Source organism: Rhagoletis pomonella, unplaced genomic scaffold (assembly GCF_013731165.1).
Source record: "Rhagoletis pomonella isolate Grant_MI unplaced genomic scaffold, Rhpom_1.0 Rhpom_scaffold_00827, whole genome shotgun sequence".
NCBI classification, from domain to species: domain Eukaryota; kingdom Metazoa; phylum Arthropoda; class Insecta; order Diptera; family Tephritidae; genus Rhagoletis; species Rhagoletis pomonella.
In genome coordinates, this window is record NW_023459381.1 from 1 (window position 1) to 61,120 (window position 61,120).

The 61,120-nt window shown below is 37.6% G+C and overlaps 2 protein-coding genes across 4 annotated transcripts; both read right to left on the bottom strand.

The window, feature by feature from the left end:
- Window positions 1-247: 247 nt before the first annotated feature.
- LOC118751592 lies at window positions 248-2,558 on the bottom strand (the record flags this gene model as incomplete). The annotated part of the gene is made up of 1 exon (XM_036486412.1): window positions 248-2,558. A coding segment is annotated over exon 1 (2,311 nt), but the record flags the coding sequence as incomplete, so codon positions are not given.
- Window positions 2,559-5,871: 3,313 nt separating this feature from the next.
- LOC118751594 (ER membrane protein complex subunit 2-A-like) lies at window positions 5,872-57,865 on the bottom strand. 3 transcript variants are annotated; one of them, XR_004994565.1, is made up of 5 exons: window positions 57,148-57,865; window positions 56,493-56,971; window positions 39,322-39,417; window positions 38,922-39,268; window positions 5,872-5,972 (listed from the first exon to the last, which is right to left on the bottom strand). XR_004994565.1 is itself a non-coding variant. In XM_036486413.1 (3 exons), exons 1-3 carry the CDS (start codon window positions 57,184-57,186, stop codon window positions 39,083-39,085), a joined length of 321 nt encoding a protein of 106 aa, XP_036342306.1. In that variant the 5' UTR covers window positions 57,187-57,201; the 3' UTR covers window positions 39,007-39,082. The 3 variants fall into 3 exon arrangements, 1 of the variants encoding a protein (XP_036342306.1); XR_004994564.1 differs by lacking the exons at window positions 56,493-56,971; window positions 57,148-57,865 and adding an exon at window positions 55,967-56,242 and having other exon boundaries at window positions 5,875-5,972; XM_036486413.1 differs by lacking the exons at window positions 5,872-5,972; window positions 56,493-56,971 and having other exon boundaries at window positions 39,007-39,268; window positions 57,148-57,201.
- Window positions 57,866-61,120: the final 3,255 nt, after the last annotated feature.

Below are 61,120 nucleotides of genomic sequence, written 5' to 3' on the forward strand. Positions count from 1 at the left end.
AGATAAGGAGCACAGTTGATGCCAAAAGTCACCGTTTTTAATTCGTATAGGCTAATTGGGTCTCTTGGGCAGGTGCGAAAAACTACGCGCTGATATTTCGTTTGATTCTCGTTTACGTATATTTGCCGATACATTTTCTCTATATCGCTGTTGAAGACGTATTGGAACAGTCTCCAACGGAGTATGAGGATAGTTAAATCGGCCTGAAGTACAGGACCTGGAAGGAGGACGTCATTTAAACTCATACCGTTGGCGGTTGGGCATGATGCATTAAATACCACTCTGACCTTTGTTGTGGTACTCTCCTCTTTTAACACAGCATGATGTGGTAGGAAATAACAGTCGGTTGACTCTGGTGATACGGTAGTTGAAATCTTTGACATGTGGCCCAATGTTTCATATTCACATAAAACCCGGTTGTACTCTCTTTGAAGAACAGGTTTTTTTGCTAATCGCGTCTCGCTCCGGTAGAACTGAGAGCAAGCGCTTTTTAGTGATGGTCCTAGACAAACATTATTTGGAAAATCTTGCCTGAAGGGTAAGGAGACAATGTACTTCCCACCATCATTTCGCTTTGTCGTTGCTTTGAAAAGCCTTTCAAAATATATGTCATCGGCATTCATACTTCTTTTCTTGGGGATATCTTCTAGCTCCCAGAAGGCCGTTAACTGTTTATCCACAGTAACTTCATTAAAAAATGATACTCTTTTATTGGTTGTATTCGATGATTCCGCTTTACCGGTCACTATCCAACCGAACACGGTTTCTTGTGCGAGAAGTGTATTTAGGATGTTCTTCTTTAACCCGCCTAAAATGATTTGGGGGTAGACGTCTCCGCCTAAGACGAGGTCAACGGGCTCGTTGACGAAGAATCTCTTGTCCGCCAACATCAAGTCTGGGAATGCTTGCCGCGTCATTGCGCTTACTTGGCAAGTCGGCAAATCCCCTGTCAATTGTTGCAAAACTAATACGGTCGTGTTTATATTGATTAACGGATCCGTAGGAGATCGCAAATGAATAGCACACGCTTCTTTTACCTGCGCAGATATTGAATTATTGATGCCCGAAACTTGGGCATGCAAGGGTTTCGATGGCAGGTTGATTCTTCGTTTGAGTCTTTCGGTTATGAAAGAACACTCAGAACCAGAATCAATGAGCGCTCTCGCTGAATAATTTACACCATTATGATGAATGTTGACCCATGCCGTTCCTAATAGTACTCCTTTATTTGAGTTTGCATGACATGAATTAACTTTATTAACTGTTTTATTCTTTTTCGCAGCTTCCCGCCTTTTTGCTTGCTCAGAAGTAGAGGCTATATCGTAGGACGGACTTGTAGGTGCACTAAGAGCTGTTGCTTTTGGCTGAGTTGCTTGCATATGCAGCAACGTGTGATGTCTTGAATGACACGTACTGCAATTAAACGGACTGGTACATTTCGTGACTGTATGTCCGGCTGACAAGCAATTCAAGCAACTGTGGATGCTCTTAATAAATTCGAGTCGCTTTAGTGGAGTAAGATTGTGAAATTTGTCACACCTTTTTAGCCTGTGCTCATGGCTATGGCACATTTTGCATGTGGGTTTTTCCACGCTGGCTTGGAAGGCGCCAAGCCTTTTTGGAGTCCATTCTGAAGACTGATGTATGTTTTGTGGCTTAGGGGCTTTATTTGGCTTGCTCTCCCTAATGCCTTTTACTGTCTCCAGGGTCTGAAACCTACTTGATAAGAAATTATCCATGTCCTCCCACTTTGATACTTCCGTTCTTTTCTCTATGGTTTGCTCCCATAGTGCCAGTATATGTTCTGGCAGTTTTGTGGAGCACAGATACGTGAATATCGCATCCCAGCTGGAAACGTCAATCTGGTGACATTGAAGCGCCGAGATGCAGTTGTTGATATCACGTTGCAGCTTCTTAATGGAGCTACCGCATTCACTCTCAACTGCTTTCAAATTAAATAAAATCCTCAATTGACTATTGACTAGGATCCGTTTGTTTTCGTATCTGTCGCATAGATTTTTCCATGCGGTTTGAAAACCATCATTGGTCAACTGACATCTTTGTACAATTTCTTTGGCCTCCCCTTGCGTTTTTTGCCTGAGATGGTACAGCTTCTCAACAGGGGTAAGGCGCTTATTAAGGATATATATGGCCGTAAACATATCCCTAAATGATGGCCATGAAAGGTAATCCCCTTTAAATATATCCGTGTCACACGGAGGCAGATGAATATTGAGCTCGCGACTAGACATATACTCACTTTCTTTTTCAGTCTTTGCAAAAAGTGTTTGCTCTAAAAGTTCAGCCATTGCTGCTTGGCACCGCAAAAAACTGAAGTATGTGCTTTTGTATTTCTTTTTTATTGAAGTCAGGTCTTTACTATCGAGCTCTTTTGAAGCGCAGAGTTCATCATAGGACCCCTTCACCTTTTCCCATAGAGCCTTCAATTCCTCTTTTTGAAAAGCTAAGGAGTGCTTTGAGTGTTCTGATGGCTGCATGGAATTGTAGTCAGATTCGAACTCTGCTACTGCATCTGCCTGACGAATAAAAGCATCCATTTTTCCTGTTAAGGTTCGTTAAATTTGAACAAAGAAAGATTTTTTTTTTTTTTTTTTCATAGAAAATTGCGAATAAATCTGATCGCAGATTTAATTTATTTAATTAGAATTGAAATCGACGTGAAAAATATCGACACCTGAATAGCCACACCAGAATAAAAAAAACCACACCAGATTAATTGAAAAGTCGAGGATTTCGTTTTCTTTTAACGACGTAATTATTAAAATTTTTTTTTTTTTCTTTCAGCAAAGACGAGTTATATATATGTATGTATTTCCGTATGGTAAATTACTTGCCACCCAACTCTTTATATATATATGTAGTGTATACAATATTGCAATCGTTCGCGTCTGCCAGAAGTGAATTTTGTCGCGAAAGTGAATGTTGTGAACAAAAAGAGGGAAAAAAGAACCCGTCCTTCTCCACAATACAATATATTATGTGTGTATGTATGTTTACATGCACAATCAAATATTTGATACCCTAAAAAAGTGAAGTGAAGTGTTTAAGGCACTAACTAACCCAATCTGTAACCAGTGACACTAAGGTGGAATTATAATTAAAATAACAAAGTCAACAGGTGAAAATGATAAGAATTTAAAATTGTACGCTGCAAAATCTGCTGTATAAGTACCTATATTAAAAGGGTTTACTTAACCTCAACAACAACGTACCAAGTGAAATTTTATAGCACAAAGCTGAGAAAAGTTATTAAACCAGTGACCGGAAAAAAACAAAAAATATCAACCCGAAAGTGAGATGATACGAACTAAAAATGTGCACCGAGAAAAACTTTTATTAAACAAGTGCTTTGATTAAAACAAGTAACTTTACCCCAACCACTACGTCCCAAGTGAAATCTTACTAGCACAAGGCTGGAAAAAAAATCTTATAGATCAGTGACACGAAAGGAGTTATAATAAAATACCAAAATCAAAGTGAAAAGTGATATGAACTTAAAATCGTGCACCGCAAAAAAAACTTGTATTAAGCAAGTGCTTCGCTTTAAATAAATCACTTTGCAACAACAACACCTGTTCACTTCAAAATGGCGGTATCTTCGCTGTATCTTAATAGCGAATGTGGAAAACAAAAACAAAACGAACGGTTTGCAAAAAAATTATTTTTATAAAGTTCAAAGGCAAATTAAAGCTTTTTTTACCCTTTTTCCTCACAACTTCACCCGCGACATTTTTGTTTGACACTCGATTTTATAAATAATGTTTGAAAGTGCACTGAGGTGTGAAATCAAAACCACGTACCTTTGTAAATGGAAGTGCTGCTTTTGTGACAAAATAAGTTGCTGGAACTGTAGCTGCTGTGGCAAATGTAGCTGCTGGAACTGTTTCTGCTGTGTCAAATATAGCGATCAAGTGGCAGTGTATCCTGTGGTCCTTTTATGGTGTATCAATAATAAAAAAGCCTTCAACTGGCAGATTATCCTGTTGCAAATTTTGGATAATGTGGCGATCAAGCGGCAGTGGTGCGTGTGGACTGTATTTCTGGCGCTGTGGAGTACTCGGAGGTCAATTTCTCGGCTGAGAAGGACCAATATTTACGCAAGGTATGGGCCTAAACAGTACGAGAGCACCCTACTGCAAAGTGGTAGCATACATAGGTAGCAAGCAAAGTGTCCAGATTTGTCGATTTCGCGCCAATTTGGCGATTTTTGTTTTATATTTGCGCGTAAAAATTTAGCAAAGCGCCATTGGCGATTTTTGGCAATTTTTTCCCTTCGAATCAATTTTTTCCAATTATAAAAATATACAAAACTTAGTTTTCCACGATAATTTTACAGAAGAGGCTAATGAACAGCGTGATAAACTTGACTTAAGAAGCATATTAAAACACTGCCAAAAATATTTAATCACCCTAAGCGAAGAACTTTGAAACGATTACCTAGTCAATTAAGTACTTTTAAAAAAGCTTTGATTTCGTCCCAGAAAAGTGTGTGAATCACAAGGGCGAGTTTCAAAGACCTGCCAATTCACTATTTGACTTTGAAGGAAAGAAAAGCAGCGGAAACTGAATATTTAAATCTTTTAACTTTCCCATGGAATAACTTTTCTCAGAACCATTTTATCCGACTCTGAAGAATTTTGGATAATTGCTTACGGAGTGAAAACCGCAACAGGCAATAAAATGTTTGCAAATATAAGTAAATTCATATTATTATCCTTGCCGCACTCACATGCTTTGTTGAGCGCGTTTTTTCCGTAATGAATTCAACAAAATCTAAGATTCGAAATAGGATGAGGTAGGAAAGCCTTAATTCAATAGTTCGAATAATGTGTTATATGAAGGCTAATAGTTTCTGCTGCAAAACGTTTCCAATATCAAACAGTATGTTATCAAGGTTGAATAGCTCAATATATGACAACACCAGAAATTTAAATCATTAGACACTACAGGTGATTTTGAAGAAATTGTGGAAATATCTGATCTCGCCTTATTATAGGTTTTTATTTAATCGTTAGCGCCGAGCTCTTAAAAGCGCATTCTGCGAATAATCAATTAATATGAGTTATAATAAATTTAATAATTGCGCACTCCTATTGCAAAATGTGTTGAAACAAATATTTTTAAAAAGTATGCGTATTTTTAAAGAAAATTTTTTGTACATCACTATTATAAAAGTGATTTGTGTTATTTATTATTACCCTCTGAAGGCGTTATATTCGTTTTTGGTTTTAAAAACTATATTATAACAAGAGCTCATTTTTTAAATAAAAGACTTGTAAAATCGATTTCATGAATTTTAAAAAAAAATTGCGATTTTTGGCGATTTTTTTCAGAAATTGCGCTTTTTTTTAAAAACACTCTGGACACCCTGGTAGCAAGCAACAAAATTCTGTATCAAATACAATAACAAGATAAAAAAAATTAAGTGAGCGAGATGAGAGGTATGAGAGAAATATATAGCAATTCCAACGACAAAACAGCTAGCACAGAGTCGCATTTATTTTGCTATGCCTGTTGCAAAATATATGCAAGGGTCCAGACGTCGCATACTTTGCAGCGATAGGAAATGCTGTTTCCCATGTATTTTGTTGTTGTGTGTAACGGCTTTGCAAGGCTTCGAGAATACCCCTATTATGTTTGCGATGGAATGCCATGGCATTGACATGAATGCAATGTATGAAATTTTTTAAAGTGACACTTTTACAGTAAATTTTGAATTTTGCAGTAGATATGTATAATTATGCAATTTTTTATACACTTAACTCAAAATAAATTCTTTGGATTATAAGATTCTTCCAGCAAATTAGCGATATGCATTTCTTAATTCATAACAAAAACTAATTCTTTCTGCACTCACCTTGTCGCCGAAGCCTAAATCCGATGTAGGTGTCTCGGCAGGCATTTTTGAAATATTCATGTTGATCTGGTTTGCGAAATCGCGTAGCATGTATCTAGAAAATATAACCGCTGTAGCTCAATTACTATATAATTTAGTAAGATGCGAATGCAAGCCAAAAACGTTGCGACCGTTGGTTCAACTCGATTCGTAATCAAGTTGGAAGTTTTGCCCACAAACGTTACAACATTGCGGCAATTTCATTGTACAATCTCATTTTTACACTTTCATGGTTTTGGTATACATTTATAAAATTCAACAAAACACGCATTTCGGCTGAGTTATCCATTTGCCAATGACGTTGTACTACATGCTTATTAAGGTTGCGACGAGTTAAACAACTTGTCAGGAAATCACTTTTTTTGATTTTTCCTACAACCAAGACATACCTCATTCAACGTGCCCACAAACGTTGCAATCTGTAGCACATGATCAAGTTAAACCAACGGTCGCAAACGTATATGGCTTGCTTAAGTCAAAAAGCATATATACATATGCACCTACAAACATACCTTGAATATCAGCACATTGCACATATATTTATACATACATACATACATACATATGTATGTATACAGGGTGTCCCAGAAGTAACCTGCCAAACTTGAGGAGAAGGCAAGTGGGGTGGTGAGCTCCCTGATAAGCAAACATTTTTCAGGTAAAAGTGTTACCGTTTTTGAAATATTTAAATTTTTTTAAATTAAAAAAAACTCGTGCCTTTTCACGTATTTTCTTTAACTGCATCTACAAACAAGGCTATACTTAGTAAATTTTTTATGTAAAATACTTTCAGATAGTTGTTTCTCCATACTCAAATGCAATGTAGTTGAAATATATTAAGGAACCATTATACAATTAGGACTATATAGGGATTTTTAACTTTTTGATATTTTCTTCCCCAACTTTGACTATCTCTGGTGAAAAAAATGTACTGAGCTATAACTTTACATTAAATAAAAAAATTTCTCATTTAATAAATATTTCAGAAAGGTGACACTCTTACTATTTCGAATAGAAAAAGTTATAGCCGCTTTTGTGGGTAAAGGACTGAGACACGCTAGAATGTATTAATAGATTTAAATTTACGTTGGTCTTGTTACCGACCAATGACATGCTAAATAGTACAAAGGTACATTATTACTTGCTCCTGACATTATTTTGTGTTACTTACCGGAAATAATGAAAGTGGATTTTGTGAAATTGGACCCTTCGAACATTGTGTTATTAATACAACACGCAGTATACGTCGCATGAATATGCGGATATTCACCTAATTTACGGTGAAGCTTGCTGTAATGCCAGAGATGCTCAAAGACTCTATGCAGAGCGATAGCCCAATCGTCGGCATCTGGGTCGTGAAGTATTCGCCCGCACCCATAGAGAAATATCTGAAGGTAAGTAATTTTTACACCTTTCTTGTTTGAAGCCAATCTTCTTTTAACTATCATTTTTAACTTTTTTAAGGTCGCATAACTGGAAGGCGTGGCGGCGAGACAGGACGTCCTGCAGCGGTAGATGTTAACGTTGTGTTAGAGAAAGTGGAACTAGGTCCATCGACTTCAGGAAGAATGATGGAAAGACGGACTGGAATACCAAAAACTACACTTCACAAAGCTTTAAAATACCATCCCTACCACATTCAACGTGTTCAGGCTCTACAAGAGAGATTACCTGTCGAGGGTTAGATTTTGCAGTGAAATGTTGCGAATGCATGAATCAGACCCCAACTTTTTTAATAAAATAATTTGGAGCGATGAATCATCATGCAAACGTGATGGTTATTTTAATTTACATAACCTTCACAGTTGGCAATCTCCACGAAATGAGAGAAGATCGTTCGCAGTACCGGCACAAAATAAATTTATGGTGCGGTTTTTTTAATTGTTAGATATTGGGACCTGTGGAACTGCCGCCAACACTCAACTCTCACAGTTATTTAGAGTTCTTTCAGGAACGGGTTCCAACTCTTTTAGAAGATGTACCCTTAAACCAGCGGCGAAGACTATCGCTGCAAAATGACGGATGCCCTGCTCACTACGGCCGTGAAGTAAGAGCTCATTTAGATGAAACTTATCCTCGCCGGTGGATTGGACGATACGGGCCCGCTCGATCGCCAGACCTGAATCCATTACATTTTTTCTACTGGGGCTGTTTTAAAGACAAAATTTATTCAAAACCAATTCAAAAAGAAGAGCATTTGCGGAAACAAATAAACGGAGCTGCTGCTGAGATAGCCCAATTGAGTTTAAGATCTCTAAAAGCGTATTTTCTTAAAAGTTGTCGAGTTTGTATTAGAGTAGAAGGTCACCAATTTGAGCATATTTTATCAATAAATGAATATATTTTTCTTCAAACAACTCATGTATATTTTATTTCACGTGAACCCATCCTTCACAAAAAACTCTAGTCCGAATTCCGGTAAGTAACATAAAATAATATCAGGAGTAGGTAATAATGTACCTTTGTACTATTTAGCATGTCATTGGTCGGTAACAAGACCAACTTTAATTTAAATCTATTAAATACATTCTAGCGTGTCTCAGTCCTTTACCCACATAAGCGGCTATAACTTTTTTTTCTATTCGAAATAGTAAGAGTGGCACCTTTCTGAAATATCTATTAAATGAGCAATTTTTTTATGTAATGTAAAGTTATAGCTCAGTACATTTTTTTTTCACCAGAGATATTCAAACTTGGGGAAGAAAATATCAAAAAGTTAAAAATCCCAATATAGTCCTAATTTTATAATGGGTCCTTAATATATTTTAACTACATTGCATTTGAGTATAGAGAAGAAACTATCTGAAAGTATTTTACTTAAAAAATTTACTAAGTATAGCCTTGTTTGTAGATGCAGTTTAAGAAAATACATGAAAAGGCACGATTTTTTTTAATTCAAAAAAATTAAATAATTCAAAAACGATGACACTTTTACCTGAAAAATTTTTGTTTATCAGGGAGCTCCGGATATCCGAATAAAATTTGTATGCAATTCTAACCACGGCAACCCGTGCCGACTTGCAGTCAAAGTTATCAGAATAAGCTTGTTGCAGTTCGCGTGTTTTGTTAATTTACTCATTTTACTTCTTTATAATATGGTATTACTATACTTTATTAGGACATAATATTTAGTAAATCTACATGGTTTTTTACCTGGTAGTCAGGATTTTTTCCAAAGGACTATAAATTATAATATATTTCCTAAAGTTTACAAAAAATATGGAGATATGGGTACCAAATGAAAGAAGAGCTCGAAACCGGATTAACTACAACGTTTGTTTTCAATTATCCTTCTGGAACATGTCAAAATGTCCTTTAAAAATATTATCCTTCAAGATTTCTAATTTTGAATGACTTTTGAATAATCTTAGTTTAATTTAAATCTTATTAATATATATAAGGATACTAAAGGATACAAATTTCAAAGGATACTTTTCAAATTTTCTAATTAATACTGCCACATTTATTCTTTAATCCACCCGAGAGGACATGTCAAACATTAAAACACTTTATTTTGTTTATTTAATATTATGAAATGCATTTTTTTAAAGGAGGAAAAGAATTTGTTAAAAAAGTTAAACATAAAAATTTAATTAAAAAATGGCCTGAAATTGCAAATTTTCAGGACATGCACAAATTATTCGACTAAAAAACATATAGTTTCGCAGCCTTGTAATACACCCCTTCAAATCCACTATGCTTTTTCCATTAATTAATTTTTTCGATGTCCTTGGGAGAAATCCTGCCGTCCTATTAAAAATTTAAAGATGCAGATTTACTAGCAATGCGTTTAAATATGGGAAACATTTCGAATTTATTGCATTTCCAAAGTTATCGTGGACGATTTGGTAGCACATTTACATAACATTACACCTACATTTGTGGCACTGTATAATTCACCTTACATATTTATAACAATTTTTTTCATACATGTTCTTAGCTGTAAACTTCAATTTGTTTGGTTCAAAAATAATTCGATTTTGTCCGTTAGTTTCATGCGGTTTATAAGTCTTAAGATAATTTGAATAGCTCAAAACCTAACTGTTGGTGGATTCTGTGCGTTTTCAACTTCGTAAGCATGTCGGTCGAATTTCGTGCTTCTACTAGAAATATTTTACTAGAATATTTTTATTTATTTTTTTTTTTAATATTATTAAAAGTAATGTCGGGTAAAAGTTGCAACTGCTTAAATCCACAACAACGGATATATTTTGTTGCCAAGAGTAATTTTTGCTGAGCTCCTAAGTTTTGTTAATTACAAAGATACATATGGGTCAATCCAGGCAAAATTTACACTAAAAATTTTTTTCCGCTCAAATTATTTTTCTTTGCATTCTTTGGGTTAAAATATGATACACGTATTTTTTTATTTTCATTTGACCCATACCGTTTACGAGATATATTTTTTTGAATTTTAAGCATGCCAAAAAAGGACTTTTTAATATATGCTTCCGCGCAAATAAGCATTTTAATAAAATACAAAGTTAATCATCGTACCATTTATGACTTTTTCTTGGCTTTCATATGAGGATTACGAGAAGTCGATACAATTATTTTTTAATACAAAAAATTAGATATTAAAAAAATAATAACAAATTTAGTTTTTTTTCAAATTTAGTATTGATTTTTTTAAATTTTTTTATTGAAAACTCTTCTTCAAATACTTAAGTAGAACCTGTAAAAATTTCAGAATGGGTAGTTCAAAATTACGCTTGTAATCAAATTTTAAACAACTGCGAAAGCGCTAAAAAACGCGCGCTCTCCTTGGCATGCAACATTTTTCTATGTACCTACTCGCAAGTATAAAAGGCTACATGCTCGCAGCTGAATTTCTTCAGCGTTAAAAGACAAGTTCTGAATGTATGTTTTTTTATTAGGGTTCTAATTACGCCCTTCTACAATAATGAATATGAATATCTACTTTCTATTTGCTTTATTTGCTTTACTATTACTTTAACATCAATAGGATTGTGGCAACCTGGCTGAACTAACGAAACGATGGCAACCCCGCATGCGAAAGAAGAAAAGAAAGCGGACAGAGCAAGTGCACTTATCGTTCGACAGAATAACTTCTTGGCAATCGGCTCGCCGGCGAATATAGACTTAATTACTTTTTCATCTACATTTAACATAGAAACAAGTCCCTTGTGAAGATTAATATTTAGATATTAAATAGTACCGAAGTATTATATGCGAATTTGATTCGTGTTTAAATAAAGCGAGTAAATAACTTTGACTCATTAAATCCCACAAGTGGTGACCCCGGCACCCTGAAATTGTGCATATGGAAACTGTGCATACGAAATAATGCATATGAAAAAAACTGGTTTTCGTTTGAAAACCGAAATAATGCATATGAAAAAAACCGAAATAATGCATATATGCACAGTTTCGGTTGAAAACCGAAATAATGCATATGAAAAACACGAAACAATGCATACATGCACACTTTCGTTTGAAAACCGAAATAACGCATATGAGAAAAACGAAGTAATGCACACATGCACAGTTTCGGTTCAAAACCGAAATAATGCATATGACAAAAACCGAAGTAATGCATACATGCACAGTTTCGACTCAAAACCGAAGTAATGCATATGACAAAAACCGAAATAGTGCATACATGAAAACGAACTTCTTTCTGAGTAGGCGGCCTTCGGCCGCGCTTAGGGATTATAACCCTTACTAAGTAGAATTCTCCTTTCTGTGTTGCCGGAAAAGAAGGGCGGAAGTATTTTTGCGCAGAACTTCTCTCTGCGTAGGCGCTTAGGGATTATAACCCTTACTAAGTAGAATTCTCCTTTCTGTGTTGCCGGAAAAGGGGGCCGGAAGTACTTTTGCGCAGAACTTCTTTCTGCGTAGGCGGCCTTCGGCCGCGCTTAGGGATTATAACCCGTACTAAGTAGAATTCTCCTTTCTGTATTGCCGGAAAAGAAGGGCGGACGTATTTTTGCGCAGAACTTTCCTCTGCGTAGGCGGCTTTCAGCCGCGCTTAGGGATTAAAACCCTTACTAAGTAGAAGTAAATAATTCATATTAGAAAAAACGAAATTATACATATGCACACTTTCGTTAGAAAACCGAAATAATGCATATAACAAAAACCGAAATAATGCATTCATGCACAATTTCAGTTCAAAACCGAAATAATGCATATGGAAAAAACCGAAATAAAGCATACATGCACAGTTTCGGATGAAAACCGAAATAATGCATATGTGAAAGACGAAGGTATGCATACATGCACAGTTTCGGTTCAAAACCGAAATAATGCATATAACAAAAACCGAAATAATGCATATGAAAAACCCGAAGTAATGCATACATGCACAGTTTCGGTTGAAAACCGAAATAATGCATATGAGAAAATACCGAAATTATGCATATATATGCCGACTTTCGTTTTAAAAGCGAAATAATGCATATGAAAAAAAACGAAGTAATGCATACATGCACAGTTTCGGTTTAAAACAGAAATAATGCATATGGTAAAAACCGAAATAAAGCATACATGCACAGTTTCGGTTGAAACCGAAATAATGTCTAAATGCACAGTTTCCATATGCGCAATTTCGGTGCCCCGGTGACCCCGTAGTAAAAACGGAGATAGTGAGTAAAAGACGTGCATCAAATCACCGTGCTAAGGCGTGAAGAGCAAACTTGCGCGTTAATAGCTGGGGAAAAATAATCTCGCTTTGATTTGAAGCGCCTCGAAGATTCAGAGCAAAACCTGTATAACCAACTCACCGAAAGCGTAAGTACAGTTCAGGTGTCACGCCACCGACAATTCGGCGACTATACGCAAGCCGGCAATCATAACGGCACACGAAGTAACGGGCCACCGTAATACCTACGTGGCCCGGCAACATGAGCTTTAATAATAGCACGGAAGAGCTCACAAAAGACGACAATAACGTTGCCCCGAACGACAGCGCCAACATCAACGCAGGCGTCGACAGCGACAGACCGCAAATCAATGCGGTATTCGGAAAATTACCGTTTCCAAAACTCAACTCGAAGTACAATATCGAATCATGGTTCATAAAAGTTGACGCATGGTACGAACTGCATGGTTTTTGTATACGTAAAGAAAAAGATAAGTATACCGCCATTGTTGCACATGCTGACGACTACATACTGGACCAGGTTTTCGATCTGCTCCACATCGCAGCTCCAATGCAGAACAATCACCGACCTGCTGGTATCACCGGGAATATGGTACTCAGGCTTGAAAATGCCGAAGTCCATGCAATTTTCCCATAAAAAAGTCAGACCCAACAAAAAACTAAACGCTGCCGTAACGACTAAGCTCGACAGTTCTGGCAGCAGACCATCATCGAGCAACCAATCCCAATGCTAAATCCAAACTTTTTTATACTAGATCGAATGTCATATCAACTATTTTTGGTCGACACCGGCGCAGAAGTGTCGGTCGTTCCACCAACTCGAGCATGCCGCTTGTCAAATTCTGAAGGCAACCCACTTTTCGCCGCTAATGGGACCACCATTAAAACCTACGGCGTAGTCCGTCGTACGCTCGACCTTCGTCTTCAACGCAAACTCGTATGGAACTTCGTCATAGCGGAAACTAAATACACCATCATCGGTGCCGACTTCCTCCGGCATTTCAACCTAATCATCGACATCGGGAATTCGACACTGATAGGCACAGACAAAGCACAACCTCGACCAGGTTGCACCCGAAAAACTAAAAGCTGTGAAAGAAGAGTTTGAGTTTCTTAGCAGACTGGGAATCTGCCGCCCGTCGAAAAGCTCATACGCCTCTCCTCTACCCCTGGTAAGGAAGTCAAACGGGGAATGGCGTCCATGCGGCGGTTACCGAGCCTTGAATGCACAAACATTACCGTATCGATACCCGCTACCGCACATCCAGGACTTCACTCACTTTTTGTACCAGAAAGACGTGTTCAGCAAGATGGACCTCAATCGATCCAGATCCCTATCGAACCCGAACCACTCCGTTTGGGTTATTCGAGTTTACACACATGACGTTTGGCCTGTGCAACGCTGCACAAACGTTCCAAAGGTTCATGCACGCAGTGTTTCAGGGACTCGATTTCGTTTTTGTATACATCGATAATGTGTGTATCGCTTCTGAAGGCGTCGAGCAACATAAAGCCCACTTACGGCAAGTCTTCGAACGTCTTCGTCAATACCGCCTAACAGTCAACTTAGAGAAGTGCAAATTCGCTCAAACGCAAATCGAATTCCTGGGACACGTAGTTACGGCGGAGGACATCAAACCGTTACCCGAGAAGGTTCAAGCGATCACCAACTCCCCGGTGCCGGAAGTCGCCAAAGAGTTACGACGTTTTTTGGCAATGATAAATTTTTATTGTCGCTTCCTGCCAAACGAGGTGCAACATCAAATATCCCTCGTCAAATTAATATCAGGTAACCGAAAAAACGACACAACGCGAATCAAATGGGCCGACGAGGCAATCAACCATTTCAACGAATGAAAAAAAGAACTAGCAAACGCAACGCTATTGGTTCACCCAGCCCCGAACGCTCGAATATCGCTCAGTACGGACGCCAAGGACACTGCCATCGGCGCAGCACTTCATCAAATTGTACACAACGAGTTTCAGCCACTGGCGTTTTTAAGTCTAAAACTCAGCGAAGCACAACGCAGGTACAATACCTACTACAGGGAATTACTCGCGGTATACCTAGCCATCAAGCATTTCCGAGCCATGCTGGAGGGAAGACTCTTCGAGGTACGAACAGACCACAAACAGTTAGTCTACGCTTTCGCACAAAAACACGATAAAGCATCACCGCGACAGCTGCGTCATCTGGACTTCATCAGTCAATTTACGACGAACATCATACACGTTGCAGGCGCCGAGAACACGACAGCAGACACACTATCGCGCATCGAAGCGGTTGAATCAATAACCATCGACTACCACCGGATGGCCGAAGATCAAGCTAGTTGCCCAGAACTGAAGAAACTCATCGAAGGCGACACATCGCTGTGTTTGAAAAGATTGTGCATTCCAAACACAAGGCACACAATCTACTGCGATACATCTACATCGGAAGTACGCCCATTCGTACCACGCCCGCATCGCAAAGATATCATCAACAAAATGCATAGCATCTACCACAGAGGCGTGCGCGCAACCACAAAGCTCATCAAAGCACCCTTCGTTTGGCCAAATATGGGCAAGGATATTGCCAAAGAAGTGCAACGATGTCTCAGCTGCCATAGATCTAAGATCAGTAGGCATGTTCGCTCACCACTTCAGCAACTTTCTTTGCCGTCGTGTAGATTCGAACACATAAACATCGATCTCATCGGACCACTTCCGCCATGGAGTGAATTTCAGTACTGCCTCACGATTATCGACAGGTATACGCGGTGGCCAGAACCCGTTCCTCTGAGAGACATAACAGCGGAAACGGTCGCCAGAAAACTCATCAATGTTTGGTTTTCGCGCTTTGGCATAACAGCACGCATAACAACCGATCAAGGAAGACAGTGCGAGTCGCAGCTTTTTATCGGGTTGTCACGCATGCTGAGTATAACCCACCTGCGGACAACGGCATGTCACCCGCAAGAAAATGGCATCATCGAACGCTGGCATCACTCACTGAAAACAGCAATAACGTGTCACGAACGACAAGACTGGATAAGCCGCTTGCCTATAATCTTGCTAGGACTGTGCACAGCATTCAAGCCCGACATCGGTACAACAGCCGCGCAACTTGTCTACGGTACCACATTACGGTTGCCTTGACAGTTTTTTAACGATAGGCAAATCTTTCCACCACAGTCGGACTTCGTCAGGCAGCTTTCCGATATAATGCAGGAGATTCGCCCAACTCAAACCGCGAATCATGATTCCGCAAAAGCATTCGTATTCAGCAAACTTGCCGATGCAACGCACATATTTGTACGTAACGATAAAGCGCCACCGGCGTTCTATCCGCCATATGATGGCCCATATCCAGTGATCTAGAAACACCCTAAATATTACACCGTCAAAATCAACCGCAACAACGTAAATATATCCATAGACCGACTTAAGCCAGCATTCATCGAGTCCCATCAAGCAGATACTCAATCAACGACAACCGCGACTCAACAACATTCAGCCACGTCGCACACAACACCATCATCTACAATATCATCGACACCCGAACAGTTGCCTCCAAAGGAGACATCAACAAACCGCAGCGGACGCAGGATAAGACTCCCCGTCCGTTTCCGGACGTAAAGTCTGGGGGGAGCACTGTGGCAACCTGGCTGAACTAACGAAACGATGGCAACCCCGCATGCGAAAGAAGAAAGAAAGCGGGCAGAGCAAGTGCACTTAATCGTTCGACAGAATAACTTCTTGGCAATCGGCAGACTTAATTACTTTTTCATCTACATTTATCATAGAAACAAGTTCCTTGTAAAGATTAATATTTAGATATTAAATAATACCGAAGTATTATATGCGAATTTGATTCGTGTTTAAATAAAGCGAGTAAATCACTTTGACTTATTAAATTCCACAGCATGAAGAACAATTCCCGATTGTATTGCTAACAGATTTGAAAATCAAATTCATGGTAGAGTACTGAAACTTGATATGGAATATATCTGTGGTATAAGCAATAACCGTCTGAGTCGACTTAAGAAAGAATTGAGTTTTATATGTTATCGTATTCTGCAACTATTCTTCCATGTGTATATGAAATCCCCATCCCGCCAGCTAAGCTATTTAAAAAGGAATGGACGAACATATTTTGGTTTCCCCATTAGGTTAACATTACAATCCAAATGTTTAAAACGTTTTTCTCGAATACAGGTTTTTCTACTTATGCGGTTATTGTTTATGACCACAGATATATGAAACAATCCCCCACTCATAGAGAAAATTGTGGCTATTGGAAACATCACTACCCAATATCTCGTTTTGGTATAACCATGTTCAGGACTAGGAAGAATCAGAAAAAAATCAAGGCAAAAATCAACCAGGCAAGCACGAAATTCACAGCATTGAGCCTGAAGAAAATAATAGACTGAAAGTTAAGTCTTATTCTTTTTGTAACGATTTCAAAATGGAAAGCTTTGAAAAAAGTAGACATTCATATTCATTATTGTAGAAGGGCGTAATTAGAACCCTAATAAAAAATAAAAAACTACATTCAGAACTTGTCTTTTATGTAATGCCGAAGAAATTCAGCTGCGAGCATGCAGCCTGTTATACGAGTAGGTACATAGAAAAATGTTGCACGCCAAGGAGAGCGCGCGTTTTTTAGCGCGGAGGCATATATTAAAAAGCCCTTTTTTGGCATGCTTAAAATTCAAAAAAATATATCTCGTAAACGGTATGTGTCAAATGAAAATAAAAAAATACGTGTATCATATTTTTACCCAAAGAATTAAAAGAAAAATAATTTGAGCGGAAAAAAAATGTTTAGTGTAATTTTGCATGGATTGGCCCATATGTTTTTTTTCTAGTAGAAAAATTTGTTGTAAATCAGTACGATATGAAAATTATGTTTAGCTAAATTTTGTTTATGTCATACGGAAGTACAACCATTATATCGAGCCCTAACCGCCAAAATAACGTAAGCGACACCTTTTTCCAAATTTTCTTTTTGATGCAGAAATATTCCTAGAGCATCTAGATGCATTTCTGCATCAAAAAGAAAATTTTGAAAAAAAATGTCGCTTACGTTATTTTGGCGGTTAGGGCACGATATCAACCCGAGAGGACATGTCAAAGACTAAAACGATTTATTTTGATTATTTAACATTATGAAAGGTCTTTTTTTTAATGAGGATAATACAAGTTGAATTTAATAATTTAATGTTCATCATACGCCCTATTAAAAAATGTTCTACAATTGCAATCCTTCAGGACATACACAAATTATTTGCAGCCTTGTAAGACACCGTTAAAAAGCCGCTATACTTTTCGATTGATTAATTTTTTCGATGTCCTTGGGAGAAATCCTGTCGTCCTATTAAAAATTGAAAGATGCAGATTTACTAGAAATGCGTTCAAATATGGGAAGAAGCACAAATATAGAGGGTATGCATATCAATTTGCAAAAAAAAATTTTCCATATATTCTTGGGACAGTCTAATGTACATACATAGTCGAAAATTTTTTATTGAAATACATAGAGCCACAGAATAAACAGTATACAGAAGACGCACCACATACAAATTTATTTTTCTTCGGCGGACGTAATATTACAACCCGGACCAGAGCAGAGAAGTTAACATCACGACCACTATGAATAACATGGCGACCCGGAACACTATGAATAACATAAAGTCAACATCTCGCCACAAACACACATCGTGATCAGCGTTGCCGCGAGCTTGAAACATATGTATCAGTTGCCAAGCAGAAAAAGTATCAAAAGCAAACAAACCTGTCGTTTGTTAAACTATTATTTAAAAAAATAAATAATAAATAAAATTTTATAATTAAATCCATAGTTATAAAAAAACTTACATTTCTTCCTTCTGTCTGCTTATTTTCATAGTGAAAAACTAACTTATAGGGCTCCTAAACCACACAAAATCCTTGCGCAATCCGAGACTTGTACAAGTCAATATTGTGGAAATACTACAGCATAAAATTGCGCATACCTTATTTTGAAGAGACGTTGCTCAAGTAAATATATGCAAGAAATATGAATGTGCGTTGTGTATTTTGATAGCTTCAGCTTTAAAACGTAAAAAAAAAAATAAGGTAAAAAATAAATTTTCTGCGCTTTTATCCATATCTACTTTACAGCACGATCTGGACACCAAAATCAAAACTAGACTAAAAATTTCGCAGTTATCGCCTTACGCAGCACAAATTATTGTACAATAACACAAACATGAGCAAAATATCAAAATAATTTTTATTTTAGCGCAATAACAATGCAATTTAGTACAAACGACACCATACATCACACAAACGTCCGTCGCAAGCCCTATATTGCGCAATGTTTTTGTGTGGTTTAGGGGTCCTATAATAGTGGCGTGTGCAGGCAAAGTCCGGGTTGTGTTTCTTTTATCATAGTTACCAAATCAACTTATAAATATATATATATAAATTGTGAAACTTTAAATGACAAGAAACAAAATATTTGCCTTTAGACTAGTAATACTATTCATAGTTTTCAAAAATTCATTTCTGCCAGCCGAAAGTATCAAAATACGGCATATGGGAACAAAACAGTATCAGATATTACAATTTAGCAAAAAAGTATTAAAAAATATACAATTGTATCAAAACGGCAACGCTGATGGTGATGGAAAACGAAGTTAGTTAACATCTTGTCGTCATGGCGACGATGGAATTAACAGCGTCAGCAGAGTGAAAATACTGCTAAAGTAACAGAGCAGCGCCGCTTGTGATTCTTGCTTGCCTCAACGCTCGTGCCCTAAATTCAAATTGGTTCGATAGCCGACATATGTAGGGCTGCCAGACGTCCCGGTTTTCCCGGACATGTCCCGGTTTTAGACAATTTGTCCCGGTGTCCCGGTCCAACCTTAAAATGTCCCGGGTTTCGTTTAAGTGTCCCGGTTTTCGATTTGATTGCACAAATTTTGCATAAAAATGACTACACTGAGAGATAAAACGCCTTGTAATATTAAGAAAAATTTTATGAATTCACTGAGGGAAATAACACATAGTAAACATGAATATTTCTATTGGATTATCGTTTAAAAATGTTCGTATTTAAAAATAATACTTTCATAACACGCCCGCGTGGCGTGGATTTAAACTCAACATATAAATGCACATTTACATGTCTGGCTGTAGATGAGTGCGCGAAGATGCTTGCGACAATTATTACTGAATACTAAAATTTGTATACTTAAATGTATTACGAGTTGGGTTGGTGCTAGGGCTGCCAGATATCTCTGTTGCCAAACCGGGACGCTTTAGGGAGTGCCTCTCGCTACCTTCACTTTCATTTCAACGTGCGAAAGGATGCACTGAAATTTTTTTTTTTACAGACAAAAATATAAACATAAAAACATGAGATCATGAGATCATTACAACGTACGCCAACAAAACAAAACAACTTATCACAACTAAAGCACAGAGAATTTTTCACAATGCATGAACCTATTCTTTATAAAAATATTTTTTATATTTTATTCTTTATAAAAATACAGTTTATACTAAATATATGAAAAAACATAAAAATAAAATTGTTAATCTTTGTGCTAATCTGGGGAAAATTCAATAAATTTGCATACAAATTTGCAACATTCTAATCAGACTTTTTATAAAAATTTGTAAAATGAAGTTTTGCAGCCCATTAAATTTTAGTTGATTTTTGATTCTTTTTACTGAGAGTTTCTTCTATACAAACTATGTTCGATAATTCTTTTTATATGGAAGACACTGTCAGCAAAAAACAATAAATGCTAAAAATCAACTAAATTTGCTGGCAACTTCAGACTTGCACTTTATTAATTGGCTCAAAAGCTACATTTTCAAAATTTTTCTAAAAGATCTGATTAGAAATTGTGATCTGATGAAAGAGCCTCCGAGCCAATAACTTTGTACGGCACTGTACTTATAAGTACTCCAGGTTTCATGAAAGAAAAAAATTTAAGTACAAGATAACTTTAAAATATCAGTCATATTTTTCGTTGCTGTGCACTTGTTTCTTAACTTCTGTCTTTTCTTTAATATAATTGTAAAACTCTGTGCACGTCATTTTGAACGTATTTAGGTATATACTAATCATCAACTATTGCTTGTGCAAAGTTCAACTATCTCGAAATGTGACTATTTCACAAATTAAAGGCCTGCTCTAACAGGCGCGGTGCGGTGCAGCGCGGTATAATCCCGTACGATACGCGGTAACGATATACGCAAAGGCACTCAAACAGACACGGTGCGGTATAGTGCGGTTTAGCAAGAAACATTGTTGCCATGTGACGAGCTCAAATTAACGGAACTCTACGCATTCCTCTTTCTAAATTTATACATATATTATAAATCTGATTTTACCGATGGACAGCTCAAGTTCTGAGGACGAATTATTGCTATTAGCAGCACTTCTCGATGAAGAAAACAGAAGGTATGAATATGTCTATATCTTTGTTTTATCCTGCAAATTTCTTAATTTATGTATATGTTTAAGAAAAAGAAGATGGATTCACGAAATAAATTTGAGAAGAAAAGAAAATGGTGCATTTTCCAGCCTGAAGCCCCAACTACGTAACCACAAAGCAAGATTTGATAAATATTTTTATATTTACGCTCCATTTTGTACGTTTTGCGAAAGAATTACCAGCAAATTTCGTTGATTTTTAGCATTTTTTTTGTTTTTGCTGACAGTGTCTTCCATATAAAAAGAATTATCGAACATAGTTTGTATAGAAGAAACTCTCAGTAAAAAGAATACCGAAAATCAACTAAAATTTAATGGGCTGCAAAACTTCATTTTAAAAATTTTTATAAAAAGTCTGATTAGAATGTTGCAAATTTATTGAATTTCCCCGAGATTAGCACAAAGTTTAATAATTTTATTTTTATGTTTTTTCATATTTTTAGTATAAACTGTATTTTTATAAAGAATAAAAAAAGGTTCATGCATTGTGAAAAATCTGTCCTTTGGTCGTGATAAGTGGTTTTGTTTCGTTGGCGTACGTTGTAATGATCTCACGATCTCGTGTTTTTATGTTTTTATTTTTGTCTGTAAAAATAAAATTTTACTACATATTTTCGCACGTTGAAATGCAAGAGAAGGGAGCGAGAGGCCCTCCCTAAAGTGTCCCGGTTTGGCAACAGAGATATCTGGCAGCCCTAGACAAACGTCTTCTGTATACTGTTTATTCTGTGATAGAACATTTAAGGGCAACTTTACCTTGCTGTGCAATGGCGCATCGCGCTGCAGCCTTAGTGTATTTTTAGGCGCAGTGCTACAAAAAGCAATTCATGCACAACGTTGCAAATTCGCAGAGTCCACTTGATGATTTGTTTTTTTTTCGTCGTTTTTCGTCATAATTTGTTTGACGATGCATTTCGAACGTTATTTTTGAGTTGGAAAAAAATTGTATGATGCATTTCCGAACGTTTTTTTACAGTTAGCTTTTAATCAGGTTTAAACAAATTAATGTATGGAATTAACAATAACAATCGCGCTGTCACGTTTAAATAGCGGCAAATCGGCTGCACTTTATAGTATCTAGTAGATTGAATAACGAAATGAATTGGCAACAAGAGTGTATGGCGTGTGCATAGCTCAATGGTTAGTGCTTCTGACTTTGCACATCGATGATGCGGGTTCGATCCCTGCCTATAAAAGAAGTCAGATGAGGAGATGTGGTGATCTCCAAAATAGCAGCTTTAACTTCTACCACTTAGTCTTTGTGGTTTTTTCCATTTTTCCTAATAAACATAATCGTGGTACAAAGCTCAATAACAATATTAAAAGAAATTAACAATTTTCCGCTGCAATACACATGCTAAGCCCTTCGAAATTTTCTGCTGGGCTATGCGTTACAGCTTGGCAAATTTTACTTCTACAGAAACCAAAGATGTATACACATCAATAAAATAAGTTTATTTGATATAGATATTTATTTAATGCTAGTAGAAATAAATTTACGCAAGTTTATTTAACAAATCGTAGAGAAAAGCGTAGAGGGTCGGATTTAAACTTGTAGATGCAGGCGTTAATGCGACAATATAGCCGAAAATCTCGCATCAATCATTGTATTTGCTTATGGTTGGTAAGAATGAAATTATTTTATAATTATTTTGCTTCTCACGTTTGCTTTAAAAATGCTTGAAAGTACGCGCATTATCGATACTTTTTTGGAAATATGGGTACTAGCATCGATTTTCCTTTAGAGGATTCTAGGAGTACTAATATCGTTACTTTTTTTCTCAAAAGTTCTATCACTACTTATCTGTACAAACGTTTGTGCTTATGCGCCAAGTTTGCTATTATCAATACACAAATAATCAATATTATCGGACGCAAATTGTTTTCATGTGCCACTTCGGAAGATTTACATACATATGTACATACATACTTTTTATTACAAATACTGCCTCGTATTCGAATTATAACCTTAAGTTTAGCAGTCACTACCCTGCAGGAAATTGAATTAGTTTGAAAGTAATTTATAAACAACTTTTTTTTCAATGATAACTAATTGAAATTCTCACTATTTTACCTACAACGAACTTATTTATTTAACATGGCGATGTCCTAGGAAGCAGTCAATTGCCTTTTACTGCATGTATTTTGAACTATTTTAAAATGAATTTGGTCTACACAACTTCAAAGTCAGTATGTTTCTTTTGAATACGCTTGCGTTCTGGACTTCACAGATGCTTTTTCATACTTCCAAGACACAAATTGTTTTTTTGAGCAAAAAGAGTATAAAGATTCGAAACATTTACTCATTGCATTTGTTTTAAAGTAGTCTTTCAATTATAAAAAAAAAATCACTTGTGTCCATCAGGGTAGTTCCATAGAGAATTTTGTTACTCCATACACATATGTATGTATATATGTAGTATATGTATGTATGGATGTAAGTACACATGTTTGTTTGAAATTGCTTATGTGCTGTTGACTGAATAGATAATAACTAATATACATACGTATGTATGTAAAACAATAAATGAATCACTACGCGAGTCTGGCCGAATTCGGCTAGCCACAAAGGAACCTGTTAGCGCTGTTCAGCCGTACCTAGCTTTATACCGAACTGTCACGGTATGGCAATGGACACCGCGAAACGAGATCGTTCAAATCCAAGTTGATCACGCCTGTGAAGGGTATAGCGCTTTTTACTGCACGCCACTTTGCTGCTGATAAGATCGACGTCCACTCACGGCTGGAGTAAGCTCCTAACTGACTTCATCACCGGTAGAGTGTGATCATTTATAAACTAAAAATATGGTAAGTCGTAATGAGATTCTTATCTCGTATAGCGTTCAAACGTTATCGCTGAGCACACCTGCCAAATTATTTATACTCATAGACGCTTTTTCGTTATTTCGATTTGATGCGAAATATATACGAACGCGCTGATAATAGCATCAGTCTAAACAGTAAAATGTTTGGGCATCAATTTGGCTAGGAATTGTAAACACATATTTGTGGTGTACTAGTACTAAGTGATACTGCACTTGGAAAAGTGCACTAAAATTTTCATTAAAATACAGTAATACTTGGTGACGTGCAATAGTAGGCGAGTACTCGTATTCTCCAGACAAATTATTCAGTAGAAAAAATTCAGCAGCATTCGCTCTCAAAGACACAAAATATCCACAGAAGTACCAGAACCTTAGTTGCCAACTTGGTGCTTTAAGCACTAGATTTAGTGCTTTTTGAAAATTAAAACGCCAAAAAAAATTACTTAGTGCCTAGTGCCTCTTTTAGTGCTTTTTTTTAACTAATATTACTCGGAGATAGTTAAAACCTGAAATAATTTGAAATATTATAAGCTGCGGTGTCTCATGAAGATGCGGAATTTACAAGAATATACAAATTTAAATGCACTAAAATACAACCATGATTGATAAAAAGCTAAAGTTGCAAACCCACCTTGTTGAATTCAAGTCGCGTTGAAATGGTAGTACGCAGGTGAGTTAAGTATTTCTTTTATTTTTTTTACCACCTGAGTAAATCCAAATCTGCCCGCACAATTGCTCTAGTACTAGAATTTTTAGATATCCTTCCCCCAGATTGCCAACAACACGAGTTTTAGCGATATTTGAGGTTATATAATGAAAATATCAAATTTTTTTGCTCATTTCTACTTAGGGCATCATTTTCGTGTGTTGCGATTCGATTTTTTTCTCGAGGTATAGTAGTTTTAATAGTACTTCGGTATTACGTCGTAAGCATGAGTTATCATAGCATGTGTAGAGGCTATACAATCGTTATGAGCGAAAACGTTATGTGTATTGATTTATGTATGTATTCTTGTAAATATTGTTAATTTTTTGCTTTTGTTAAATACAAACTGTTATGAAAAAACATCCTTTGATTAAAAAAAATTTGGTGCTTTTAGATTGGTAAAACGCCTTTTTCCAAGTTTTTGGTGCTTTTTGAAAATCAAAAGTTGGCAACACTGACCAGAATGCCAAATTTGCAAAAACTTGCAACCTTCAAAACAGCTGATCACTTCCATAGTTGCCACAGGAGTTCATTGAACAATTTGTTTTCTGCTTGGTACATTTGGCAGTTTTTTACAATTGAATACTTTTGGATAAATACCTTTTTAATATATAAACTAATTATGTATATCGAAATGAACAATTTATTTTTCTCAAAATTATTTGTGATATCACACAATGACGCATTCAAAAATAAGAGAATCTCCTCCCAAACACCCACCCTTGATCAAAAAAAAATTTAATAGATATAGCTGCAAATGTTTAGGTACAAAGGTCTTTAAAATTATAAAATTTTCATTTTAACAATCAACCTACCAAAACTGACAAATTCAGTCAAAAACATTTCAGCCTGCTGCATTTTGACCTATTTTGGTATATTTAAAGGAAAATTATGGTACAAACCTATTAAACACACACTAAAGTAAAGAAACTGGAGATTAATAGCAAATTAACTAAAAATAAACTCAACGATCGCTGTGCATAATAGATTTACTCTATTTTTTGTTGTATACTAGCATTAATAATAAAATTTGCAATAAATAATTCAAAAAGACCATATTTTCTTTTGTTTATTCATGAACATATGTTTGTGATAAGCTGATTTTCTCACTTGCGGGCTTTCTCAGTAAAAAATTTTCCCGCATAAATTTGCAGATCTCTACCACACTTTGCTCTCCCAATGTCCCCTACTTTTCAAGTTTTTGGGTACAGAACGCAAATCAGTGAAGGTTTTCTGAAGATTTTAATAGTTTTGGGTACGAGTACACCCCTAATATCAATGTAATTAATGTTAATGACATTAATACTACAGCGCAAAAGTGAAATAATGTCAATTGACATTAAGTCATTTTCGAAATATTTAATGTTATAAAAATAACTTTTGTTATTTAGACATAATTCACAAAATGAAAGATGTTTATGCCACCGAAAATATTACTAACCATCCAAACGGCGCGGCGCCACCTGTGGTTGCCCGCCGTGGTGTTATACACTTTTAAAGCTGTATACTGTGTTCATATGTAGAATGTTTACGGTGTCCGTCCTGTTTTTAACAGGACCTAAATGTTATTCAAAGGTCTGTCCTGCGTAGCTTTTCAAAACAGAAAAACCTCAAAATGTACTAATTTTTTTCAAGTATCCTGCCTCTGTCCCGCATTTTATTCGATATTTTAAAATAAACGGCGAGAGCCCTTCACTTATCAACTAACAAATTGATGACTACATGAGGATGAGGCTAATTTTGAAGCTTCTACAAGTCAATGCGTTCTAAATTTTGTGCGGCCATAGACAATGGACAGCAATAAAATGGAGACCAGCATCACAAGTATCACTAACACTGCTCTACAAATTTTCTACTAATCGCGTCAACCTATATTTTTTTAAGCATATTTTGGTTCGATGAACACGTAAAGAGTACAAAATTTTCTTTTCAAAGACATTTCGAGATTTATTCTAAAACGGAGCTATTCATCAATATCTCATGAAAAGATCTCCCAATAAACGTAAGCGATCTACAGTTCGAAAGGTATTGAAGTGCCTGTTACAAAAATATATAACTTGTGGCGTAGGCAAGAAAAAATCATTACAAATCAACTCAAGTTTTTAGACACTTAAAACTTGCACTGGTTTTACTAAAACTACATAACCGATCTACCTGCAAACTCAGAATTTTTCTAAAATTTCAGATCAAAAAGTACAAAATTTAGACGAAAATTTTTGGAATTTTTGTAAATTCTGTATAAGGTTTGACTTATGTAGTTTTGGGTTAAATAATGAACCATATTTTTATAAAACAAAAACAAAAAAAATTTTACTTGAAAAACTCTCTTTTCATGGTTGATTGTGAAAGAAAATGTCAACATTATTTTTGCATATTTGTCGGTGGATAATGGCTACAGCTGATGACGTAAATGCACGCAAAAACTTTGTAAATTTTTCACGTGACAATGATTTTGAAAATCAAAACAACATTCAAAAAAAAAGAAAGTTTGAAGAAAAAGTAGTAAAAAGAATAAAAGAAATAAGTGAAGTGGTTTAAATCACATAGCGGCTGAATTTTTTAAAAATACCTCTAAGTTAAGTATTTATTTGAAAAAAAACTCATAAAATTTAATAAAATGAGCCTACTGCGCCATCTACTGCAAAGCTAATAATAAACAAACTTCAAAAATGGATTCCTCGTACCAAAAAACCCTTATATAAGTATTTTCTAAAAATATTTTTCAAGAGCTTAGCCTAATTGGCTACGCGAGTATAGCCCAGCGCGTCACATCAGTATTTGAATTACGTTTTCGAATTGTACCTATGAATTGTATTGAATTGAATTGTATTTTAATGAATTTCACCTTTTTTGAATTTAAAATGTATATACATTATACATATATAAACATGGTATGCGTGAATACCACCAGTTATGTTGTAAGGCGTTGGCAACGCGCTTGCGCGTACATCACAAAAAGCTGACAGGTGTGCAACTTTGTTGCTTTTTGAATTGACAATCATTGTTATTATTTTTTTCACATCGAAATGTGCGGTTGCCTTTGCCTCGAAAATTGGAATTTTTTTCTATATATCTATATTGCTATATATTTCGCTAACGTTTACAAGCATTTTATAAAATAGAATTTGTGCACCATTTTTGTAAATAAACGCTCGGTCCTGCGCGACGAAACACTTAGCAGAATCCCGTCGTATTTTCATTCGCAAAGTTGGTGTTTTACATAAGGGCCGCCTCGTGTATTCCGCGTGCCCCCAGCAAACGGATATCGATCGCCGTACATCTGGAGCCTCTGTCCAACCGACCCCGTAGCAACCGCCTTATCGCCAGCAAGCCACCCACATCGCCAGCAGTCACTTCACCGTCCGAAGCCACTTCATCGCCGGCAACTAGCTCCCATCCAGCGCACCACCGCCGCCAGCAGTTATACCGCCAGCCACTCCGCGCTCAGCTCTACTCGCTAGCGTCCATCGCAAGCAATTTAACAGAGCCCTAACGAAAGCCATCATCCAGCCGCTGCATATTGTCATCCAGCATCCCAGGATCCCCAGGGCTCAAACACTGGTCCTTCGTCGCCTAAAAGAGCCAGCACCGCGGGAATACACAACGACTAAAGAAAAAGTATGCCTAAGAAATCGTACGTAAGAATCTGAATTGCTTAAAAACCCCATTTAATCATACAAAAAGTGATAACCAAAATCGCACATACATACATAATTTTTTTTTTTCTTCAAAGACAAATTGCATAAATTTTATAAAAACGGTGCTTTCATCCCGGTACAAAAATTTTCTGTACATATATATGTACATTTATTTTTCTCGATTTCCCGCCAAAAAATTCAACGGTTCGCGATTAGCCGGTATATAATATCTATATGAAACTTACATATGTACATACACAGCTCTCGTAGTTACTCATTCCTTTCTTCTCCTTCTCAACAGTAAAATAATAACTAACTACTGTGTATATGCACATACATATATATGTGCACAGTGCATATTTATGCGAATGCCCGCTTAAAAAATTTTGAGAAATCTGCTTCACGCAATATTTTATATAAAGTACAATTAAAGAATTACTGGGCAAGTTTCCCCGGGAGTACATTATTAAAATACATATATACTAACCCAATCTCAAGTGCTAGTACATGAACCAACTAACAAGATCACCCAGCACGGCAATCGTGTATTTGTAATCGCATTTGAGAAAAAAAATAATGTTTGATGACGTCATTTTTTAATCGGTTCTTTCATTCCGTTTTATTCACATGGTCGGCGAAAAAATGACGTCACTGCAAAAAAATAACTTTTTTCTCGCACGCCGTGCTGGGTGATCTTTATTCGTTCGTTCATGGTACTAGTAGACATTCACATATACACTCTTACATAATTGTATATAAGTACCCTGCAGAAAATCTGACTAGCCTAGAACTAGCGTAGAACTAGACCTTTTGCCGACAGTACCAGTTCTTGATCAATACCCAAGCAATGCTTTCAACTGTCCAGTTTTACACGGCGATGTCATTGGCGGTGGCAATTGTCGCCCAGTGCATTACTTTGCAACCAGTTTTTAACCGGTTCCATTTTGGACAGTTTTTTTTTATATAAGAAAACAATTTTGCGATTAGATTTTTGGACATTTTTTCGATTTTTCTTCTATAGATTCCGTTTTTGTTACATATTTTATTAAAAAAAATAAATTTGTAAGCTGCACGCAACAATTTAAATTCATTAAATTTGAAAACTCACAACGCCTCCACCGCGATTTGAACTCGCGACCAACAATGGTGGGGTCAGAGGTCTTCTCGCTGAGCTACTTTCGTATTGTACGAGTAGTGTGCATTTGCACATATACACCGCAAGTTTCAACTGTCCCGCTCTGCATTCCTTATGCACTAGTTCAGAGATAGTTCTGAGATATGTAGTTCGGAACTAGCGCTTTGTCAGACTGTCTCTAAATTGCAGGGTATTTACATAATACCATTAGTGCGGTACACACATAATTATATATATATATATATATTGGAATTATAAAATCAATTATATTCTAAGACGACCACCAAAATATTTCGAAAAAATATTAAGATTTAAGTGAGCTGGACCGATTTGAAAATACCTCCAAAAATCGAGTTTTTTATGAATAAAAATAGTTTCTTAAAGATTTTTTTTTGAAAAAATCCCCTCAAATGATAAAACGGTTTAAGCTTAAAATATTTGCATAAAAATATTAAAAAAAAAATTAAAAAAAATTTTGAACGGAATCGTAATGAGGATATTTTTGATGCTGTTTTTTTAACTTTTTTCAAAGATTGCTATAGGAAAAACTTTAATAACTGAACCTAAACTCTTCCGATTTAGACTTAAGAGGTGTCATTGGAAAGGTATTTTCTCACCCTTTTTATTTCTTAGCTAATAAACTCCTTCAAAGGATGTAAGAGAAAGGGAGGATGAACGAACGTCATTCAAAGTTGAATTAAGATGTGTTGGTATTCGAAAAAACAAGATGGGACACGCAGATGACGCAGATTTTTTAAGCTTAATCTAATTTGTGATCTGAGGGCACTTTTTTCAAAAAGTTCTTTAAGAAACTATTTTTATTCATAAAAAAATTCATTTTTGGAGGTATTTTCAAATCGGTCCAGCTCGCTTAAATCTTAATATTTTTCCGAAATATTTTGGTGGACGTCTTAAAATATAATAAATTTTGTAATCCCGGTGGAAAAACCGCAACTTGTTTTGGTGATGCAGTCTAATATATATATATATATATATTACATTAGTGCAGCTCGGTGATAACCATAGGCGGGACCCAAAAACATTTTTCTTTGTGTTCAAAGGTCACACCCAACGCCCCCCGGTATAATAATAAAGTGGATACAGGCATACTACTAGCTTCTCAAAATTTTGTTAACACCACTTAATTATTCCCGAACTATTCAAAAGATTAAGTAACCTTTAATGCTAAAAGAAAAAACTCTTTCCGTGATCCCTGCGAACATCCACAGAGCGCTTACCCACAATAACTGAATCTCAACGCGGTACTCGTGCAGGCGGAAGGTCCAATAAGAAACCCAAAGAGTCAGTCGTTGCCCCTAAGTTTATTTATTTTATGGATTACTGTACCCGATTCAGTACAATTCAAATCCAAGACAATACTGAGTCAGCACTAAAAATTAAAGACAAGAACATTGATAATTTTTGGAATCGGGTCCAGATCGCATATGATTTAGTAGTAGAGACTGAGGAGCAAGACCTTCCTGAGGATTTCAACCCTCCGCTTATAATAAATACAGGTCATGCCTCATAACGTATGAAGATACGAAATCCCAGATTGGTGATCAACTCCTGCTTCTTAATCAAGCAAGAAATACCACGCCTACTCCCAGTATTTCTCAACCCCAGGAAAACTCTAGCTTCGGCTTAAAGGTCCCACCGTGCGATACGGAAACATTTTATGGGGGTTATGAGCAATGGCCGTCTTTTCGTGACATGTTCACGGCGGTATATATTAATCACCAAAAACTCACAAAAGCTCAGAAATTGTACTATCTCCGGTATAAAACTCAAGGCAAAGCCATCCAAATAGTGAAGCAGCTCCCACTAATCGATGACAATTTTGATCTCGCCTGGGAAGCCTTACGGTCTCGTTATGAAAATAAGAGAGTATTAGTTGACAACCAAATACGTATTCTCATGAACTTAAAGGCTATTCAAGTGGAGAACAGTGAAGATATTCAAAAGCTCCAATCATCAGTGAATAACTGTCTCAAAATTCTCGCCACCCAACAAGTCTCCACAGAGAGCTGGGACCCCATAATAATTTACCTCGTCACCTCAAAACTTCCTGAGAACACAGTAGCTCTGTGGGAGCAATCTCTCAGTTCCAGGAAAGACCTTCCGAACTGGGCCCAAATGAACCAGTTCCTTACCACTCGATATGAGGTGGTCGAAAGGGTTGATCAATGGCGCCCAGCCAAACCAAGACCCAATCCCCAAAATTCCATTTTATTTAGAACCCCTCAACCGCACAACCGACCCCCTTTCGAACCTCCTTACTTTCAACAATCGCATAATAGATCATCGACGCAAGTAAAATCGCATGTGGCAGAACAGCGTACGATGTATAAAAGTCCCATGTGCAAAGATTCCTCGCACTCATTGTGGAACTGCCAGATTCCGTAAATTGTCGGTTCAAGATCGCAGAAAATTCGTAAGAGAAAACATTATGTGCTTTAACTGCCTCTTTCAGTCACACTCTCTGAAAGATTGGCCAAGTACTCAAACCTGCTCCAATTGTCGAGAAAGACACAACTCAGTGCTTCACTATAGCACAGCCCCTCCGCCAAAAAGGCAAGATTCTCGAGTACAAAGGACTACATCGTAGGTAGCGATGACTGATTCCCCGACCCTAACCTGTAAGTCCCACAAGAAATGGAAGAACAAGATAATATACCATCAAGCTCTAATGGAACCAGAGTACAATCGTACTGCTCTGAAAATGAGAGTAAAGTCCTTTTCCCTACAGCCATAGTCTCAATAGAACAGAGAGAACTCTTTAAACTCCAAGTGCCCATCGATCAGGGCTCAGAATGGTGCTTCATTTCTTCTAAGGTCCAAAACAAACTGAGACTACCATGTCAAAGCTCGAACTTCGACATTTCCGGCATGGGTGGGACAGTAGTTCAGACTTCGAACCAAATCTGTTCTCTGGTCTTAGTCTCCTTCGACTTGGCTACGAAAGTCACCGCTCAAGCAATTGTGCTACCCCACCTAACCAAAATACTCCCAAGATTCCAGCCAACTCGCGAACAACGCGAGAAGTGGTCTCATATTAAGCTAGCAGACCCCAATTGCCATTCCCCATCTCAAATCGACCTAGTGATAGGCAGCGTTCTCATCCCGCAAATCATACTTGAAGGCATGGAGCATATCTCAAAAAATCTGTTAGCACAAAATACTATTTTTGGCTGGATTTTGAGCAGACGAATCCATACTAATGTGGTATCCTTCTCCACCCAAGTGGAACAAAACTCCAACAAATTTCTGGAATCCCAACTACGAAAGTTCTGGGAGGTAGAAGAAGTTCCGACACCCAACCTCATGAGTCCTGAAGATAAGCTATGTGAGGAGTTATACCAATCCACTACATCGCGCCCACCTGAAGGTCTCTCTAGGTCAATCTCGCACCACAGCTCTCCAGCAATTTTTCAGTATGGAGAGAAGTCTTCAAAAAAAAGGCGACCTAAAACCCTTGTATGATAATGTCTTAGGAGAATATCTCACCCTAAATCATATGGAAGAAACAACTTCCTATGAAAAATCCTCAGAATGCAAATATTATTCGTTCTATCTCCCCCACCACGCGGTTGTCAAACCCGAAAAAAGAACCACCAAGGTACGTGTCGTATTTAATGCATCACGAAGATCAGGTTCCGGACTCTCTTAATGATGTTCTCTATACCGAACCAACACTTCAACCGATCTGATGCTATTAATCCTCAAATGGCGCACGTAACAGTTTAAGTTCAATGGAGATTAGAGAATTATACTTAGATCATCTCCAAGCAGTCCCATTCGAGACTACAGGTTAAAAACCGTGACATTCGGTGTAAATTGTGCGCCATTTCTCGCAATACGGACTCTTAACCAACTCTTCGATGATGTAAAAATAACACATCCCTTGGCGGTGCCAATACTAAAAACCGAAACATATGTGGACGACATACTTTCGGGAGGTCATGACCTCATCTCAGCAACTAAATCTCTCTCCCAAGTCATTCAAGCTCTAAACTCCGCTGGCTTCCCCTTAAAGAAGATCACGGCGAAGGATCCTGATTTGCTCAAAGACATAAATAAGGAGGACTTGCTTGATAGCAATTTTCTCGAATTCGAAGAAGCAAGTACCACCAAAACCCTCGGGATTCAATGGAATTCCATCACCATTACACCATTGAACCCATCTCAGCCTCGTCAGCGAATACCAAGCAACAAATTCTCTCTTCGGTCGCAAAACTTTTCGATCCCGCAGGATGGCTCTCGCCAATAATGTTTCAAGCCAAAGTCCTCTTACAAGAGCTATGGCTCGATGGAACTGACTGGGATGAGCAAGTCAAACCCCTCCGATCCGCACAATGATCTCCGCTCCACCAAACGTCGTCTCATTGCCTTAACACAGAACCGTTACTTCTCCCGCGAAATTTCATGCTTATCGCAGTAGTACCAATCGCTAAGGAAGGCCCTAGACAAATGTGGGTTGCTCCGGGTCAATGGGCGTCTGGCCCACTCCACTCTTAGCTATAATGAGCGTCATCCCCTCATTATACCCGAAAAATCTCGATTTGCTGCTCTCTACCTTCGTTTTCTCCACGAGCTTCTCTTATACGCAGAAATTCGGCTCATGCAACAAATGATAAGACAGGAATTCAACAATCCCCGACTTAAGCCTCTTATAAAAAAGAGCATTTTTTCAATGTAAAGCTTGCACCGCCCACAAGCATCAAACGAGCTCTCAAATTATGGTGGCGTTGCTACCAGAGCGTTGCACTTACGCTCCGCCTTTCACCCCCACCGGTGTAGATTTTGCTGGGCCTTTTCAAGTAAAAGCCTCCATGCTAAGGTGCTCCACCATTGTGAAAGGCTACGTGGCCGTATTTGTGTGTTTCACGACAAAGGCGGTTCACCTTGAGCTGTGCTCTGATTTAACAACAAACGCATTTCTCGCCGCGTTTGCCCGTTTTGTTGGGCGTCGATGCTATCCAGCAAGAATGATGAGCGACAATGGCACTACTTTCATTGGAGTCAAAAGAGTAACAGAGAAGGAATTCTGTAGTTTCCTGCAAGAAGTCTCTCAAGACATCGTCAAGCAATACTCTCCCCAAGGCATTGATTGGAGATTTATCCCCCCTGGCAGCCCTCACATGGGCGGATTATGGGAATCCGCCGTCAAAAGCCTCACGTTACATCTCAAATGAACGGCTGGAGCACACAATCAATTCACGTTTGAAGGATTCACCACTCGTTTAGTTACGATAGAAGCGGTATTAAATTCCCGTCCCATCTCCGCTCTCTCCTAAGATCCAACAGAGTTCACGGCCCTCACCCCTGGCCATTTCCTAAGGGGAAGGGGAACTGCCCTCCTGTCTCTTCCGGAAGTAGATCATAGCAATTTGTCTCTCCTCAATAGGTGGGAAAAAGTTAAAGTTATGCACCATCAATTCAGCCGCCGTTGGAAGGAAGATTATCTCAAAGACCTTCCGAAACGTTAAAGGGGTAAAGACACTAAAGTTTCACCGAAAGCTGTAGAATGCGTCCTCATTATAAATGACATGTTGCCGCCCACCGAGTGGCGTCTTGGACGCATCGAAACGACCCATGCCGGTCCAGATAGACATATTAGCGTAGTTGACGTACGCACCAAAACCGGCATACTCACTCGGACGATTGTAAAGCTATGCCCTTTGCCATCCGAAAATGTCCCTCTAACCCCCACCGCAGATAACTAAACAACTTTTCACCGACCGTACTACACCCGCACTGCTTGCCTACATTTGTTTATTACAGTTACTTGACAGGCAATACACGTATATGCTTATCCCTCTGTTTGATTAACCACTGTTTAACATCCCACTATTAACCTACTCGAAAAACCCCTATTTGAAGATGGAGATTGATATCCCTCAGCCCGCACCACGCACATCGTTGACGGCAAGGGCGCTCGCGCCCGTAAGTGAACCTGTACGCGCCACAGAGACCGCCGTGGAACAACTTCCCCCGGACGACACGCCCGTAACTAACTTCCAGCAGTACCGTCTATGTACGCGCCGCCACGCTCTCCGAGTATGCAGCGTTTTCCGGGCCCTACAGCCCCAGCAGAGGGTTACAATCGCGCGCGCGCACCGATATTGCACTCTCACACCGGACCGTGGACAGTTCCTACAATGGGAACTGCCGAACGTGTGGACAGTTCCACCATACGCTTCTGTACCGCAGCGAGGCCAACGCATCTAGTCGCCGAACCATGCACTCAGCACAACCTCCAAAGGGAGTCCATCGAACAAAGAACACATTTATGAAATTTCAGCGCAATCACCGCGCCATCAATGGCCCTCGTTTTCTCCGCCCTTCACTTCAGAACACACTTCAGAAGGATATACTAGCCGCTTGGCGCATCTGTGCGGGGCTGGATGGCTACGCGAGTATAGCCCAGCGAGTCACATCAGTATTTGAATTACGTTTTCGAATTGTACCTATGAATTGTATTGAATTGAATTGTATTTGAATGAATTTCACCTTTTTTGAATTTAAAATGTATATACATCCTACATATATAAACATGTTATGCGTTAATACCACCACACCGAGGGAAATAATGCATAGTAAAAATGAATACTTTATATTTGATTATCGTTTAAAAATGTTCGCATTTAAAAATAATATTTTCATACAAAATTTATTACGTACGTATTTGACTGTTCACATCTGAGTATATATATGAGTGTACATACGCACCCCAGGCATGCAGAGCGCCGCTCTGAGAGCGGTGACAACACACACATCCATACATAGCATGATTCAATAATACAAGGTTAGATAATTATTGACAGCCACGGTTTGACACTCCCCTACAAAAGGTTGCATTTACGAAGGACGGAGGAAGGAGAAGAATGAAATCCCTTGGTGCGAAAATGGTAGTAGAAAACTACGCAAAGTCGGCAATTAGTAGTGAAATTCCTTTTGTAAATTCCAACGTATTTGCAGGAAATCTGGCATTTTAAACGAAATATGGTCTCAGAATTAAAATAAAACTACTATGAGATTTAAGTAAACATCCAATTTAAAAACAATTTATGTTTTAATCAGTTAAATGTGCTTCATATGCATATACAAATAAACATATTGCACAAAAGCTTATTCTTCTAATTCACACCAAAGCTACACTTTTCCCAAGTGAATTTGCAAAGAAGCAACACGGTGCCGCTGCTAAGGGAGCGGTGCGAGAGAGACAACTGTCAGTTTATCGAACCTTGTATTATTAAATCATGATATATGACTGCATACCAAATTTCAAGTTCATGTGACTTACAGTTTCGAAGTTATGGCTGATTAAAAATTTCCCGCCTATGGGAGGTGCCACGCCCCCTTGTCGAATCCCAATTTTTTACCTTATTATAGGCCCAGGTGTCATGGCAATACTCTGTCAAAATTTTGTTCGATTCTGTCCGTCCGTTTAGGCTGCAACCTGGCACATACATTCATACATACATACTTCCACAAATATATAGTAGATATATCCTTCTCTTAGCGTAACATAATTTTTGGGGATGTCTCGGCCACAGGGCCACCTATCGTGTAAGTTTCAAGTCCAAATATTTCTTTTAAATTGGCTAAATTGTTTTCTAAATATGAGCCAAATCAGCAAGTAAATACAATTTTTATGAATATCCCGACCCCAGCGCCACCAAGCGATTAAATTTTTAGTCAAAATATTTCTCTTCAAGATGCTGAAATATGTTCCAAATATGAACGAAATCGGTCCAGCCGTTTCGTAGTTTAGTGACATTCAATATACGGAAAACACTATGAAATTGTGTAATCGTGACGTCTCAGCTTTCTTCATTTTTCGGCAACAACAAAAAATTAAAAAATTTTTTTAATCAAAGAACCTTCCATACAGAAGGCCCAAAAATGTGCTTTTTACAGAATTAAAATCGGTTCAACCGTTCGGTCAGGCATCGCCGTCATAGGAAAGACATTTTTATATATATAGATTATCGTCGACAAAAACGTTGTTTTATATGTTTTTCGTGATTGTAAACTTTTGCAGGCTAAAATTTTTCCAGCATGAATTTGCAACTTCTCTCCAGGAGAACTGTCACTTTGCGCACAGTTTTTGAGTGATGGATAATTTTTTGGTCTGCACAAACGCGATTTGGGCAAAAATCATGATAATTCGTAAAATTTTTTTGCTCGACGAACAAAACTATTGCTAAGAAATTAAATTCTATCCAAGTACCGATTTTAAGGCTTTGATTTTTAGTATTTCGTCCCGCTAGATTCTTAGTGGTCGGAATAAGTAGGCACTAAAAACTCTTGGATATCAACATTCATAAATATTTAAAATTTTTTTAGGAATCCATCCACCATATTGTATCTCTCATTTTGAGTATTTAAAAACTGATTTCAGGTTTGTAATGAGCGAATCAAAGAACCTTCTCATATTAAATTTTAAAAAATATCTATCCACCTTTTGAATTTTTAAAAATTTATTTCAGTTTTGTAATCAGCGACAGCGAAAGAACCTTTGGATATCAAATTTCATAAAAAGCTGAAAATTCTTTTTAATCCATCCATCATTTTGAATTTTTTAAAGCTCAGTAAAGCTCGGAATCTCATGCAAATGCCTGTTTTTATTGGGCACCTTCAAATGGAAATGGTTTTGTTATCTTTACGAATCATGAAGTTTCCTTTAAAATGGCATTCAATCGTTAGTGCATATATTTGCATATTTACATATTTTGCAAAAAAAAAACGCTTTTGCATATTCCAACGCATATTTTAGTATATTTTGCAATAAATGTATAAGGTTTTCGCATATTTTTGCTTTTTTTTATTTACAACCATTTAAATTTACCTGTTAGATCTCAATTAGTGGAACCCTGTAGGAGAGATCTGACCTATATCTCTGATCAATGCGAAATTACCCTAATATGAGTCCTGGGGCATAATAACATTTACGGAAACGAGGCAGCGGACGAACTAGCACGGTGCGGCTCCGCACTGGATATGTCCCGCGCGGTGGACATGGGCGCTGCAGTATGCACAGGGCACTGGCCCGTTGGGGTACATTCCGAAAGGTTTGGATTGACCTTCAAAAGGTTTCGTCATGGTTGCGACGACCCTGGCGAGACATTCGAACACTTCCGGTGCGAGTGTCCAGCCCGCAAGAATAAGGCTAAATACACTCTGCAAGCCATTCCTGCAGAATGCAGCTGCCTCTCCCCGTTTTCGTTATTTTCTTGTTAAAATGTATTATTTATTTATTTTTACTGGCAAAAAAATATCAGGAAAATATTTTTAATCGCATTGTTTATAGCGCATATTTTTTAATTTTTAGTGCGTATTATATGCGCATATTTTTGATTTTATAGTGCATGCGATTCCGGGCCCCCAGTAATCAGCAACCCCAACACTTTTTGGATGCGAAGTTTAATAAAGTTTAAAAAATCAAAAGGCAAATTTCTTTTGGCCGATTCAGCCTAGGGGTTATTAAGGGTTGTTTTTCTCCATAGAATGGAGTACAACAATGTTTAATTTGTCGGACGGTGTTATGGTTAGTTCATACCTTTTTTTATCATATTATGGGTGGCACTTACCTTTGTTGTATTTATTTGTTCAGGAACAAGGCACTTTTCCATAAAACTTATAAATAAGATGTCCATATAATGCAAACGGTAAAAATTTAGTTAATGGATGTTTTATATTATCATCTAGTCGCGCAAAATTACAAATTTACTAACAATGTTTCAGAACTATGTCAATTTGACTTAATATCTAAGCCTCCCAGGGCGCTTTCTAAAACCGAGATTAGTTTATCGTTGCTAGAAATTTTCGATGATTTTGTGGTTCGCATTGTGGCATTCTCCAATGCCCATTGCGCCATTTTTTGGGCTTCCCTACGTTTTGATACCACGGCGCGGGAATTGGCTATGTAACTGCAACACTGAAAAAATATATTATAATATGAATTCATGACGATAAAAATCATCTACTTACAAGATATAGCCCATATAGTGCCCGCAAGTTATTTGGATTTAATTTGAGAGCTTGCGAATAATAGGTGCGAGCGATTTCCACATTCTCGATTCCACCCTAAAATCAAAAATAGAATTATCATATATGTATATTCCCTTATGTATACACATATTCAGTACACGTCGAAATAATAAGGTTGTCCTGATATTATCTAGCAGAATACAAAACGATTTTTGTTTTACCACGGTTATATCAACTCGCAGTAATGTAGTGGTTAAAAGTGCGCAATACCATTCCGCAGGGCGTGGAATCGAGCCCAGTTTCCGACTAACATCAACAACAAAAGAAAAGAAAAAAAATTTTATAATCGCGGTAGCCCCGGCATGTTTCATGGTCGGTTTCACACTGGAACAGTTCTGCCACGAGAACAACTCAGTTTGTAGGCAAGAGAGGCAGTGCGGTGAGGTAAAGTTTCTCAAAATGTTGTTCCAGCTTCTACCCCGCATTAAAGTGGCAGTTCTGCTGCAGCGCACCAACACATGCGCAACTACGAAAATGCCCCCTGAAGGAAAGATGGGTCCAATTGCTCGAAAAATATAGTCGTAGGTATAGTAGCTTTGTAACTAGACCAAAGATAGTCCAAAAATTTAAAGCAATGTAATGTAAAACAGGAGAATTGTACTGAAAGTGGTCCAAATGTAATGCGTAAGGTATGAGTTTTGATCTAAAACTGGTTACAATGTCATGCAATTGCGGAAAACGGGTACAATTAACGACTTGCTGATATGTAGGCACTTAGTCAGCAAATTCTCATGTGCGACTTTGGCAAGCGGAGAGAGTATCCGCTTAGAAAATCTGAGAACCCCGGTTCGAATCGAGGCTGGCGCAAGTTTTATTTTTGTTTTTTCCCAAAATTGGTTACAATGTAATGCAAAAGCGGACAATTGGTCCGAGCCTAGGACATTCAGTGTTAAATGTAAATAGAATTTTACATGTTGTTGGACCAAACTTTGGACTAGTTACAATCACTTGCAGTCTATTTTGTGGTGTACTCTAAGCCTATTCCGAGATCCACAGGGTATACACATTTTATTCTGCTGTTGTTCTGCTAGTTTTCATCCAGTGTGAAATCATGAGAATTATGTGTTCGATTATAGTGTGAAAGAGCCCAATTCGATTTGATTCGAATTTTTTTGAACTTTCAAAATAAATATTTTTATTAAAAATCTAAATGTTTGTTTGTAAGAATGATAACACAATTCGAAAAAGAGATTCAGTTGAACTTATATTAATGTGATTAACTATCCATATCGCTCTTCTTAGCTTCACAACCAAAAATAAATACAAATAATATTTTTTTTTTTTTTTAAAGTATCTCAAAAAAATATCAGAAAATCCTAAAATTTAGCAAATGTAGCATATTGAAACTAATTTTTTAGGACGTATAACGTGATTTTATTTATTTTTCTTGCTTTACACAACCTACCTAGATCTCTATATACTTCACGATAAATACACTGAGAAAAAAATCAACCAAAAAGTGGTTAATATTACCAAATTCAAACTTGAAAAGGAACCAACTTGATTTTAGGTTAATATTAACAATGCCTTGGTGGATATTTTTAACATTTATTTGGTAATGTTAACCACACTTTTGTTTACTTTAACCAAACTTTTGGTTGTCAATTTTTCCGTTTGAATACACTTATGTTCTGCACTTCACAGATGCTTTTTCATAATTTGGAGATACAAAACAAAAATTTTTATTTTCGTTTCAACACGTTGCCTCTGGCGGAATTTGTACCCGCATTTTCTGAAAGCTAGCATATAACAGCAAGCATCTCTGCAAACTCAGCTACAGTCGCTTTATAAATGTGTCTTCAAATGTTCAGGTTAGGATAGGTTAGGAGGGCGTGAGTAGAATAATCTATACTTTCACTCGGAGACAGAATTGTCCATTGTGAGTGCCCTCTTTTAGTGAGTGTCAGAAGGAGACACATACCTATATCGAAAGAGTACCTTTAAGTCATTACTGAACCAATTACTATCCCTGATGAGGCCGAGGAGACCCAAGAGTTCCACCTCTGCTACTTCGCCCAGACTGTTGAAAAAGCGTGAACCCAAGTACTTGAGTCGCTCCGTCTGTAGACCTGGATATCGACACAGATACAAGAATGATAGAATACAAGATTGAATGAGAATGTGCCGAATGAGTGTCCGGCATGCGGAGAGACCCCACATGACTCGAGACATCTCTTCGCATGCCCGGAAAACCCGACAACCCTAACGGCCTTGTCCCTGTGGACAAACCCCACAGAAGCTGCACGCTTCCTAGGGTTGCCGTTAGTGGAACTTGACGACAACGACTGAGATACCAACCGTCCTGGGCGGGGTTGTTGTAGCCGCTACAACAACAACAACAACAACAAGAATGCGCCGATTGCAGCAGAATTGAGTAATGAGAGTAATTTTGGCGTGACGTCATCGTAGAGTTAACAACTGAGAGCGGCGAGAATAAGCTGTCATAATTAGTGCTGCCAGTTTAGCCGTTTTCCGGCAAGGTTTAGCCGGTTGCGATAGCAAACAGCCGGAGAAAATTCGATTTAGCCAGCAGCCGATTTGTTAGCCGTTTTGCAAAAAAAAAGTTAGCCGATTGCGCTATTTACCGTATTTTATTAAAATTGAAATTAGACTGCATCACCAAAAAAAAGTTGCGCTTTTTCCGCCGGGATTGCAAAATTTGTTATATTTCATGACGTCCACCAAAATATATCGGAAAAATATTAAGATTTAATCGGGCTGGACCGATTTGAAAATACCTCCAAAAATGGAGTTTTTTATGAATAAAAATAGTTTCTTAAAGAACTCTTTGAAAAAGGTCTCCTCAGATGACAAAAGAGATTAGGCTTAAAAAATCTGCATAATATTTAAAAATCTTTTCAACGGAATCGTAATAATGAGATTTTTGATGCTGCTTTTTTACTTTTATCAAAGACTGATTTACGAAAAACTGGGCCAGTGGGATCGTCGGTTCGAATCCTACTGAAAGAAGTCTGATGAGGAAATGTGGTGATTTCCGAAATAGCTATCACTTCCACCATTTTTTCAAATTATTGTTGCTTTTCCACAATAAGTTTTTCATTAAAAACGGCCTCAAGCTCAATAAAAATAGTTGAATATAATTGTTATAAGGCCATAAAATAACAAAAACAAATAACTTAAGTACGAGCATAACTAAAAGCTACACATTCTAATAATAGAATTATTAACAAAAACCAACAAGCGTTTTAGAACGCTCGACATTTGCAGTGCTGCCATATTAGCATTTCTGAACGTTCTGCTGGTCGTGCAAAAGCAGTATGCGCATTATACTGCATTACTGAACACACCCTTATATGGTGTTTGTTAAGTAATCAGCTAATTTTTAATAAAAATAATAATAAACATTAAATAAACTAAATAAAAATAGGCAAAACTTGCTAAAATCTCGCGTCTCATTTTATATTTGGGTCACTTTATTTTTTCCAAAGAATGGCTTAAATTTAAGTGCGAAGTTTTATTAGCAACACATGGAAAATAATGGAGAGAATAAAAGAGCACGAACATCGATGTGAAGCACAACTCTCTGGGAAGACAATACCTGTGTATAATTGTATCATGGTGCCAACATACGTTATTGTTTCTTATGATTGCTCTCAGACAGGCATGTGAGAGAATGAGTTGGACATTAAAAACAGGAGTCTCGATAATATGGACATCAAAATACAATTAGATAGTGAAATTGTTAAAAACTTAAAAAGCGACCGGCTTATTCGATATAAATTAATGACATTTTCTTTTCTCGAAATAATGTTGGCCTCTTTTCTTCAGCCCTTTCACAGCTTCACGTGTTCATTTTTCAAAATATTGCCCTCCGACTGAGCAAAATACTTTCTACTAATATTGGGGTAAGGCTTAATCAAATGGGTCCCGAATTTCTTCTTCTTCTTATTTGGTGCTGTAACAAATCACGCCAGTCTTTTGTTTTCTGTGCCAACTGGTGCCAATTGGAAATGCCAAGTGAAGCCAAGTCCTTTTCCACCTGGTCTTTCCATTACAGTGGGACCCTTCCTCTTCATCTGCTACCAACAGCGGGTTCCGAGTTGAATACTTTCAGAGCGGGAGCGTCGGTGTCCATTCGAACGACATGACCAAGCCAGCGGAGCTGCTGTATTTTAATTCGCTGACCTATATCCATGTCTTTGTAAAGCTCATACAGCTCATCGTTCCATCGTGTGCGGTACTCGCTGTCACCAACGCGTAAAGGCCCGTAGATCTTCCACAAAATCTTTCTCTCGAATACTCCAAGAGCCGCCTCATCGGATGTTGTCATTGTCCATGCTTCTGCGCCATATACCAGCACGGGCATGACGAGTGACTTATAGAGTGTGGTTTTCGTACTTCTAGAGAGGACTTTACTCCTGAATTGCCTACTCAGCTCAAAGAGGCACTTGTTGCCAAGAGTGATTCTGCGTTGGATTTCCATGCTGACATTATTATCGGTGTTAATGCTGGTTCCCAAGTAAACGAAATTCTCTACTTTCTCGAAATTATAACATGGGTGCCAAGCCGCGAATGTGCTGTTTGTTTGATGACAGGAGATACTTCGTCTTGTCCTCGTTTACCACCAGACCCATTCGCTTGCTTCCTTATCCAAATTGGAAAAGGCAGAACAGACTTCGGCATAAGCCAGCAATTGCACGCTCTTATAGTAAATTGTTCCTGAGCGGTTCAGTTCTGTAGCTCTTATTATCTTCTCCGACATCAAATTAAAGAAGTCACATGAACTGTCGGTGCTGATACCATTCAGTATCGTGGAAAAGTGTCCCGTCCATAATATAATTACGTTCTGAACATCGGTAACTGAGTCGCCTTTGTGGTTCTTACAGGAGTACGCCCTGGTCTTGAAACCTTCCGTAAGTCGCCTAACTCTCTGGTAAAATTTTCGAGCATTCTTCCTGTCGGCCAGCATTTCAAGCTCTTCGCACTCACGTATTTCGGCCTCTCTTTTTATTGCGGCAAATACGTCTCGCTTCCCTCTTCAGATGCGGGCATGCGAAATTCGAACATGAGAAATAAAAGTGGACCGATTGAAACGTGCATTTCTCTCTTGCGCAAGAAGTCAACACCAGTTTCCACCCACGAGAGTCGTGCCCGCCACGCTGGCAAATAAAAATTCATTCCGAAAAAACTATATCGAAATGCACGCATTTTTTTCATATGCAAATGCAGAAATGTTTATTACAGAAGTTGTTGTTAAAAATTTTCGTCCACGATATATCATATATCAAATGTCAACTCTTAACCCTTATACTATTCAACATTTTAATTTTTATACCCGAGCGCACTTGTGCACAAGGGTATATTAATTTTGTTCACATAACGGTTGTTTGTAACAGCCAAAACGAATCGAGATAGATATAGACAAATGTACACATAAATGATCAGAATAAAAAGAGAAATCGATTAAGCCATGTCTGTCTGTCCGTCCGTCTGTCCTTCCGTCCGCGTACACGATAACTCGAGCAAAAATTGAGATATCTCAACGAAATTTTGTACGTAGGTTTCCATTTATCCAAGTTAGGTTGGTGTTGAAAATGGGCGAAATCGGACTGTAACCACGCCCACTTCCCATATAACGGTAATTTTCAGAAATACGAAAACTGCGATATTTACGTAACTACTGGAGATTATTCACTCAAAATTGATATTTACAATAAGTTTTGGACGAAAAATAATATTATAAATTTTCGGAAAATAGGCGTAGCCACGCCCACCTATGGTTACATGTGTATATCTTGGTAACCGCTGCACCGATTTCTTCCAAACATGGCACAGTTGTTGGCCTTGGTACAGCATACTAAACGGCCGAAAATTTTTAAAATCGGACAATAACCACGCCCACATCCCATAAAACGGCAATTTAGAGAAATACAAAATCTTCGATAAATCAGTAAATATTAAAGCTAATTTATTCAAAATTGATGCTTGCAAGAATTCTTAACCAAGAAATACGCTTGTGATAAAATTTTGGAAAATGGGCGTGGCACCGCCCACTTATGATCACATATATGTATCTCGGTAACCGTTCTACCAGTTTGTACCAAACTCGGTGTGGTTATTGTGCTTGCCACATAAAAGCAAAACGTTGAAAATGATTGAAATCGGACTAAAATTGAGGCCACTTTTCATACAACGGTAAATTTCAGAACTGCTTGAAACTTCAGAATTTCCAAATCTAAGGACTCTAATTTACTCAATATTGATACGCCGAGGCTTACCATGTATCGGTAGCTTTCGGTAAGGTGAAAAACATATATTTAATACGTGCGCCGGGTATTTAATGTTCGGCTCCACCCGAACTTAGACTTTCTTACTTGTTTTAATATAAATTTTGCGACTGATTTTAAATACATAATAAAATGAAAAGGAATTACGGGGGGTATGTTGTGTTTGACAAGAGCCAGGACAACAAACTTGTGCGTTATTTTAAAACTCCGAAGTATCAATGCTTCATTAGGAGACTCTTCACGTGTGCGCGATTTTAGTGCCATTGACTTTATTTGTTGCCCATCGTAGCCGGGTATTTCTAAGCGGACGCTTTGTTCCCAGGTGCAGGAATTATTATACCGAATATGAAGAGAAAATCTTCCACTCATATACATGGACAGACCAAATTTCAAATGGTGGTCTAATAAAACCTAAACCGGAATTCCTTGTTGACAGAAACTGAGAAACTGAAATTAACTTTTAATAAATTTAATGGAAAAGAAATTTCGAATTGCAAAAATTCAATAGCCGAGTTATTGAAGTTGGAGTGCAATGGAGTATAGTCGTTGCGCTGGGTATGCAGTTACAGTTGCATGGCTATACTCAATCCCGACTCTTGCGTCCCCTTTCGCGAACTCTGGGCAACGTGAGCAACCCATGTGCGAGATGCGGTAACCAATCCGAGTGGAGCCTTGGGTCACGGCAGAAAGAGAGGGAGCTTCGGTGGGGCCACTCCGGCTTATCCGGTTTAAGGGCTCACTGAAGTCTGCAGCGTCTGTTCACCAGTAGGTGCGGCTGCAAGCGGGTGTCTGCTTGGAGCAAGCGGCTCGCTTTATAAACGTGTATTTGGTTGCGAAACCACCCCCGTCCCAGCAATGGGTTGTGCGCTGGGCTTGGCACCCGCCATGTAAAAACCACTTCTAGTGATGAAGCAAGGCAAAGACTACGATTTGAGGGCATGCACCTAGAATGTCCGGACCCTTAATGGGGAAGGTGCCTCTGCCCGGCTGGTTGATGTCCTCGTAAGGACAAAAGCTGATATCACCGCCATGCAAGAAATGCGTTGGACGGGGCAAGGTAAACAATGTCTGAGGCCTTGCAACGTCTACTACAGCTGCCATGTAAAGGAGCGCAAATTCGGAGTTGTATTTGTGGTGGCAGAGAGACTCCGTCGCCGAGTACTGTCGTTCACCTCGGTGGACGAGCGTCTAGCCACAATCCGCATCAATGCGAGATTCTTCAACATCTCGCTCATCTGCGCCCATGCCCCGACGGAAGAGAAGGATGAGGTATCCAAGGATCTCTTCTATGAGCGCTTGGAGCGCACGTACGAGCGCTGCCCCCGTCATAATATCAAAATCGTGCTTGGCGACTTCAATGCCAGGGTGGGCAAGGAAGGGATCTTTGGAACCACCGTCGGAAAATTCAGCCTTCACGACGAAACGTCCGACAACGGATTGAGGCTGATCGACTTCGCCGGGGCCCGAAAAATGGTAGTATGCAGTACTAGGTTCAAGCATAAAAAGTTCCATCAAGCTACGTGGCTGTCTCCGGATCGAAAAACGAGAAACCAAATCGATCATGTTGTGATAGACGGAAGGCATGCTTCCAGTGTTTAGGACGTACGCACACTCCGAGGCCCAAACATCGACTCGGACCACTATCTTGTTGCAGCCCACATACGCACCCGCCTCTATGCAGCAAAAAAGGTGCGCCCAAATATGCAAGGAAAGCTTAACGTCGAAAAGCTGCAATCACAACAGAAAGCCAGCGCTTTCGCTACTCGCCTCTCACACCTGCTCTCAGAGAGCACTCTTCAACAAACCGACATATGCGAGCAGTGGAACCAAATTTCCCGCTCATTAAGTACCGCCGCCGAAGAAGTAGTCGGATTTCAGCGAGCCCGAAAGAACAACTGGTACAATGAGTGTCAGGAAGCTACAGAGAAAAAAGATGCCGCCTACAGGGCCATGCTGCGATCGGGCGCAACGCGCGCTATGTGAGAGCGCTATAGGGATCTGAAGAGGGAAGCGAGACGTATTTGTCGCAATAAGAAGAGAGAGGCCGAAATACGTGAGTGCGAAGAGCTTGAAATGCTGGCCGACAGGAGGAATGCCCGATAATTTTACCAGAGAGTTAGGCGACTTACGGAAGGTTTAAAGACCGGGACCTACTCCTGTAAGAACACTAATGGCGACCTAGCAACTGATGTCCAGAGCGTATTTAAATTATGGAGTTAACACATTTCCACCCTACTAAATGGTAGCAGCACGGAAAGTTGTGGAGAAGAACCCGAGCCCGCAGTCGATGATGACGGAGTCGACGTTCCACCGCCTGACTATGACGAGGTACGTATAGCAATAACGCGGCTGAAAAACAACAAAGCCGCTGGAGCTGACAGCCTGCCAGCTGAGCTATTCAAGTACGGCGGCGAGGAGTTGATAAGGTGCATGCATCAACTCTTGTGCAGAATATGGTCAGATGAACGCATGCCCGACGACTGGAATTTAAGTGTGCTCTGCCCAATCCACAAGAAAGGTGACCCCGCCATTCACGCAAACTACCGCGGGATCAGCTTTCTAAGCATAGGTTACAAGGTCTTATCGAGCGTATTGTGTGAAAGACTGAAGCCCACCGTCAATGAACTGATTGGGCCTTATCAGTGTGGCTTTAGACCTGGCAAATCCACCATAGACCAGGTATTCACAATACGCCAAATCTTGGAAAAGACCCGCGAGAAAAGGATCGACACTCACCACCTATTTGCCGACTTTAAAGCCGCTTTTGACAGCACTAAAAGGAGTTGCCTATACGCCGCTATGTCTGAATTTGGCATCCCCTCAAAACTCATACGGCAGTGTAAAATGACGTTGAGCAATACCACCAGCTCCGTCAGAATTGGAAAAAAAACCTCTCCGAGCCGTTCGCCACAAAACGGGGTTTCAGACGGGCGACTCCTTTTCATGTGACTTCTTTAATCTGATGTTGGAGAAGAGAATAAGAGCTGCAGAACTGAACCGCTCAGGAACAATTTACTACAAGAGCGTGCAATTGCTGGCTTATGCCGATGACATCGACATCATCGGTAACAAAAACCGCGAAGTCTGTTCTGCCTTTTCCAAGTTGAAAAAGTAAGTAAACGAGGACAAGACGAAGTATCTCCTGTCATCAAACAAACAGTCAGCACATTCGCGCCTTGGCACCCACGTCACTGTTGACAGGTACAATTTCGAGAAAGTGGGGAATTTCGTTTACTTGAGAACCAGCATTAACGCCGATAATAATGTCAGCATTAAATCCAACGCAGAATCACTCTTGCCAACAAGTGCTACTTTGGACTGAGTAGGCAATTCAGGAGTAAAGTCCTCTCTCGACATACGAAAACCACACTGTATAAGTCACTCATCATGCCCATGCTGGTATATGGCGCAGAAGCATGGACAATGACAACATCCGATGAGGCGGCTCTTGGAGTGTTTGAGAGAAAGATTTTGCGGAAGATTTACGGGCCTTTACGCGTTGGCGACGGCGAGTACCGCAGACGATGGAACGATGAGCTGTACGAGCTTTACAACGATATGGACATAGTGCAGCGAATTAAAATACAGCGGCTCCGCTGGCTTGGTCATGTCGTTCGAATGGACACCGACGCTCCAGCTCTGAAAATATTCAACTCGGAACCCGCTGGTGGTAGCAGAGGAAGAGGGAGGCTCCCACTGCGATGGAAAAATCAGGTGGAGAAGGACTTGGCTTCACTTGGCGTTTCCAATTGGCACAGAGGAGAAACGACTGGCGTGGTTTGCTGAACTCGCCAAAATCGCTTAGGCTGTTACAGCGCCAAAAAAAAAGAAGAAGAGTTATTGAAGTTAAGTTCTGATGTAAATTTAGAATAATCAAACCTTTTTTGAAATGTCTAATATACTTTAGAATTAAGTATTGGAATAAAATAAATAAATGCTTAAAAACATTGGGCTAGTAAAAACAAGAAAATTGCCAAACTGGGTTTATAAATGTGTGCGTTTCACTTAGTATGTAATTTTGTGTAAGTATGCATTTCCACATTTACATTAAAACGAAAATGCAATACCTAAAATGAAGCTAATTCTAACGAGATTTTAAAAATTTTCATATCTACAAAAACTTTCATTTCAAAGATATTAGCCCGCAGTTATAGTCAAAATAAAGTCGACTCCAAAGTTAAAAGCCGCTTTTTTTGACAGATATCCCATTGAAGATTATGTCAAAAAGCTGCTTTTAACTTTAGGAGTCGACTTTATTTTGACTATAGCTATGGGCTGTTGAGTTTTATCATATATGGAAAATGCATAACAAAGGGTTAATTTCTTTGTTTACATTTTTTGATATTACAGTCAGCTATGAGAGAGCTCGGCTGAATTGTCACTTCTACCTTGTTGAATATGCCTTGAATGTTGGAAGTTTATTTAATAATAATCAAAAATTTTATTTTCAACAAACAAATTTTATAGAACCATAAATTGAAAATCAAGAATTTAAACAAGTATAAAAACATACAAGTAAAATACCCTACATATACTCCCCCTCGTAAAACGATAAATTAATTAATATTAAATGTTATTTTCTTTTTTGTATTCGGAATTGTTAGTGAATTAGAGTTTTGTGTTGTATCAGAAATTATATTTGCAGGTTTGAGTAAATCTATTAAAACCGTTTTGATCATATTTCCATATTGAATTTTGAATACTTTACTATTTTTCTAAATAATTGTAAAGGTCCTTCATAAGGTGATTGCAAATTTGATTTGTGAATAACTTTAACAAAAACGTACTCACATGTATCCAAATTCTTAGGATCAAAACAGTATTCTTTATGGTAATGTACCACCTTTGATCTAACAATTGAAAAATATTTTCTTAGCTTAAAAAGAATTTCATTTGTGATGTCAACTTCATTATTATAACTGTTCGAAACAACTAATTCACCTGGTAATCTTAATGTTTGTTCAAAACCTAATTCTGCAGAAGAGCATTTGAAATCTTCTTTAATAGACGTACGTTGTCCTAATAATATCCAATGAAGAATTTCAGACCAGTCGGTAGAATCATCTGAAGCAGTAATAGCAGTCTTTAATGGCCTATGAAATCTTTCAATCATTCCATTTGATTGAAGATGATATGGGGACGTATGAATTTTGTGTGATCCTAACAATTTAGTTAATTCTGTGAACAATTTTGATGTAAATTGTGATCATTGATCTACTGTTATATAAAGTGGAATGCCAAAAAGAGGAACGTAATTTTGAACAAATGTTGTTGCTATAGAATTAGCTGAAATATCCCTAAGCATGGGCGTATCCAGGTAGGGGCGGGGGGGTGCTCGAGCCCCCCTAACTTTTAAATTTTCCTTATATATATATAAAATAGTACCAGCTCAATAGGGTCGGGTCCCCCCCTAAATTTCATTCTGGCTACGCCGATGTCCCTAAGTGGATATGCCTCTGGCCAACCTGTATGTCTATCAATGATAGTTAAAATGTAACGATTTTCCTTTGACATAGGTAATGGATCAACAAGATCCATATGAATATGTTCAAATCGTTCAGATGTAATGTTATTTTTTGCACAGGCGTCTTAGTATGTTTATAAATTTTTGATTTTTGACAAATTATACAAGTAGAAGTCCAATTAGTTGAACGGACACTTGCAGCCTTATTCTGTATCACGAACGATAGGCAACACGAACGATTCGTCTGCAGAGGAATGCTTCAAAAATTAGTCCGGCGGCATCATTTTAGCCGGCTTAAACGCAACCGAGACCATTGCAACGTAATGTATGAAAAGCAAGATGAAGATGACGGATAGAGTTTAAAATCGCAATCAGAGAGGTTGTCGTCTGCAGACGAATCCTTTGTTTTACCTATCGTTCGTGATACAGAATAAGGCCCTTGGATGTGATAAAGAATGAATTTTATCAAAAATGATTTTTTCATAGAATTCGGAACAAATGGTCTGAAAGGTTGTTGAGAAATATCACACCAAATATTAAGGTTAAGTACCGGAATATTAATTTCTTTAAAATTAGTGTTAAAATTTTGATCAGATGCCATAAAGTGTTTGATCTTTTTGTTGTTTCTCAAATAATGTTTGAAAATTAATGTTTTGGGCTAAAATCGTGTTAACATCTGGAATACGTAAAAGGGTATCAGCAACTATGTTTTCTTTCCAAGCAATGTATTGAATGTCGTCTGTAAATTGTGCAATGTACTCTAAGTGTCGAATTTGTCGAGGTGATCTGTCTGATTTAGAATTTAGAATATGTGTTAAAGGTTTATGATCAGTGTAAACAGTGCATGTTCTACCTTTTAGAAAATGTTTAAAATGTTTAATTGAATTGTATATCGCTAGAAGTTCTCTATCAAATGTAGAGTAATTAATTTCTGTAGGGGATAATTTTCATGAAAAATATGCAAGTGGTTCTGAAATGTTGTTATTCATTTGTTGTAAAACCGCACCGATTGCTACATTCGATGAGTCTACAGCAAGTGATAAATTGCCGTTTTTATCAAAATGAGTAAGTAAAGTTTTCTGTGTAAAAAGTTTCTTCACATTTTCAAAAGCTGTAGTTGTATTTTCTATCCAATTTAATTGTTTAAGTTTATTTTTAGTTGCTAATGTTACCATTTCGTGCAGAGGACTTTGTTCTGCTGCTAACATTTTACCATATCTATGGTAATAATTCACCATACCTAGAAACTTTTGTAATTTATTTATTGAAAGTGGATTTTCAAAATTAGTTATTGCCTCAACTCGTTCGAAAGAAGGTCTTATTCCCTCACTTGTAATTTCATAGCTGAGAAAATCTAATTTACTTGTTCCGAAAATGCATTTACTAGGTTAAATATTCAAGTTATATTTTCCAAGTCTTTCAAAAACAGATTTTAAATGCTCAATATGCTGAGCTTCATTATCACTTGCAACAAGCATATCGTCAATATAGACAAATACAAATTCCAAACCAGAAAACACTTCGTTAATACAACGTTGAAATGTTTGTGCACTGTTTCCTAGACCAAAAGGCATCCGTACGAACTCAAACCTTCCAAATGGTGCAGTATATATTATGTATATCTTCTTCAGCCATCGGTATTTGATGATACGCACGCACAAGATCAATTTTGGAAAAAATTTGTTTATTTTTTAAATAAATAGTCAAATCATGAATGTGAGGTAACGGATAACGATCTGGAATAGTAACGCAATTAAGTCTTCTGTAATCTCCACAAGGTCTCCAATCATTTGGTTCTTTTTTAGGAACTAAGTGTAAAGGAGATGCACTGTGAGAGTGTGAAGGTCTACATATACCTGTTTTAACTAAAAATTTAAATTCTGTTTTTGCTATTTTAATTTAATTGGATCTAGATGACGTGGTTTAGAGAAAGATAGCACTCCTTTTGTTTCAATTCTGTGAACCGTTTGGTGTTGCACTGGTTTAGTGTAATATGGTTCACAAGTAATTGAAGGAAAACCATTTAAAAGTTTAGAAAATTTATTTTCAGAATTTTGAAGAAGTAATGACCGAAACGATTGCACTAGTATCGATTAAAAAATTTAATTTATTGGATTTATCATAAATAAATAGGCGGCGAGATGGTTTAACTTCATTCCCATTACACTGTAGGTAAATTTTTAGGTTTTGAAATATCACAGCTAAACGGCCAAACACGTAAACTTAATTTTGGCCTCTAGATTACGATGGCGTTTTCAGAAAATCCGCTTATGTTTTAGGTTTTTTGTTAATAATTACCTCAGATGTAAGGTTATTTTACTCAAATTTTGCACGTGACTGTATTTTGATATTACCATAGCTATTTCTGAAAATCATGGAAATCGAATCACTATAACATATAGCTCCCATACAACTGATTGTTCAGATATGTGGTTTTGCGTTACAACTCATATTTTATTTCGTAATATTTTTTTATGATATTAGTTTATATACTACTAGCAGACCCGGCGAACTTCGTCCCGCCCAAAATTTTTATATATTTTATTGAATCTTTTTGGTCCAACATTTTCACCAACAATTCACGTTTACGATTCATTTTCATTTCATTTTCATTTGTGTGCTAAGATCAAGGTTTGGTGGTCATTTTCCGCTTTAAATAACCTAAGGAAAGTGTTATATCCGTTCTTGAAATTCTCCAGTTGTGCGGCATTTCATAGCACGGTTATTCGCAAAACGAAATAAATTTTTTTCTCTTCACTCCCTGGCGGCAACAATGACCTGGTTCTATAGCGAATGTCCTAGAAGCTTTACAGTATAGTTGGTGGCAATTTCAAAATGGGTGCGGATCATTGTTCTGCAGAAATGCAATATACATATACTTATTTCAGACGAAATACCTTAAAAGTTTGAATGCATAATATTGGAAAATCACATCCATTGGGCCAATTGCAACGCAGGAGCGTTCGATATACTCAATGGTGCAACAGGTCCATTTAATCTGACCTTCACGGGCCCTTTTCTCACTTGGCTATTTTTAGTAATAGCTCGAGTTTAGCACCACTTGGCAGCACGTTTTTGCAATAGTATTGCATACATATTTAAAACATTAGCCAAATCGGATCATAAATAAGATTTTTAGTAATAACTCAACTACAGCGCCATCTGTCGGATTAAATTGTGAAACTAAACCATCCAGAGACCCACTCAAATACACAAAAAGTTTCGTTAAAATCCGTACAACCATTTAGGAGGATTTCACTCACAAACACACCTACAGAAGAATAAAAAAATTCATTCAAAGATAGCTAAAGGTCGGTAGGTTTGTAGGCCTCACACCCCTTTTTAAATAGCCCAAATTTTCTCCATGAGTATGAGCTTGATTTCAACTATATACATATCTCCATACGAAGTTCCAGTACTGACCATGAATACTTTCAGAGATATGCAGTATAAAAATTCGATTTATATGGGAGGAGCCACGCCCCCCTTTCCAACAGCTGCCCTCTTTCTTCATGAGTATGCGATTGATTTCGTATATCTCCATACCAAGTTCCAGAACTCTACCATGAACGCTTCCAAAGATAGGCAGTATGAAAAATTCGGTTTGTATGGAAGATGCCACGCCCCCTTTTCCAATAGTTCCAATTTCCAAGAGTATGCGATTTATTTCGTACATCTCATACAAACCTCTAGAACTCTACCAAAAAATTTCCAGAGATAAGCAGTATGAAAAATTCGGTTTGTATGGGAGATGTCACAAGGGTATGCGATTGATTTAGTATATCTCCACACCAATTTCCAAAACTCTACCATGCACACTTTCAGAGATATGTAGCATGAGAAATTCGGTTTGTATGGGAAGTGTCTCGCCCCCTTTACATATAGATTTTTTTCAGCCTAAAACCATCCTTGGGACACGTGCGGCAGGTGGCAGTTTAAAAAAAATCGGTTCAGCCGCTCTCGAGCCTTGCGAAAACTAACAAACGGTTCTAAATATATATTAGTTAAGATATATTATATATTATAATTATATTTTGACAGTATCCGTTGTTTCTGATTGGCGCAAAAAAATCTTGCCTAGTGACGAATTCGCCCCTTGATATGGTCGTTACTTAAAGCTTTTTATATTCGAAATTGCATGAAAATTGGAAAACAGGAATCTATAAGCTTATCCAGGTAAAAAGCTACCTACGTAACGAATTTTAAGCAAATCGGACCATAAATACGATTTCTTCGAACAGATCGGTCCCTGGTCCACTTCTCGGACAAAATGGATCATATATGCTAATATATGCTAAAAAGCTACCTGCGTACCGAATTTTAAGCAAATCGAACCGTAAATACGATTTTTTCGAATAGATCAGTCCCTGGTCCACTTCTTGGAAAAAATTGACCATATATCCTAATATATGCTAAAAAACTACTTACGTACCGAATTTTAAGCAAATCGGACCATAAATGCGATTTTTTGGAATAGATCGGTCCCTGGTCCACTTCTCGGAAAAAATTGATCACATATGCTAATACATGCTAAAAAGCTACCCGAGCACCGAATTTTAAGCAAATCGGACCGTAAATTCGATTATTTCGAATAGATCGGTCCCTGGACCACTTCCCGGAAAAAATGGGTCAAATATGCTAAAAAGCTACTTACGTACTAAATTTTAAGCAAATCGGACTATAATAAGATTTTTTCGAATAGACCGGTCCCTGGTCCACCTACCCGAAAAAAGTAAACTTTTTTAGCCTAAAACATGGTGGTTACCGAAAGCTATTTGTATACAAAATTTCATGAAAATCGGACCAGCCGTTCGCGAGATTACCTGTTACAAAAAAAGGGACTTCTCTTTATATAATTAGTATAGATTTGTACCTAAATTTGGGATCTCTTCAACCCCGTTTTGGCATATTTTGCTAGTTTCTATTGCTCGAATAATTTTTTTTATGTCCTTTGCCTCCTGCGATCGACCAGCAAAAGTCCGCCACCATTGAACTCAATCGTTTTCCAGCGAATCGGTCCTCAACACACATAATGGATTGGTGAAATCTCTCTCCTACCTCGTCGGTTTCTGTTGAAAGCTGTTGCTCGTGAAAGTCAAAGTGACTGTGTAGCATATGGATTTTAAGCGACATGTGCACATCAAAGGCGTCAGAAGATTCCATCAAGTTCGCAATAAAAATGGCATATTCTGGTGAACGATTTTTACACAGAACATGTTTTATTAAAGCTCGAACTGCATCCCATGCAACGCAAGATCTATACATAGAAGGTCACGCAATCCGCGAAATAAAAATTGCCTCTCTCTGCGCATGTTGTCACAGGGCGACTTTTTGCTTTCGCTTGAGCATACATACATATGTATGTATTTATTATAACAAAAATAGTGGACAATTCTTACCCAATTCAGGGAAGTTAGTTCCCTTTAATGTGTTCGTCTTTAAAATAGTCCAGACGAATTCTCCGCGTTTTTGGTTTAAAAACTTTAGATCGCCGGCAAAACTTCAACCATTTTTCTCGCTGTTTCGGATCCCTTGGGAAACGGAAAAAATATCTTTTTTCCGATGGGTCCCTGCGTTGGCTTACAAAATTCCACACCGCACACTGCGTTGCAATTTTTATTCTATGTAAATTTATTTCATTTGCTGAGCGTATTTTAATTGCTTCACTTTTCACGCTGCTTGTTATTTTCTGTTTTTGTCGCCCTTGTCGGCAAGCTGAACAGCTGATTGCCAAGTTTACAAAAGAGGAGTAACGGACCTGCGCAATGCGCATCCTTTAATATATAAACCTTGCATGTAACGGCTGCTGTGCCATCAAGAATTTTCAAGAAGCCTTGATCCTTCATTAATCTTCCGATGTCCGGCCCATTAAGCACACCTGAAATAAAAATTATAGGGTTCTTAAAGCAAGAGAGAGATATAATAAAATATATGAGCGAAAGTCTCTCAAATGGGCCACCCAAAATTGGACGGTCAAGATATTTTCGCACAAATCACTTTATTCGGCTTACAACCACTTGAGAGATTTTCACCCATATACAATCAAAAAACTACCTTCACGGATTGTTTCAACGGAAAGTTTTGGAAACGCATTATTTTTCATATATAGGAATGCAGTTTCGTTGACTCTAACCAACTGTTTGATGTAATTCTTAACAACACCAAGTTTGATATGTAAATCGGGAAGCATGATTTTATTAACCGCTATCAAGGACTCGTGAACTATATTGAATTGACCAATCGATTGTTCCTTTCTTTTTGGCCAATCACATTTGGTATAGTGATTGCATTTGGCTCTACTATCCCAATGTGTAGTGAGAGAGCTTTAAAATCACAGTTCACGCACCACCTGTGCTCTTCGTACTTGATGCAATCTAAGATTAATTGCATTGTTTCATATGATTCCTTTATTCCAACCGCATACAAGATGGGAACGGGTTTCTTGCTACTATCGCGATAGAGCAAGACTGCTTTCAAACTTCGCTTTCGTGGTGCTAACACATTCACGCTTTTCAGTTCTGATGCCAGAATCATTGCGTTGTTATGGGAGAGATTTAATTAACGCACCATGCTGTTTAGGTGTTCTTGGGATATGAAAGACGGTAAATTGTTTTCTATCGGAATGTAATCAGATCCATCATCAACTGATAACGGCGTTGCCATAGACTGTTTGTAATCATAGACAGTTTCGAGTTCGAATGGATCACTTGGAACTTGTAATGCATCACTATGTGGAACAGGTAAATAAGCGCTCGGTACACCTTTGTAGACGGCACAAGACCGATCTATTGAATTAAATATTTATGAGTATATGTACGTACATATATATGCATATATCGATGGCTGAGTGGAAGATCGACCTATCTCAGCTGCCGATTTAAAAACGCCCTATCTCAGCACATTTTCAATGTATTTTTAGACAGGGCGTTCTTCAACAAAATTCTGAGATAGGATGTTTTTCAATAAAATTCTGAGGTAGGGCGCTGTTGAAAAGTTTTCTGAGATAGGGCGTTTTCGAACTGGCTGTCGAGATAAGTAGATCTTCCACTCAGCCATCGATATACAAATGTTAAGTTTGTTTGCTCGGCGGACAAAAACTAAAAAAGTTCTGCACCATTTATTTTTTTAATTTGGACATCTGCTGCAGACTTTCCAAGGTTGGTTATACTTAGGCATGGTACCTTCCAAACATACAGAAACTTTTACCTATTTCATACACTCAGCGATTAAGGTGAGGGCAAACTATACATAATTTCATGGTTTTATTTAAATTTACTTACTTTTTTTATTGAAACCAAATGTATTGTTGGTGCATGCATAACAATTTTCAGCTTCGTGTTTTCCGGGATTTGTCCAAATCATTGGTAAACCGAATGGTAACGAAAATCGTTTTTTTTTTTTTGTCCACCAAAAATTAATCGTACTAATGCACGAAATACATGTGAATTCGGAAGTGTATTTATTTTGTGCAGGTTCAGATTGCAAAAGTACCATTTATAGCATGCTAGTGCATTATTATTTGAGACTAATTTACGCTGGTCTGATTTCAAATCGAATTTACCACAAACGAAACAAAACTGGTTTAATTTATTGCAGAGCTTTTTAATTTTTTTCATCTTTAGGACAATGATATAATGAGTAAAAGTTTTTCACAAAATTTTCGATGTTTTTTATCAATTAATATGACAGTAATCGCGCGCGAAGATTTTCGGTTTGTTTTTTGGTTCCCAACTTATGTGAAATAGACGCGGTATAGACCGCCGACTATTTGAAAGCATTACTCAGTCACTTTGCCTTTAACGAACAACAGCTTTCACAGTACAAAAAAGGTATCAAAAAGCCATTCGTACAACAGAAACTGCAAAAATATGCCAGAGTGGGATTAAAAAGAAACCAAATTCAGGTCCAAGCAGTGTATAAACTAATATTATAAAAAATTATTACGAAATAAAATATGAGTTGTAACGCAAAACCACATATTTGAACAATCAGTTGTATGGGAGCTATATGTTATAGTGAACCGATATCCATGATTTTCAGAAATAGCTAAGGTAATATCAAAATACAGTCACGTGCAAAATTTTTGTAAAATAACCTTAAAACTGAGGTAATTATTAACAAAAAACCTAAAATTTAAGCAGATTTTCAAGCAGTTATCTCGAAAACTAGAGCCAGTCTGGAAAAACGGAGGACGCCATTGAATTTAAAAGATCCCAGCTCAGTAAGATCAGTTATCAAAACCTTTGCCCAGAAAAAAATTCAAAACCTGAGCACAGTGTTTTAAACGACGAAAAATTCACTTTCAGAACTCTGAAACTTCCTCCCTAAATATCTCAAAATTTTGGCGTGATACGGATTTTCTGAAAACGCCATCGTAATCTAGAGGCCAAAATTAAGTTTACGTATTTGGCCGTTTAGTCACCGTCATAATGGAACGATCTAGTTTAAAACATTAGAATTTTCTTCGTTTTTATTTTTGTTAAAATTACAAGGTTGAATGCATTTAAAAGCATTATTTTCTATGATACCAACAAATATTTTGGTTAATATCGTTTCCAGATCTAGAAAAATTTCTTGATTTAGAACGACTTCTGTCTCTATCTCTATCTCTTGATCTCGATCTAATTTGTAATTCATTAATATCTGCAGTAATTTTGTTAAGATTTTGGTAAATGGCTGTTGTCAACTCAGTTAAATTTCGAATGCATTGTTCAAGAATATTATTATTATTATTTTCTACTCTAGCAACATTAAAAGATTTAGAAGATTGAGGTTTATTTATCAAATCAAATAATTTATATGCAACTGAAATAATTTCTTCAGTCTTTTGATTACTACAAGAAGTTATATGAATTTGTATTTGTTGCGGTAACTTCCTACTCCATAATTTAAATAAAAGTTCTTTACTGACAATTGATTTGGAACCTGCTAAAGATTTCATATGTCTATAAAGTTCTGATGGTGAACGACCATCCAGTTCGGTATTTGAAAATAATTGCTCTAATCTCTTCTCTTCGCTAAGAGAAAATCTATCACATAAAATTTTTTTAATTGTTTCATATTTGTTAATCAAAGAATGTGGATTGATAACATCAATAATTTTAAAAATTATCTCTCTTTAAAGAACAACTAAAACGTTTTGAAATTTTATATTATCATCATGTACATTGTTAATCTCGAACTGTCCTTCCACAAGGAGAAACCCAGCTTCAGGACAATCTTCCCAAAAATGAGGCAACTTAATAGATTTTGATAAATATGCACTCAAGTTATTTTCCTTTGGAAAACCATTAGTTTGTATACCTTGTGAAATGTTTAAGTCTGAAGTGTGTAGTGATCTTTGCATTTTGAAATTAACTGGAGAAGAAGTGTACAAAATAAATATAAGTAATAATAATTTTAATTAACACAAATAATATTTATGTAAATACTAGCAGACCCGGCGAACTTCGTCCCGCCCAAAATTTTTATATATTTTATTGAAACTTTTTGGTCCAACACTTTCACCAACAATTCACGTTTACGATTTTCATTGGCACATTTGTCTGCTAAGATTAAGGTTTGGTCGTCATTTGCCGCTTTAAATAACCTAAGGAAAGTGTTATATCCGTTCTTGAAATTCTCCAGTTGTGCGGCATTTCATAGCACGGTTATTCGCAAAGCGAAATAAATTTTTTCCTCTTCACTCCCTGGCGGCAACAATAACCCGGTTCTATAGTGAATGTCCTAGAAGCTTTACAGTATAGTTGGTGCCAATTTCAAAATGGGTGCGAATCATTGTTCCGTACTTTAAAAGTTTGAACGCATAATAATATTGGAAAATCACATCCTTTGGGCCAATTGCAACGCAGGACCGTCGGTATACTCAATGGTGCAACAGGTCGATTTAATCTGACCTTCACGGCCCCTTTTCTCACTTGGCTATTTTTAGTAATAGCTCGACTTCAGCACCACTTGGCAGCACGTTTTTGCAATAGTATTGCATACATATTTAAAACATTAGCCAAATCGGATCATAAATAAGATT

Excerpts from the sequence above, each read along its gene's own strand:
- LOC118751594 (XM_036486413.1), bottom strand. The coding sequence starts at position 57,186 with ATGCGTTTCCAAAACTTTCCGTTGAAACAATCCGTGAAG. Across the intron at positions 39,418-57,147 it reads CGTTGAAACAATCCGTGAAG|GGTGGAATCGAGAATGTGGA; the intron begins GTAGTTTTTTGA and ends TTTTGATTTTAG. Across the intron at positions 39,269-39,321 it reads CACTATATGGGCTATATCTT|TGTTGCAGTTACATAGCCAA; the intron begins GTAAGTAGATGA and ends ATATTTTTTCAG.